Genomic DNA, 56,776 nt, shown 5'->3' on the forward strand with positions numbered 1-56,776 from the left:
TGTACACATCATATTGATATCCTCTGGATACAGGAGAATTGCTAAATTTCAGATGGCTCTGTGCATTGCCTGCCTTCCTGGGTGTCACCATCATGAATGCACAGTGCAAAAAGCTGTCTTCAATTCTCTCTTTAACCTGAGATATTTATATATTATAGTTTTACACTCAAAAGTGGTAACTGCCAGCAGAACGGGTTTTTGTCCAGGTTAGGATGCAGCACTGAGGACAAGTGATGGATCTAGTGAACGGGACCAGTTCACGCTCCATTTAGAGCCGTGATATAACATACAAGCTCTCTTTAGGGCTATAATATGTACTAACGTACAGGTATTAACACAAACCGGAGCTGGGTGCAGCTCAGGGGCGTAGGAAGGGGCTTTGCTCTCCTTCCACCATAAAGCAGCCGAACCCCGGGCTGGATGGGAGAGCCAGGGGTCTCCCCGCCGGCTGCGGGGCGCTGGGAGGCGCGGAACGTAGTGGGGGGAGCCAGGGGCGGGCAAAGCCAGGGGGAGGGCCAGGACCAGCGAGCGGCGGGGAGCGGCGTGGAAGAGCCCAGCGCAGGTGGGTTCACCCGTGGGGTTGGTAGCGCAGGGGGACGCGGCGCCTCTTGCTCGTTTTCCCCCCGTGGGGTTGAGGGTTGAGAGGTGGGTGGGGGGAAGGCAAAATCCGCTGCCCCCCCCCGCAACGCAGGGACCGCGTGGCGCTGAAGGCGGCAAAAACAGGAGGAGGAGTTTGCGAAGCGGACAGGGAGGAGGTGGTTTCCCCTCCGCGCTGGGGACAGAAGGCGCCAGAGCCAGCAAGGAGCGGGCCGCCTGTATTTTAAGGTACTGACTCGAAGTCGCTGAGCTTGCGATCCCACCCAAGCTCCGAGCAGCCTTGCAAAGCTGCCGGGTGCGTGGGGAACCCACGCACCCGGCAGCTTTGCAAGGCTGCTCGGAGCTTCGGCGGGAGCCGCGGAGTCGCAAACTCAGGATCCCGCACTGCGGCGCGGAGGGGAGACGGCGTGTGGGTCGCAGCGCGGGTTGGGGGGTTGATGCATAGATGCTGCCTTTTGGGATGGCGGGGTGGGGGTTCTTCGTTGCTGACTCGCACAGCAACTGCGAGTCTCCTTTCCTGGTTACTGCCGGGGGGAAGAACATGTGTTTTTGGGGATGCAAAGCAGAGCAGCATGTGTTTTTGGGGATGTGAAGCGCGCTGATGCTCTGATGCCTGGGATGCAGGACTTCACCGAGGGGTTTGTTCAGTGGTCCTCTGGCTGTAGGGATGTGCATCTCCGCCGAGCACTGGTGTGTGTGCACGGTAGCAGTGCATGTTGCGAAGACCTGCTGGAAGGTGTGTGGACTGGGTACCACATGCTGCTGTGCAAGCAGCGGGGCAGAGTCCTCTTACCTGTCAGCAAAGCTGCTGGGCCAGGGTTCCTCCAGGTCTTGCTCAAGAAAATGTTCTAAGTTGACTGTGGGATGCTGTGGAAGATATCGGTAAGCGTTTCTTTCTGTTCCTGAGCTGTGTTAACAGAGAGCCTGGCCCAGGCAGGAGCACTGAGAGCTTCTGTGGAGCCCTTTTGTGCTGTCCTCCCCACCCCTGTAGTTAAATCTGAGCCTCTAATTAAATCTGAGCCTCTCACCCATGCTAGGTGCTAATACTGCCAGGCTCACACAGTCCCTGCCTGTGTTCACCAGCATTCCCATCTGCCTTTTGGGAACGGGCCGTAAAGCTTTGGGCTGTGTGGGGAGGCAGCAGCAGCCAAGCCTTGGGGCTGTGGGATCGCAGACAAGTGAGCTTGTGTCCTTGAGCCCAGTAGATTCCCCAGGGCTAGGGGCTGCAGGAGGAATTCATGCAGCTGTTAGCCACAGCTGGATGTGCATCCTGGCTGTTCTGAAGCCGGAAGCAGCCCAAAGGCCCCTCAGTTGCCTGTTGCGAGCTGAGACAATTGAGGGACTTTTGACAATGCCGACACGGGAAATCCCACTCCCCTCCTGCAGCACATCCCAGCTTGGCGGCATGGTTTCCTCTCGCCAGCCCCTGTGAGCTGCCGGACAGCCCCAGGCTCCCTTGGGCCTGCCTTCCCTACAGGATGTGGCTAGGCAGGGATGCTTCTCTCTTGGGTTCACTGGTTATCCAAGTGCAGTTCATGAGCCATTGATACAGTGTCAGTCCAGTGCCAACACCACGTGTGCCCTTCGAGCACTCCTGCTCCTGATGTTGCCTTTTGCTCCTGGAAAAGACAGGTGTGCTTGCTCTTGGCTCGCCATGAAGGTCTTCACAGAGTGGGAGTGCTTTCTGTACGGCATTGAGGGCTGTAACGTAGGCCACAGAAGATGGTTTGCAGGGTGGCTGTTCCACCCCAGCTAGAGCAGACAAGAGGTGGGGGCCTACGCTGTGCCAGGTACCTGGAGCGAAGAGGCTGAAGCAGTTCACTCCAGTTTGAATGAGCAAACGTAGGGCCAGCACACAGGCCAGTGTGGCACCTCCATCCTGTGGCTGTCCCTCTTCTCTTCCCCAAGCTGCGTAATTAACTACTGGCATAATTTCCTCATCATAGCATCCCTACTCTCATTATCTTGGGCTGGGAGGTATTTACAAGCCTTGTGCTCTTTGAAGATGAGCCATGGGCTTTGTTCTTGCCCTAGCCTGACCTGTCTCCCTCATTGTTGCGGTTGGGGGGCAGCCAGGGTGCGGAGGACAAGGCACTTGTTCACCCACTCCTGTGCTGCTCTGTCCTCACTCTGCCTGGCTCCGTTCCCAGCTACCCTGGCAGAGGCAGGGCTTGGGGACCAGCCCGTTGAGCCATGGGGAGCCCAAAGCACCTGCCTGCCCTGTCCAAGTGTGAGGGCACAGGCCATTGGCTTTGGGAAGCCAGCAAGCAGCGTCCGCTGCTTTCTCAGGACAGTTGTTTTTGTCCAGCGTAACATCCAGGTCCTTGGCAAGTGTTAAAGAAGCTGCAACAGCCGCTCTTATCAGCAGAGTAGTGTTTGCTTGTGCTGCTTGCCAGCTCGGTACTGACCCCACAGTGCAAACTCCGCTCACCTCCCTGCACCTTCCTGAGCTCCCCCAGCGCCTACCTCTGCCCTGTGACTGGTGCTGCTGGGGCTGCAGGACCCTGAGCTCTCCGAGTTGCATCTCCATAGAATCACAGAATCATTTTGGTTGGAAGACACCCTTAAGATGGAGTCCACCTATAACCTAACTCTAGCACTAAACCGTGTCCTTAAGAGCCTCATCTAAATGTCTTTTAAACACCTCCAGGGATGGTGACTCCACCACTTCCCTGGGCAGCCTGTTCCAATGCCTGACAACCCTTTCCCTGAAGAATTTTTTCCTAATATCCAATCTAACCTCCCCTGGTGCAACTTGAGGCCATTTCCTCTTGTCCTGTCACTTTTTACTTGGGAGAAGAGACCAACACCCTCCATGCTACAGGCTCCTTTCAGGTAGCTGTAGACAGCGATAAGGTCTCTCCTCAGCCTCCTTTTCTCCAGGCTAAACAGCCCCAGCTCCCTCAGCCACTTCTCATCAGACTTGTGCTCCAGACCCCTCACCAACCTGGTCACCCTCCTCTGAACTCTCTCCAGAACCTCAGTTTCCTTTTTGTAATGAGGAGCCCAAAACTGAACACAGGATTAGAGATGCAGCCTCACCAGCGCTAAGTACAGTGGCACAATTACTTGTGTAGTCCTGTTGGCCACACTATTCCTGATGCATACCAGGATGCTGTTGGTCATTTTGGCCACCTGGGCACACTGCTGGCTCATATTCAGCCAGCTTTCAATCAACATCCCCAGATCCCTCTCTGCCAGTCAGCTTTCCAGCCACTCTTCCCTGAGCCTGTAGCTCTACCTGGGGTTGTTGTGACCCCGCGTTTGCCCTTGTTGAACCTCACCTCCACACTAGCTCATAATCAGCTGCCAGCAAGATCAAGCACAAAGCACTATGCAGAGTGAGCTACAGGCACTTGCAGATGGGCAGAAGTCAGGGTTTTAACAGCCAGGCAGCTATTAGGATTTGATTAAGCAGTGTGATACTTTATAAGTTAACAATGATAGTGCTTCATAGGTTAACAGTGTGCAAGACATGGGATAGGGAAATAAGCGTGCAGAATAGGGGCAGACCCTGGATAGGTTTGGTTACATCAGGATTTGTGGTCCAGAGGGACCCCACTGCCCCAGCTGAGGTTGCAGAGCAGCACTGCACCCCATCTCCTACTCCAGACCCTGCAGACCTGGCGGGGGGATCAGCTGTACATGCACTTGGGGTCCCCATGTGGGAGAGGAGCTGTGGTGCTGCGTGAGGAACATGTACGAGGGTAATTGCTCCCATGGGACAAAGGAAGCTGTTGTGTAGGGATAGCACTAGCCAATTGTAACTTCACTGCTGACGCTGGTGATGTGAAGGACATTACTGTTGTGACATTTTGGTCTTGCTCCGCCTTGAACCGATCCCTGAGGGCAGTCTCAAAGCACTGGGTATGTGTGGCTGTCATGCACCATCCATGACACAAATCAGTGAGCCTGGCATTCTGAGTGCAGTACTGGAGGCTCTCTGTCAGCCTCTCTGTTAAGCCAAGTGTGAGCACAGCCAGGCTTGACCTCCAGGAGACCAGCTTTTTTTGAGGCCAAAGGGGAGCAGGAACCTATTGCCTGCTTGCTGGCGCACGCAGAAGTGGCCAGCAGGAAATCAGGCAGATTTCCGCAGAGCCTTCTTGCTTTCTTCCCACCACACCACTGCCAGAGCTATCTGCTCTAGTTCATTTACTTTAGGACGTGTCTGGTGGGAAAGCAACCCGCTGTGAAATTTCCAGCTGGAAGTTCATGGAGTGAATGGTCTGGAAAGCTGCAGAGGCAGGAGGCAGGCAGGGCTGGAGGTGGAGAGGAGTAAGGTTGAGAGGGGTATGGCTGAACTGGGAGCAGTGCTGGGATCGGAGGGGTTTGCAGGCAGCCTCCTGCTCTGGCCACGTACCGAGGCTGAATTATGGCAGCAGGACTGGGTGGAGACTCCCACACTTCTGCCGTCGGCCTTGCTGTGCCCAGGGCAAGCCATCAACCTGAACGTGTACCAGGGTTCTCCTGCTGGGGAGAGGGGCATCCCACTTGGGCCACTCTGCTTGGCTTCTGCCAGGCCGATGCTGTGGCTTCAAGGGTGGTCCTCATGGACCTGTCCGGTTCATCATGCCTAGCACAGCCACCCACTGGTACCATGCAGGGACAGGGAGCCGATTGACACCTGTGGCCAAGGGTTGGAGCACCTAGAAGAGCTCAAAGATGGTCGGGGCTTTGGGGTGGGCAGCCCCATTTGATGAGTCTTGCTGCAGGTTTGCTTATAAGAAACCTTTGTGAGAGAAGCTCCCTCTTTTTAGGTTTGGAGATTACCCCTGGAGAACAGCGGGAGGAGGTGGGAGGCACTGGTGGCACAGCTGCCTTCTTGGTGCTGGCCAGTGACTCAGGGTTGAAGGAGCTGCCTGCCCTGCCTTTGACAAGCCTTGTCTTTTCCTGGCCTCAGGACTGAGATGCAGACAATTCCACTTTTTTGCCTGGGGTATCCTCCCTTGGTGCTATGGATGAGCAATTTGGTCATATTTGCTCCAGATGGGATCTCTGCTCCTTTGGGGAGCCCAGTCCATTAGGGTTTGTAGGTGTTGGGTTGTGGCTGAGGCCAGTGGGGTTGGGTGGATCTCCGCACCCTCCTGATGAAAGCAGGAGCGTTATCCATGGGAGGAGGCAACACAACCAAGCTATTAAGAAACAATCCACCCTCCCCTACAGCTTCTCCTTCCCGTCTTCACACCCACTCCTCGTGGCAATACAAGGTTAGTGTGACCGTGTGGCAAACCACATCAGAGAACTGATCTGCCAACATGTTCCTGGATGGGGCTGTTACCTCGGGGGCAGCGGGAGTGGGGTACCTGGGCAGTGGGGGGCAGGAGCTGTGCCTCACAGGGGGTCAAGGCAACTGCTGTAGGGCTCCATGGTCCCCCTGCCTGGGCTCTTTGTCTGGGATTGCTCCAAAAGAGGAGCCTTTGATCAGAAACAAAACCTGACAGCAGTAAATTGCCTGGCTGTCCATAAGCAAACACAAGTCCTCTGCCACCAGCTGTCCCTCCCTTCATCCCCTGTGGTTGTATGGGGGATGCAGTGTCCTAGAAAGGCATTGCTTCAACAGCGCTCAGCCCCTGGGCTCCCTATCACCTGGCATTGCTGTGGGAGTGCATCAGCATTCCAGCGTGTTCAGGCACTCGGGCAAGCTCTGGCAGGGCACCTCTGACAGAGGTTATGGTACCCTCGGTCTCCCAGCAGGGAGTCTCAGACCTGCCCTTGTCTCTTCTGCTCCCCAAGTTAATGCAGGAGAGGCTGGGATGGTGGCGGAGCCTGCATACCAATGCTAGCCTCTCCAAAGCACCATTTCAGCATGAGCAGAACACTGGGCAGCTCTCAGGTGGGGCTCACATGCCTACCTGAGACGTTTCCAAGGATGCTTATGGTCCCGGCAGCTGTGGCACACCGGGTGGCAGCTGGTTACACAGATGTGACAGGATCTGCAGGCTGGGATTTGGAAGGGATGTGACTTGCCCTTTCCAGACTTGTGGCCTGGCTTATTATTGTTGGTCATGAGGGAGAGTCTGTTTTGCTGGGGTTTGGGCAGACGCGGGGGTGAGCTCCCCACCTCCTGTTGGTTCTCCCTGCCCTTCCTGTTTGCCATGGGTTAGCTGATGCTAGTGCTGAGAGCAGGAGGTTTGTGCTCTGACTTATTCCCTCTGAAGGAGGTGTCTGCCTTGCTCTGGCTCCACATGTGAGACCTTAGTGCTGCCAGGGTGTTTGGACAAGCTGAGTTGCTCAGGGCGGAGGGAAAGGGGTGCCAGAGGTGATGTTTCTAGCCTGGGTGTTTACTCCAAGTCCTTTGCTTGCTCCATACCGCTGATGGCATGCTGCCACCTTGGCTTTCCATTCCTGGGTGTGCTGCCCACACAGCTCTTCTGGAGCTGCTGCAGAGCAGGGACGTGGCAAGCCCAGGGCTCAGCAGGCAGCATCTTCCCCTCAGTTTAATTTAAAATCAGCTGGGAAGTGTGCAGGAGTGTGTGTGGCTTCTGGAGTGCCCTCAACTCCTAGGACTCTTGGGAACATCTTTGCCCTGCTGCTTGGAGCTGGCTGCAACTTTGGAAGTGAGTGGCTTTAGGCAGGGTCCGTGTCGGGGGAGCAGACCCAGCCAGGACATCATCCCTTGTTCCTCCTTTTCCTTCTGGGGATCATGGGGTGCCCTTGGCTGGGACAGAGTGTGCATGAGGGTGACAGACATGCCGTCTTGTAGAGCAGAGCTGCCATGCCCCTGTCCATTGTGAAATGTCTGCATTTAGCAGCTGAAGCCAGTTCAGGGTTTGTGAGATGCTACGGCTGCCCAAGCAGCGAGCGGGATCTTGGCAGGACAGACAGCTGGCAGAGGGACCATGCGGGACCACGGTGGGTGCCAAAACCTGCTTCCCTATTCGCCATCCCCTTTCCCAGTAGGGCTGCGGATATGGCATGCCAAAAGCAGCCGTCAGCCAGGGCCCCTGTTCCTGAGCTGGCCTACAAGGAAAAGGCCACTTGGTCTGCAGGGACCCAAAATAGCCGTGGTATTTCTGTCCCGGCCACCGGGCACAGCTGACGTGCGGAGGATGGAGCTAACCTCAACCCGCCATAGGCCTGGTGGTGGCTGGCCACTGCGTGTCCGTCCCAGCTTCTGACAGGGGACTGCTGGTCAGCCCCTCCAAATTTTGGGAGCTGGGGAGATGGTGATGCTGTGGGAAGATGTGTTGTTCTGGCTCTTTTTTAATTCCTCCACCCCCCTACTAAATTGGAAGCAGCTGTGCAGCCTGGACCAGCCTCCAAAAAACTGCCGAGTGATGGCAAAACGAGATCTGTCCTTGTGCCAGTCCCCCAGCAGGGCTAACAGCCTGCTGCAGCCCCTCCGCTGAGTCCTCTGGGTGCAGGGGCAAGGCTTGCTCCATCCAGCCCCGGGGAAGCTCTCCCACTTGCTTGGGGGGGTCAGGGACAGTGCAGCCCAGGTGCATGTGGTTCAGCAGCTCCTGCTGGTTGTGGGCAGCGCTTGCCAGCGGAGGGTCCTGCCTGCTGCCAGCTCTGCAGTCACATAAGGGAAGGAGCCAGAGCTGGAAGGACAGAGGCTCCTGGGAGGTGAACATGCCCCAGGGTGTGGGAGGCAGGGGGCTGCTGTGGGCAGGTGCCTTTGCTGCTGGTTGACTGCCAGCTTTCCCTGCAGCCCTGTTCTGGGCATGAGCAAGGGACCCCTTGGCTCAAACTCTCCTGAGGGGAGGAAGAGGCCCTGTAAAGTGCAGAGTGGCATTTGGAGTAGGGGAGCATGTCTGGGGTTAAGCTGAGCTCTCCCAGCCTCCTCCCCCTGGGGCTCCATGCATAGTTTGGGGAAGGATTTAGAGGGGCTTTTGAGATTTCTAATGATTTCACAGCCCACCTCCTTGCCTTGCCCCTTTTCACAGAGTTGTTTTGAGAATCTCCCAGCTGCAACATAAGCTGTTCCCATCCTTTTCCCGCAGCACCTCATCACAAATTACTTCGTTCTCAGCTCCCTTGTGTCATTCCTGGCTTGACTCCTTCACAAGTCTGCCAGCTCTAAGCTCAGTCCTGGGGCCACGAACATGAAGCAATGGAAGAAGAATCCTCTCCACTCTGCATCCCAGCACCCTCGGGGCCACCAGTGGGCAGGTGGCCTCCCGTAGTCCTGCTCTTCACCTCTGGTACTGCTCCCTGAGCAGTCACCTCAGGGACTGGTAGTCACCTCACATGTTGCTGGTAGATATGTCAGGTTATGGAGAAGCTCATCTTGCCCCTCTCTTTCATTCCCTGTCCATGGGACTCTCTCCCAGCCTGGCCTGCTGGGGTTTCTTTATTCTGCATTCATTGAGTCCTTATCTTCAGACTTGTCTGGTCATGGGCTGTTTCAGTCTCATCCTGTCTTGCTGTGTGCTTCCTCTTTACGGGTCTCGCCTCAGCTCCTTTCAGCTGCAGACGTTAGGGGAAATGGGGACACAGTCCCGTAGGCTCAGCCCATCCCTCTGACCTGCTATTGCTGCTACCCAGGGTGTAGCCGGCCCAGATACCATCTAGTACAAATGGTGATTCCTCTTGAGCAAGCCCAAGCGTGACTGGGGGGAAGCTACTAAAGCAGAAAAGATCCATGTGGCAGCTATGCCTCAGGGGGTCTTACCTAAGCACTGCCCCAGCCTCCCAGAGAGCACCGCTCTTTCACCCCAGTGGGTGGAAGTGAGGAGTGTGTCTCCTGCCTGCGGTGCGGGAGAGCCGGGCTGTGGGCAGGCAGGTACCAGAACTGTGCTGTGTGCTGTGGCATGGTTGGGCTGGCCTCTGCCCCTCGTGCATGGCTGTCCTGCTTTGTGATGGCCTGTGCCACCAGCGCACCAAGCCTCAAGCTCCTCCATGTGAGGAGGATACACTCCCGGAGGTGCTTCTGGCCACTCCTTGTGCTTCTAGCTGATTCTTGCATTAATGGTGTCCGGTTGTTCTCCCCAGGGGTCCTGTAGGGTTTTCTCCATTGGTAAGCGGAAACGTGGCTTCCTCCCATTGTGCCTCTTCCCACCGCAGACCACCGTCCGACCCCAGGGGAGCCCCCCTTCCTGCAGCACCCCCTTCCTGCACTCCCCTCCTGCACTGCCCTTCCCCACAGCCCTGGGGCAGAGCCGGGCAGCACCTCCGGTGGGAGACCACACCGGCACCCCTGGGGGATTGGACCAGCCCTGAGGACATGGGCTTTGTGGGGGCTGCCAGCTGCAGAGGATGCCAGGTGAGGGTGAAGGTCTGGGACAGAGCATCCCTGGGCTCTTCCTGAGCACATAGCAGTCCCACGGGAAGCCATGGCCAGGTGGTGTGAGCCTTTGTGCCTGTCTGTAGTGGGTTATGCCCCCTCCCTTTCCCACCCCTCCCTGGAGATGCTGAGACCTGCCTGGAGGCACATCCAGGTCCTGGAGGTAGTTTTTGCTCTTCTTGGAAGAGCCCATACGAATCTCCGTCTCTGCGAACAGGCTCCTGAGAGCAGCTTATCTCTCACCCTCTGACGCCTCCTCTGAAATGACGTCCCCAACTTGGCTCCTACCCCCCCGGGTGCTGTATCTCCTCTCACAGCCCCAAACTGCTGGCCTTGGAGCAGGCGACTGTTCCAATATTTGTGGGGCTTTTCCTGCCCCTCCCAAGGCTGCGCCGTCCCCATAGTCCTGTGGCCTGAAGTGACCAGGAGCGAAGGTCTGGGACTAACGTGCCCTTCTGGTAAGCTTCTTCTATGAAGTTAATATGTCCATCTGCCATGGGCAATGACCCACCTGGGGGCGACAGCCTTTGATGGGACACGGAGCATCTCTGCTCCAGGGGGATTGTGTGGATGCCTGGAGGGGTTTTCTCTGGCCAGGAACCAGGCGTGTGTGGGCTTGGGTACTCACAACATGCTGGGGAGAGAGGGGTGTGTGTTCCTCATGGAGCTGCCATTGCTGGGGCCCTCTCGTTGGTATTTTGCCGGTCATACATCAGGGCTGGAAACCCACTCAGCAGCCCTGGTGGGGAGGTGGATGCCCACAGCCTTGTGGGACTCGGTGCAGGATGCAAGAGTCCCAGCTGCATTGCCTAGGGGATTTTTGTGGCTGGCTCTGCCTCATCACTGCCTGCTCCCCTCTCCCTGGTGGGAAGCCCTTCAAGGACAGCACTTGAGTCCCATCAGGCCCTTGGGTAATTTGTCTCCCAGCTGGGTTTCTTTACCTGCTGGGGGCAAGGTCCCCCAGGGAGCCTCTCGAGGCTCCTTGAACTCTCCAGATAAGGGACTTAGCAGCTGGCTGGTGTGCACACTTCAAAACACACGGTGGGGCTGAATGCTCCCCCCCCGCCTCCCCCCTGGGCCTCCTTGCCGCAACCCGGCAACCGAGATAACAGCCGGTGGTGGGTGCTGGGAGTGGAGTGGCCTCTGTGGCTTCTGCTCCATGGGGAGTTTGCATGGTGACTGTGAGTGTCACCAGCCTGAAGGCAGAAAAGGTCTAGAGCTGCCTCTCCTTTTGCCAGGGGAGGAATTAAGAGAGCAAGGTGAAGCAGGTCAGAAATGGTGCCTCGGGCTGGGACACTTTCCCGGGGAGGTGCTGAGGAGGCATAGCTGCTGCTTGCGGTGCAGAAACCTCTGTGGGGTGAGGATGCTGCTCAGGCTGCCTTGCAGGAGGTTTTTTCTGCCTGCCCAGCCCTGGCAATGCAGAGGGGTTTGTCTGCACAGTGAGGCGAGGGGGGAGGCAGAAATGCCCCCATGCCACTGCCTCACCGAGCTCCCTCCTCAGGATGCAAGCACAAGCAGCGCCGGGGGAGCGGGTGGTGCAGCAAGCCTGTTTGCAGAGAGGCGGGGTTCGGAAAGGAGAAGAACAAGAATAATAGGAAGTGCTACCGGCTCTATGATGGATACTGCTTGCAAAGCACATCAGGAGCAGGAAGCCTGCCATAGTCTGTTGGAAGGATGGGGGATCGAAGGAAAAGAGGCCATAGAAGAAAAGCCAGATTGAAGCTTTTGCCTCTCTGTCTGCTCCAGAAGAGCCTGACAGAACCTTCTTTTGAGGGTCTCCTCAGAGCATCTGTAGAGGAAAGGTTAGAAAGCAAAGCTAAACAGCAAGAAGTCACTAGGGCAAGGCGATGTCCACCAAAAGGAAAGGGAGGGTGAACTGGCTGGCTGTTGCATGTGGCCTCTAGTCATTCATTCACAACTTCCCTGCCCCCCTAGGGACTGGGTGGGGGGAGAGGTGTAACGTGGGTTTCTAAGAAGGGCTGGAGGGAACTTCAGGGAAAAACTGACGGATGAATCTGCTGTGGCGCCCGCGTGCCTGCGCAGAGATGGGGTCCTGCTGAGGGGCCCCCAAGCTGGGGCAGTGCTTTTAGGGACTCTGGGCTTGTGGCGCCCACACCGCTTCCCAGAAAAAAACGTTCAACCAGGGCTTTCAGGCCAGTTTTTAAGGGAACTGGCTGGTCAAGGGGAAGGTCCTTGCATGGCTCCGTAATCAGTACCAAAACAGGAAGGAGGGTGTAGGATTCAGCGGTCAGTTTTTGCAGTGGAGATTGCTGTGCCGGGTCTCATGTTTTTTCAATGTGTTTGTGAGCAACCTGGAAAAGGGAATGAGCAATGAGATGTCAGCTTGCTGAGGCGATTGGATTACTCAGGTTCGTGAGGACAAGTGCCAGCTGGGAAGAGTACAGAAGACCATTGCAACACCAGCCAGTAGGCAGATGAAATTCAGTTTAGATGAATATCAAGCGATAGACGAGGGTGGGGGGCAAAAGCCCCTAATCCACAAACAAGATTACACACTGAGCTGGCCACTCACAGCAAGGCCTGGGGCTATTTCAGATAGCTTGACGTCCATAAAAACACATTGAATTATCTTTCTGAGTGACAAAGCAGAAACAAAGCAGGAAAGCTTTGTGCAGCTCTTCAAATTGGCATCTCACGCCCTTGCAGGCCCCGTGTGCCCACAGTCCCAGTGTCTCTGGAAGGGTTGAGGGGAGCCAGGGAAGGCTGAGAGGAAAGAAAGCAACAAGGAGGACTGAACGCGTGGAGCTGTGCCTGGATGACTAACTGAGCTAGAATTTATCTGTTTGGAAAACGTGCTGCAGGGTGGATATGATCCAGGCCTCTAAAGCTGAGGCTGGCATGGAGAAGCCAGTCCAAGGTTCATCTACCTTTTGATGGCAAGGGCGAGCAAGCCCCGGCTGGGGCCATGCGTGTGAGGAGAGATGCTGCCCTCTCTCAGAGGCTCCCGAGTTTGAGGGGGAAACAGGGATTTCACAGAAGCAAAACCCACTGTGGGCTACAAAACATACGAACAGCATATCCCTGTGGCTGGGGGAGCAGTTGGGGAGTTAGTCTATGCCTGTGCCACTTTTACCCTTTCTTGGCATCTGCTTTTGCCCTCTGAGGGAGACGAGCTTTTGAGCCAGACTGGCCTCTGATTTGACCCAAGCTACCTGCCCTTATTTTGGGAGGGCTTGTGTTTGTACCAGCACTGGGGCGATAGTGTAAGATCGCACGCACACTCATACATCTTGTGAAATACAGGCACGTGTTCTCGCAGCTGTTGGCTGAAGGCGGTGGCAGGAAGGACGCAGCCCTGGAGGCTGGTTCTGCGGACCCTGGTGTGAGGTAGGAGAACCCAGGAGTGGCGTGGTTAGAATTCAGGCGTGCGCATGAAATCTCATGGAACGGGTGGTCTGGAAGTGTTTCCCATCCTCCAGCTGAGTCACGGCCACCAGGGCTTCACATGACTTGCACACCTGTACCTGGCTCGTTCCTTGCTCATGGGTAAACCTTGATGTGCCCCCAGATCAGCCTTCCTGCTGGGAGGGCTCCGGTGTCACCCAGGGGGCGAGCGGATGTAGGGGATGGGGTGAAGCCTGGGGTGGCATCTGGCTCTGCCCGGTCTTGGCCGCGCTCAGAGGAAGTGCTGACCTTATCCCTGCAAAGTGATCCCCTGCAAGCAGGGGCAGGAGGACACGCGGTGCTCATCCTTGAGTGTGATGACAGCCCCTCATCTAGGGACTGCAAGGACGGCGCTGCGCTTGGTGTGGCGTGAAGAGCTTTTCTTTAAAGAGCTGGTGTTTCTGGGTATAAACCCATAGCGTGCCTGCGCATCACCATGAAATTGCTCTTGAGCAGAAAGCCACGTGTGTGCTGTGCTCACCTTTGGTGAAGGCAGCAGAAACAGCAGAAAATGTGATGTGTGGGATGGGAAATGTGGGGTAATCTCTGAAGCCTGGTGACGAAGGGCGGCCTACAGGTGTGGCTGTCCTGCAGTGCAAGTTTTGCTGCGCAGGTTAGACGGTTTTGGTGACAGCTGGCCCTGCTGTGTGACCCAATACCGCAGGTGTCACTTAGCGTCTGTCAAGGCCTTTGTACAATGTGAATGGGCAATTAAAATTGTGCTTGTTCTTGTTTGTACCTGCTTAGAGGTGCTATCCTGTGGTTTGTTAAGCCCGCTCCTTGTTACCTTGCTCCTCCTGCTTACACATCACTTCCAAGGGGATGAGACACAGCTCTATGCCCAGGAATAAAATGGATGTCCTTATACCAAGGTCCTCCATTGCTCCTGCTTTTCCCTACCCCCCGGGCTGTGCAGCTACCAAGCTGGTGGCCAGGCTAAACATCAGGAGATGCCTCAAGAGGTGGTTAGAGCTGTGCTGTGCCAGCCGGGTGGCTGGAGGGTGGCATCAGTCCCCTGGTCCCTTATGGTAGAGCTGCTCTTGTGGAGCAAGAGCAGGGTTGCCACCAGGGTTGCTGGTGTTGGTTCGTGTGACCTTTTCTGTTTGTTGTAGGGTTGTTTGTAAGAGCTGGCAGCTGGGTGCATTTCCTGCTGTAATGAGTGCTGACCCGTGCGCCCCTTGGCAGGCGCTGGCTCTTTGTGGAAAAAATTAGGAGGTACTTAGCGAAGTGAGACAGAAAACAAACAGAGTAGGCAGGAGGCTGCGCTGGGCAGCCAGGCAGTGCCGAGGAAGTCAGGCTCCTGACGCAGGGATGTGGGTGCTCTCCAGACGGAAGCAGGAGGTGCCGGGAAGCAGCGTGGCAGAGCAGCACGGAGCACCCTGCCCTGCTGTCCCCCGAACCTCCCTGCCACGCCTGGCTCCTGCCACCTCCTCCACAACACCCTTGCCTTCTTGCCTTTCCTGGGCACCGCGGACGGGCGCCTGGGCAGCGGGACCTGGGCTGTCTGCCAGATGTGGTACCCGACACCTCTTCTCCTCCTCTGTGGATGCCACTAGACCCACATGGCCCCAGCCCCCGTGACTGGAGCTGGGGCCTGACACTGACCCCCAAGAGCAGGAGGGTGTGGAAGGGGGCGGACTGCGCTGCCTTCAAATACACTGAACTCGGGCCTTGCCCTGGTTCCATCGTTCCCAGGTATGTCTGTGGGTCAGTCCCTGCCCCAGTTTCTTGGGACACTGATGTGAGCTCGTGGAGGTCAGGGAGGGTGGCCAGGGGATCGGCTGGGCAAGGGGCAGCATGTTGAGGGCTTGCTGGGGACCTGCGAGGGGAGCTGGGCTTCTCCTGCCTGTTTGAGAGAGAGATCTGTTTGCTTGGGGACAAGCAGTGGCCCCGGCAGGGTTTCTGTGTGCGAGGGGGTGGCAGTTGTGCTTTTAGATCCCTCTGCTAATCCCAGGTCGGGGCTCAGGGCATCCCCTGCTCACTGAGGCACTGGCAGGCTGCCAGGAGGCAATTTTGGGATGTTTTCTCTGGAAGCTCGGGTGGCTCACAAGGGCAAAGTAGGAGCTGTCATACACTGTACTGCCTGCATAGTAAGGCAGGGGAGAAATGCTGCAGCCGGCTCTGGTGTCATGGGATGGCACCTGCTGGGTTTGTGGGGCTCTCGATCCCATGCAGACGTACCTGTCAGCCTGCTCTGGCTTTTCCAAGCAGCCAGATTTCCAAATCCTTCTCCACATCCTGCTGGCTATGTTTTGGCTCTGTCATAGCTGTAGGCTCCCCAGCCTGCAGGACTGCAGCAGAGGAGGTGGCGAGCTGTGCCCAGAACCATGCAAGGACCTGCGACAAGGCACATGGGTTCTGCTGCCTTTAATGCGTGTCGGGGCTGGCAGGGACTACAGATCCCAGCATGCTGCTGCCGGCTTGCCTCCTCCAACGCCATACCTGGCAGGGCGCAGGCAGGGATGCTGTAACCGGAGCATTGCCGACAGCCAAGGGGCATGCCCCACGGCGGCTGGGGGCTCAGTGCTGGGAGCCCCGCTGCAGATGAAGCCCTGGGAGAGGTGCTGGAGCACCCCATGCTGCACCGACCAGACTGGAAAAGGACAAGGCAGGCCTGCAGCTTCTCTGGAGCGGCTAATCCTGCAGAAGAGGGGGGGGAGCGGGGAGGGAAGGTCTCTTCTTGAGGGTCCTGGGGCTGTATCTGTGGGGCTGTCTGAAGGGAAAGTAATGCCAGGGAGATGGCAGGGACCGGGCAGGTGGTGATGGGGGAGAAGGAGCGGTAGGCACCAGGGAGGGGACAGCAGTGCCAGGGACACCCTTGGCTTTCCAAGGTGACCCAGGAAAGGGCTGCGAGAGGCCCAGGGAAGCCGGAGTCAGAAATAGGGAGTTTTTAGTGGTGGTTCTGGTGAGAGAGGCTGCTGGATTAAATGTGTGTTTTGTGCTGCCATGCCCCAGGCATTGGAGGGAGGTGGGGAGGGCAGGGGGGCAGACACAGCCCGCTGCGCATATGCTTCACTCACAGCCTGAGGATTGGGGGCACGGGGAGCTGCAGGCTCACAAATCCTTTAAGAGCCTGCTGTGGAGCAGCTGGGCAGCCAGCCCCGAGCAGCCTGGGCCTCTCAGGAAAGTGATTTTCCCTTCAGAGGGAAGGCTTGCTGTCCCCAGCCAGAGGCATAAGGCCATGTGTCACAGACCCTCAGCTGAAGGGCTCTGAGCCACAGGTTTCCAAAGCTAGCTGGGCTGTCCTCTCCTCATTTGCTATTTCTGTTTGGCTCTCGGTACTGCAGAGCCCTTACCCTGCAGCACAGCTGTGGGGTTAAAACCAACACTGCCCCTACCTGGCCTGTGTCACTCACTCCGCCATAAAATCCTCTGCTTTCCAGACGGAGAGCAGCCACAAGACTTGCTGGGAGTGGTGCTGACCTTTGGCGCACAAGATGACAGCAAGAGACGGGCCCCAAGACAGGTAATGTGGGGCTTCGGGCTGGGTGTTAGGGCACATCCAGGACACCAGGTGGTCAGGGATGACAGGGGGGACCCATCATCTGGGGAACCCCCTCTCCTGAATGTTCACTGGGCTACCAAAATGTCCCTTCCACAAGATGCTCTCTCTGTCAGCTTTTCCATAGCAAACAGGCTGTAAACAGTGAACTTCTGGGTGCCACATGCTGAGGAGCAGCCGGCCTCCCCGACCAGGGGAGGGTCTCCTATGGCACCTCTGCGGTGCCACAGTCTCCTGCGGCAGCCCAGGCTAGCTGGGGCTGTGGGGCAGGGACAGGGCAATACATTTCATCCTTCCTCCTGGTACCTCCGGCTGCGGTGTTGGGGACAGTCAGAAGCGATGCCTGTGCCCTGCCCAGCGTCCCGCTCCAAACCTCTCCGTCACCTCCACAGGTACAAGGCTGTCTGGCTGATCTTCTTCATCCTTGGCCTAGGAACGCTGCTGCCATGGAATTTCTTCATGACCGCCAGGGAGGTAAGGGCTTACCTCCTGCTGCTGCCCATGACACTAGTCATCCCTTGTCACGTCTAGGGACCACGGCGTAGGTGTGTCAGCATGCTACAGTGTAGAGTCCCTGCGTTTGCACGCAGGAGAGACAGAAACGTGGGTGACCTTGATAGGATGAGTGATGCTGAGGTGGCAGGAGGTCTGGGCGTGACGCTGGAATGGGGAGAAGGGTGGCCTGAGCATGCTGGAGGGTGGCCTTGCAGCACCTTGGCCCCACCGGGATTCTTCTCTCGCAGTATTTCATCAGCCGCCTCGGGAACCAGACCAGTGAGGCTGCCTTTTCCCCCAACTACCTGCAGTCCATGTTTGACAACTTCATGACTCTCTGCGCCATGGTGCCCCTCCTCGTCTTCACCTGCCTCAACTCCTTCATCCACCACCGGTGAGCGTTGCCCTGTCCTTGCCCCTACCAGCCCACATAGGGCTGCCCAGCCACGGCTCACCCTCCTACCCCAGCACTGAGTCAAGCCGCAGCCCATTCAGGCCAGTGAAAGGCAAAACACCAGCCTCCTGTGCTGGCGTTTGACTGGAATTCCCATGGGAGGGCTTGGTCCCAGCCTCACAGGCTTTCTTGGGGGTGGGTTTTGCTCATTGAGACCCTCTCTTACAGGATTCCCCAGCAGGTCCGCATCTTAGGCAGCCTGGTGGCTATTGGGCTGTTGTTTTTAATCACCGCGATCATGGTGAAGGTTGCCATGGAGCCTCTTCCCTTCTTCATCTTTACTATGATCAGCATCGTCTTCATCAACTGTGAGTGAGGCAGCAGGGAGCAGGAAAGGGGCACAGCCTCATGGCTAGTGCTGGTCTCTCTGAGAGAAAAGCATGAGCCTTGATGCTGGAGAGCCAAGGAGACCTGCCCTGCCTCACAGGGTAGGGGCCTTGGCTCCCTGCAGACATGCAGTCCATCCCTGCCTTTGGTTTCTCATTTCTGCTCATCTTTCCCCTTTGCAGCCTTTGGCGCCATCCTCCAGAGCAGCCTCTTTGGGCTGGCAGGGCTCCTGCCTGCCAGCTACACAGCTCCCATCATGAGTGGTCAGGGCTTGGCGGGCACCTTTGCTGCTTTGGCGATGATCTTCAGTATTGCCAGTGAGTAATCCCTGCCCTGCAGGTGACAGAGCCTTCCCAGAGCACTGCTGTCAACAGGATCTGCTGGGCTCATGCTACAGGATTGGGTGGGAGATGGCAGCAGGGCCCCGCTCCTGTCAGCCCTCATCATCTTCTTCCTTTTTGCCCCCTTCTCTTCCCTTCCTGTGCTCCCAGTTGGCGCCCAGCAAGCCAAGACCTTCATCGGTTACTTCACCACAGCCTGTGTGGCAATTGTGCTGGCAATCTTCTCCTACATTCTTCTGCCTCGCATGGTGAGACTTTTGTCATCCTGGTGGGGATGGCGTGGGGACCTGGGACCTTTTGCACATCACAGCACAAGGACCATGGCCCACTGGCACCCCAGCCTTGGCTCCTACCAGCCTCAACCTCCTGGGTCAAGGCAAGCCCTCCCCTGCCCCAAAGGAGCTCTCTAGGATACTTCCCACCTCAGATACCCCAGTATCCTTGTGCTACTGTGGAAATGAGCCCCTGGGTGCGCAGGGAAGCATAAGTATCGGACATACGTGGAAGGAATAGTTTGCCCATATCTGCCATTACCACCTGGCCCCCGGCAGCCTTCTTTCTTCATGGATGAGTTCCCTGTGGCTGTCTCTCTGCAGGATTTCTTCCGATACTACTCTATGAAGGACAAGACAGAGTACCGTGTGTACAATGCAGAGCTGGAGACCAAGAGAGACCTGATTAAGAAAGGTAAGGGGCTGAGAGGAGGAAGAGGAAGGAAAGAGAGGAAGAGCTGAGAAGAAGAATGAGACAGAAGACTAAATTAGATCTCGGCTTTCTGGGGTCTGCTATGCCCTGCTTGTGTCTCTCCCTGCAGATGAGCCCAACGGCATGGAGCAGAATAACTCAAAGATCATCCCTATCCACAACCCTGACGAGAAGCCTTCAGTCATTGCCATTTTTAAAAAGGTCTGTGAGTTGCCCCTCGTACCAGGGGATGAGCACAGCTGTAGGAGGGCAGGGGGAGAGGAGACCAGCCCTGCGCTGGTCTCTTGCCCTGTGTTTGGTACCAGCCTCCTCTTTCATCTGCCTAGCTCTGGGTCATGGCTGCATCTGTCTGCTTTGTCTTCACTGTCACCATCGGCGTCTTTCCTTCCATCACAGCTAAGGTGTCCACTGTCCTCGGAGAGGGAAACAGATGGGGTAAGTGTGGCTAGGGATGGGGTGGGGTAGGAGGAAACATGCAACAAGGTAAATGGGAGGAAACAAAGTGAGGCTTGAAGTAGTAGGGGTCCCTGAGGGGAAGAGGAGACCATTGTGCATGATAGTTTGTATGTGGGCACCAGCCTGACTGAGAGAGCATTCCAGTCCTTAGTGGGAAACCAGGGGGACTGAGACCTGAAAGAGTGCCTGGGGCATGCTGGGCTCATCAATGACCTTCTCCCCCTTCTGCAGATTCCTACTTCATCCCTGTCTCCTGCTTCCTGCTCTTTAATGTCTTTGACTGGACAGGACGGAGTCTCACTGCTCTCTTCACATGGGTAAGTGTGGAGAAGGTAGCAAATGCCCAGGCACTCCTCATCCCCAGGCCCCTCAGCCATGGCTGTCACTGGGGCTGGAAGGAGGAAAGAGGTGCAGAGCTGACTCCCACCCTGGTTTTAAGTCCTAAGCAGAGATTTATGGGTCAGAGCCAAGAACCACAGTGTTGTCCTGTCCTCCTCCCACCCTTCTTTCAGCATGGCATGGATGAAGCTGCCTCCTCCATTTCAGCCTCTTTGTAAACAAACCTTCACTCCAGCTATGCAAACAGCCAAGCAGGAGCGTGGCAAGGAAAGAGGGTGAAAGACAGGGCAGCCCAAAATAAAACCTTGCCTCCACACAGGACACAGCTGCTTTAAAGAGCCTTGTCCTGGGAGCAGGGCAGAGCCATGCCACATGGGTCACAGAGCTGTCCTCTGCCGTGTCCCCTTGCTCTCATCTCCTCAGCTTGGCTCAGAGCTGCTGGGGCTGAGTGCTTTGAGCTGTGATAGGGGTGGGTGAGGAAAGGGACTGTCCCATCTGTCTCTCTTCCTGCCACTTCACCCATCCCCCCAAGTGCTGTTTCCCTCTGTGTTGTTGAGGCTGTTTGTTTAGAGAAGCTCTTCAGCACCATATGCTGTAAGGTCTGTCTGGCCTGGCTCCCCTGCAGCCTGGAGCTGCTTCTCCCCCGGCCATCACTGCTGGCTGCCCTTGGCCTTGGCCATGAGCCGCATTGCCTAGTGTCCAGGCCGCAGCCTCCGTGGTGGGATGACCCAGCAGGAGACGTTTCCAAAACAAGGCTGTGTGGAAAGTCTGACTACATGTGGTTTGGGCTTAATTTCCCTGGTTGGGGCCCCGCTCGCTCCTCTTCTCCTCCTCAGGCAGGAGGGGCCACTACTCTTGCCTGTTTGCCCACAGACATAGCAGCTGTCCTAACCTCAGCTTCCCCCCGTTCTCATGAAGTGTCCCATGGCTCCACCAGCCCACGCAGCTCCCAAGGCAGCTGTGGGTCTCTCCTGACCCCAGGCCAGTGAGCCCTGTCATCTGTGACCCTGGCACCCCATGGGGGCGACTCCAGACAGAGCCAGGCAAATCTCGTACCAGGGGCTGCCTCACTCCCAGCTGCAGAGACAGCACAGGGGGACAAGAGCCTCCATCTTTGTCCCAGCCTCCCATGTCCACGGGGATCCAAGGAGACTTTAATTCAGTCCATGCCTTTCCCAGCACTGTCCAAAACAGCCCCAGCATAATCCGTTTCCCAGATTGCTGGATTTCGCCCTGCTTGGCTGGGAGATGGCGTAGGAAGCTGAGGCGCTAGTTAAGCTCAGTTTTCAGGCCCTGAGGTGCTAGAGGGGATTTACCTCAGCCAGACTTGTCCTGTGTGGTGGTTTGTTGATGGAGGAGATTGCGTGAGCGTGCACGAGGCTCTCCTGCCTGCCTGCCTGTTGTTTTCAGCAAGGGCTTAACAGTCACAAACCCAACTCAGTGTTTTGGCTTTAGTGCTGCTGTTTTCCAAGTCATCTGGGATAGGACTTACAGAGCAGTAGTGAGACCTAGTAGGACCTCCTTACCACAGCAAGCAGCGATGCTGAGATTTGTTGCAGTGGAGAAGGTGTCTCAGCAACTTTGCCTTCTGTGTGGCTCCTCTGCAGCCCCGACACAGCAGCGACAGCCCGTGCAGCCCCTGCTTTCATGCCACGGGATGGGGAGTGCCCAGTTCTCAGCTTCTCAATGACCTGTGTTTTTCTCCCAGCCTGGAAAGGACAGCTGCCTTCTGCCAGTGATGGTGGTCCTCCGTGTCATCTTTATCCCTCTTTTCATGCTGTGCAACGTGCAGTCCCGTAAATACCTGCCTGTTGTATTCTCTCATGACGCCTGGTACATCGTCTTCATGATCTTCTTCTCCATCTCCAATGGCTACCTGGCCAGCCTTTGCATGTGCTTTGGGCCCAAGTGAGTAAGAGCTGGGGCGAGGGGAAGGTTTGGTTACACCCCTAGGCAGGACACAGGGCACATGTCCCCAAGGATGGGTCTGATTCCTGTTTCTCCTCTAGGAAAGTGCTTGCCCACGAAGCGGAGACAGCTGGAGCCATCATGGCCTTTTTCCTGTCACTGGGCTTGGCCCTAGGAGCTGCCGTCTCCTTCCTGATCCGAATTCTCATCTAGCAGAGGCACCCAGGGGGTGCAGGGACACCGAGAGACGGCTCCGCATCCTCCTCTGAGGCCCTGGACACCTTGGCACCGTGGGGAGATGACACCTCACGCCTGCCCCTGCCAAATCACACTGCCACGGCAGGCATTATGCCCAGGGATGGTTCCACTCCTGCAGGGTTGGCCTGGCTCCTGCCACGCTTGGCTGTGTGATGCCTTCAGGCCTATGTGCCTTCTCCTTCCCCATGCTGTGTGTGTGTATAAGACCACCCCAGGATCTCATAGAGGTCCAGCTGCCTCCCACGCTGCATAATTTCCCCAGCTCAAGTCCAAAAGCCCATCTCAGCCTCCTTTGTGATGGAGTTGGAGGCTGGTATCCAGTGTTATTCCCTCTCTTGCCCTTGTCCCCAAGGCACCTGGGGACTTGCTCTCCTTCCCTTCCAGGGGGACTGGAAACAGCCCACACCACTTCTGCTGGTGAGACTTGCAAGTGGTGAGGAGAGGCCCGGCCAGCCTCGCCGTTCCTGCTCTCTGCTAGGCGCACAATCCCCTCTCCAGCAGCAATCCCAAGGACACAGAGATCCCTGTCCCACCCATATGAAGAGTCAACACTGTGGCTAGGCTGAGGGAGGAGGTCTCCACACCTCCCCTTCTCCCCCTCTCCTTGCCTTTGTTCCCTACATTTGTGTGTGTGTGTGTGATTCTACCAGTTTTCTTTCTGCCTCCTGGTTGTGTGACAGGAGGCCTCACCGTGGGCTACAAAAGGAGAGAAGGCAACTCCTTTTCCCAGCCTGCTTGTGCTGCAGGGGGAGGCTTGACCTCTCCCTTGGCTTTCCCATCCCGTCTATGTAAACGTGTCTGTACAGTTGCCGTTTTCTATAAAAAGACCAAAAGGCCTCTTTGTGTATGTGCTTGTGTCTCTCCATCACCACAGGGGAGAGGGCTACAGAGAGGCAAGGGCTGAAGGGAGTGTTTCCCAGGTGTCCCCAGGGTCTCCTGTAGCCATTATCAGCCAGTGGAGCAGTGCGTGCATCCCCTGCAAAGGCTTTTTACCAGGGCCTGTTATGGCAGGACAAGGGGTAATGGTTTTAAACTAAAGGAAGGAAGATTCAGGCTACACATGAGGAAGAAATTTCCTACAGTGAGGGTGATGAAACACTGACACAGGTTGCCCAGAGAGGTGGTAGATGCCCCATCCCTGGAGACATTCAAGGCCAGGCTGGACAGGGCTTTGAGCAACCTGATCTAGTTGACTGGATGAGCTTTGAAGGTCCCAACACAAACTATTATATGGAAGGCCCAACAGTTCTCCACTATGAGGACTTGGGCAAGATGGGAAGGAGGTGCTGCCCTCAGGGTACACCACAGAATCACAGAATGTTAGGGATTGGAAGGGACCTTGAAGTATCATCTAGTCCAATCCCCCTGCTGGAGCACGAACACCCAGATGAGGCTACAGAGGAAGATGTCCAGGTGGATTTTGAATGTCTCCAGAGAAGGAGACTCCACAGCCCCCCTGGGCAGCCTGTTCCAGTGTCTGTCACCCTCACTGTGAAGACGTTTCTTCTCATGTTTAAGTGGAACCTCTTGTGTTCCGGTTTGTACCCACTGCCCCTTGTCCTATAATTGGTTATCACCGAGAAGAGCCTGGCTCCATCCTTGTGACACTCACCCTTTACATATTTATAAACATTAATTAAGTCACCCCTCAGTCTCCTCCAAGCTAAAGACCGCCAGTTCCCTCAGCCTTTCCTCATATGGGAGATGCTCCACTCCCTTAATCATCTTTGTTGCCCTGCGCTGGACCCTCTCCAGCAGTTCCCTGTCCTTCTGGAACTGAGGGGCACAGATCTGGACACAATATTCCAGGTGTGGTCTCACCAGGGCAGAGTAGAGGGTGAAAGAGAACCTCTCTCGACCTACTAACCAACCCCTTCTAATACACCCACAGGCTGCCAGCACCTCTGCTAAGGAGGCAATGCACCTGTGTCAAACAGTCCACCACTGGGGCTCCCTGCCGCCCCTCGCCGCGGCGCTCGCAGGGCCGCCGAAGGCTGCAAAGGCGCTCGAAGGGATGGCGCCAAAGGCTGCAAAGGGGAAAGATGAGCAGAAATGAGAAACCAAAGGCAGGGATGGACTGCATGTCTGCAGGGAGCCAAGGCCCCTACCCTGTGAGGCAGGGCAGGTCTCCTTGGCTCTCCAGCATCAAGGCTCATGCTTTTCTCTCAGAGAGACCAGCACTAGCCATGAGGCTGTGCCCCTTTCCTGCTCCCTGCTGCCTCACTCACAGTTGATGAAGACGATGCTGATCATAGTAAAGATGAAGAAGGGAAGAGGCTCCATGGCAACCTTCACCATGATCGTGGTGATTAAAAACAACAGCCCAATAGCCACCAGGCTGCCCAAGATGCGGACCTGCTGGGGAATCCTGTAAGAGAGGGTCTCAATGAGCAAAACCCACCCCCAAGAAAGCCTGTGAGGCTGGGACCAAGCCCTCCCATGGGAATTCCAGTCAAACGCCAGCACAGGAGGCTGGTGTTTTGCCTTTCACTGGCCTGAATGGGCTGCGGCTTGACTCAGTGCTGGGGTAGGAGGGTGAGCCGTGGCTGGGCAGCCCTATGTGGGCTGGTAGGGGCAAGGACAGGGCAACGCTCACCGCTGGTGGATGAAGGAGTTGAGGCAGGTGAAGACGAGGAGGGGCACCATGGCGCAGAGAGTCATGAAGTTGTCAAACATGGACTGCAGGTAGCTGGGGGAAAAGGCAGCCTCACTGGTCTGGTTCCTGAGGCGGCTGATGAAATACTGCGAGAGAAAGATCCCAGTGGGGCCAAGGTGCTGCGAGGCCACCCTCCAGCACACTCAGGCCACCCTTCTCCACCACTGGGGCTCCCCACCACCCCTCACCACGGCGCTCGCAGGGGTGCGGGACCACAGCCCTGCGAGCACCACGTCGAGGAGTGGCGGCAAGCCCCAGGTGCAAGCGTGCCCGGGAGGGGTGGGAAGCCACAGGAAAGTGCTCTCCCGCCTCCTTCCATGGATAATGGAGTGGAAAGAGACAGGTGGGGCAGGCAAGGCTGGCAGCGAGGCGTGTCCATGAGGGAGAATGTGGTGGGAAAGCGGGCCTGTTTTAAGGTGGTGGGCAATGGAGGGAGGAGGGTCTCCTGCCCTTTGTCACATCTTCTCAGCTACAGGTTTTAGTTACATTAAGCTGTGGAGGGACTCCTGGGAGCTGGTTTCAGGAGAAGCCCTGTTTCCAGGTGTTGCACAAGTCTGATGAGAAGTGGCTGAGGGAACTGGGTCTGTTTATCCTGGAGAAAAGGAGGCTGAGGTGAGACCTTATTGCTGTCTACAACTACCTGAAAGGAGGTTGTAACATGGAGGGTGTTGGTCTCTTCTCCCAAGCAGCAAGTGATAGAACAAGAGGAAATGGCCTCAAGTTGCACCAGGGGAGGTTTGGATTGGATATTAGGAAAAAAATTCTTCATGAAAAGGGTTGTCAGGCTGCCTAGGGAAGTGGTGGAGTCACCATCTCTGGAAGTGTTTAAAAGGCATTTAGACAAGTTTCTTAGGGACATAGTTTAATGCTAGAGTTAGGTTAGGTTATGGTTGGACTCAATGATCCTGACGGTCTCTTCCAACTGAAATGATTCTATGATTTTATGGGTTGGGCTTGTGTTACATTATGAGGATGCCCGTTTCTCTCATTGGAAGCAAAAGGACTCCTGGTAATGGTTGATTGAGGCTGAGCCTGGGGTCATGGCCCTGGCTTGTGCTTGTCCCCTTCTCTGCAGCTAGAAGATGGAATGTGAAATAGAGATTAGTGGTGATGAGGCAGAGGAGGAGAAAGGTGAGAGGGAAGAGGTAGCATCCAAAGATGAGGAGAAACCCAAAATCAAGGATGTGGGCTCTGAGAAGGAGGAGGTGGGAGACAAAGGCAAGAAGAAAAAGACCAAGAAAATCAAGGATAAATACATTGATCAGGAGGAGCTGAACAAGACCAAACCTATTTGGACCTGCAACCCTGATAACATCACCCAGGAAGAGTAGGGTGAGTTCTACAAAAGCGTGACCAATGATTAGGAGGACCACCTAGCTGTCAAGGTGAGTGCTGGGCCATCCTGGCTTCCAGGGAGGGACAGAGGGTCCCTTTCTGGCCCATACCCAGAGCCAATACGTGGTTGTGCCTCAGAGGGACTGAGGGCTCCAGGGTCACTTGGTGGTACCCCAGCCCACACTGTGATCCCTGTGCAGGTGGAGTGGTTGTCTATGCCAGCCTAGAAGCACGACATGAGTGTGTTTGGCCTCAGAGAAACATAACTTGCCCATCCAGGCCTGCTGGATGCCAGAGAGCCCTGGTACGTGGTGGGCAGTGGGGCTGAGGAGGGGCAAATGCAGGCTGCTTTGATACTAGAGACTCTGCTGTGCCCCCAGTGCTGAGGAACAGCACTTCATCCTGCCCACAGCAGGTCCAGCAGGAAGGGGAAGCACCAAACCCACTGGTTTTCCTTCCTGGCTCTGCAGCACTGTTCTGTGGAAGGGCAGCTGGAATTCAGGGCCCTGCTCTTCATCCTATGCTGCGCTCCCTTTGACCTCTTCGAGAAGAAGAAGAATAACATTAAGCTCTATGTGAGGCATGTCTTCATCACGGACAGCTGTGATGAGTTCATCCTGAGTATTTAAGTAAGCCCCCACCTGCCTCAGCCTCTAGTGAGGAGCTGGAACCTCCACAGCCTGTGGTTCCACTCCCAGTATAAAGCGACTGCCTGAGATGCTAGCTGGTGTGGGTGCACAGCAGTCAGTGTCTTAGCACTTTTCCTCCTGTGATGAAGCTCAGAGCTCTTAATCTGACTCCTGTTTTCATTTCCCCTCCTCAGACCTCATCTGGGGCGTTGTGGAATAAGAGGACCTGCCTCAGAACATCTCTCATGAGATGCTCCAGCAGAGCACGATCCTCAAGGTGATCTGCAAAGCATTGTGAAGAAACTTTTGGAGCACTTCTCAGAGCTGGCAGAGGACAAAGAGAGCTACCAAAAACGTTTTTATGAAGACTTTTGCAAGAATCTGAAGGTGAGAGCTGGGTACCCTGCACCTGGAGGAAGGAGGGACCCATGCCCTGTCTGCTTGAGGAGCAGGCTTGTCCTGTGCCATGTCTTCTCTGTGTGGGTGTTAGGGTAGAAGGGTCTTGTGAGTGCCCTAAAGAGCTTTTCTGGGCAGCTGGCCCCTCTGGCTGCCCTAGGCCCAGGACTCAAATTGTTAGGGGACAGGCAGAGATGGCTTTGCCTTGAGGATGGCCAAGTGCATGCAAGTCCCATCCTGGAGGCTTCATGCATCTCTTCTGCCCCCAGCTGGGCATCCATGAAGACTCAACCAACCAAAAGTGCCTTTTGGAGCTGCTGCATTTACCACGCGTCCCAGTCAGGCAATGAGGTGACTTTGCTTTGAGTATGCATCCCATATGAAGGAGACCCGTAAGAGTACTACATCACAGGTGAGCCAGAGCTGCTCCGTGCCCTAGTGAGGTGGAGGTTACCTGCCTACCAGCCTCAACTTAAAGCAAATTCCTCCCAGTAGGTCCTGCTGCCTTCAGCAGGCTCCCCCTGCTGAATGACAGCCCATCCCTGGGGCCTGGGGAAAGATCACCTAGGCCTAGAGCCCTGGCTGCAGCCAGTTTTATGCAAGGGGCTCTGAGAGACTGCTGCTGTTTGTCCTGCTGTAACCAGCTCTGACATCTTGGTGGCACCTCATTTCTAGCTCCAGGGGAGAGTAAGCAGCAGGTTGCCAACTCAGCCTTTGTGGAGTGTGTGTGGAAGTCTGGCTTTGAGGTGGTGTACATGACTGAGCCCCTTGACAAGTACTCTGTGCAGCAGCTCAAGGAGTTTGATGGCAAGACCCTGGTATCAGTCACCAAGGAGGTGCTGGAGCTGCCTGAGGATGAGGAGTAGAAAAAGAAGATGGAAGAGAGCAAGGCCAAGTTTGAGACTCTCTGAAAACTCATGATGGAGATCCTGGACAAGAAGGTGCAGTGGTGCAGACAAGGGCCCCAGCTCAATGTGTGCCTCTCATCTCCTGCAGAGTAGCCTCTAAAGGAGACCAGAGGTTCCAGCATGTGCTGCACCATGTTCATCTAAGCTGTCAGGCTGTAGGTGAGGGGCACTGACCCAAATATGTGCATTGATGGGAAGAGGGTAAGTGTGGGAAACATGCAGTGGGTACTGAAGGTGCTGGCTGAGCTGTCCAAACTAGTTTGTACAGCAGCCTTAGGGCTGTTTGGAGGCTGCTTTCTGCTTGCTTTGTCTGGTCCACAGGTGAACCTGGAGTATCATGTGTGCTGTAGCTGGGCCCAGTCCAGGGCACGTGTGGACCTTGCTCAGTTAACCTTTGGCTGCATTGGCAGGTAACTATCTCAAATTGGTTGGTCTCATCTCCCTGCTGCATCATCACCAGCACTTATGGTTGGATGGCTGATACGGAGCACATCATGGTTTGGCATGACTACTGGGTGCTTAATAGCCCTGTTCCTCAGGCTGTGGGCAGGAGCCAGCCTGCCTTTGCTCTGGGAGAAGCTGTACCTCTGGGATCACTTGGAGGCCTCTCTCTCCCTCTCCTCACCTCTCCCAGGCATGGATGAAGATGAGGTGACTGCAGCTGCTCCTGATGGAATCCTACCCTGCCAGGAGACTAAGATGCATCCTGCATGGAAGAGGTAGACTAAAATAGGAGGAAGCCTCTTCTGTCACCTGCCCCATTTTACATCTGCTTAGGAGGGCATCTGCTCCCACCAGCTGCTACTGACTCCTTGGTGGTGTCTCCTTTTTTTTTATTTGGTTGGGGTTGTTTTTGGCAGGGGGCAGGAGAGCACAATTCCCTGTTTGTTGGTAGTGAGTGATTCAGGCAGCCTGAGGCCTGTCTGTTCTGTGTCTTTCTGCTGTGTAGTAACAGCTGATGGAGAGTAGAGGTGAGGAGCCAACAGCTTTCCCCTCCCTCCTGCCCATGGGGTCTCCCATGTTCCCAGTAGGCATCAAACACTGCCCTTGTTCCACTGGGGTGGGAGAGCCCTTCCTTAGAGCTGCTGCCTCCCTGAACACCCAGGATGGGATACTGTATTTCAGTTGGCTTGGTTACTTTTGTTTATTTTTCTGTTGTTTTGTCTAGTGGAATTATCAAAGAATGTGGTTTACGCAGAGAGGTCTTTTGTGTTTCATGCCTAGCATCCAGAGGAAGGAGTCTCAGCGTATGCCTGAGTGTATTGGGCAGCTGGTCACTCCCCTGCCCTGAGTGGTTTTCGGAGTGCTGCTTTAGCTTATCTCTACCCCTTCCTGCCCAGCCACCATGCAATGGGTTGGAGAAACACATTATGTGCTGTGTAGGTGGGGTCATCTCCAGCTGGGCAGCAGTTCTCCACTCAGAGAGCTGCATGCTCCATGGCTTGGGAACAAACCTCTTCCATCTGCGTGTGTCAGCTGGCCAAGCTGTGCCAGGACATCTGATCTGTGTGTCCCTGTGGCAGGAGCCACCTGCCTGTTCCCTGGTGGCACAGGGGGTGGAGTGACAGCTCATGACTGTATTATTGAGTGGATTCTCTTCAGCTCTTAGGCCAAACGGCTCTTGCTCTGTGCTCTAGACTCTACCTTTCCTCTCTCTTCCAGCCTGTCCTTGCTGGCCTTCTGCAGCACTGGAGCATTTTGCAGTATCTGGGCACACCCTAGCTTTTGCCTATGTCCCAGATGATGGAGAAGCCTGGATCATCACCTCTGATTCACCTGCACTTTGCACCCCGCTCACACCCTTCACTGGGGTTTGTCACCCTTGGCCACATTGGCCCTGGGGATTGGTAAGGGAAAGGGACACCAAGTTGTTGTGTTGGCTCCTTGTCAGCAACTGCAGGCACAACACAATGTGGGCTTCAGCCAGCATCCATCTTCACCAGGGAGGGAGGAGGCAGAGCCTGATGGAGTCACCTGTTGCTTACCCAGGGACTGTGGGGCACCATACTGCAAGCCTGGCAGCTGTTTGGGTGCAGGCTGCTAGGGTAGTGCGGAAGCTGAGCTAGCAGATGCCTTCAGGGTGGTTTTCTTTCCCCAAGACAGGAGAAAAAATTGTTTAGAAGTAAGATTTCTTTTTGGATAGGAAAGTTTTGACATGTGAATCAGTAAATTCTTCTCTTTCACAGAATGTTTGGGATTGGAAGTGACCTCAAAAGATCATCTAGTCCAATCCCCCTGCTGGAGCAGGAACACCTAGGTGAGGCTACACAGGCAGGTTTTGAATGTCTCTAGAGAAGGAGACTCCACAACCCCCCTGGGCAGCCTGTTCCAGTGTTCTGGCACCCTCACTGAGAAGTTTCTTCTCAAATTTAAGTGGAACTTTTTGTGTTCCAGTTTGAACCCATTACCCCTTGTCCTACCACTGGTTGTCACAAAGAGCCTGGCTCCATCCTCATGACACTCACCCTTTATATATTTGTAAACATTAATGTCTCCCCTCAGTCTCCTCCAAGCTAAGGAGACCCAGCTCCCTCAGCCTTTCCTCATAAGGGAGATGCTCCACTCCCTTAATCATCTTTGTTGCCCAGCGCTGGACTCTCTCCAGCAGTTCCCTGTCCTTCTTGAACTGAGGGGCCCAGAACTGGACACAATATTCCAGGTGTGGTCTCACCAGGGCAGAGGGGGAGGGAAAACCTCTCTCGACCTACTAACCACCCTCCTTCTAATACAGCCCAGGATGCCATTGACCTTCCTGGCCACAAGGGCACAGTGCTGGCTCAAGGTCGTCCCGCTGTCCACCAGGACCCCCAGGTCCCTTTCCCCTACACTGCTCTCTAATAGGTCATTCCCCAACTTATACTGGAACCTGGGGTTGTTCCTACCCAGATGCAATACTCCACACTTGCCCTTGTTATATTTCATTAAATTTTTTCCTGCCCAACTCTCCAGCCTGTCCAGGTCTCGCTGGATCGCAGCACAATAACTTAGAATGCTTGTGTGCCTTGTTTTTCCACTATTTTTTCTTTAAATCTACATTTAAATTAGAAAAGGGATCCCATTCCCAACCTTTTTTTTTTTTGATCAAAGGAAAAAAGAAATCCATTTTCAGTCTGTCAGCAGATGGTAGGGCCAGACATTTGAAGGCATTTGTAAGGGCAGGACCAAGGGCTGTGAGGCTGCACAGACACTCTGAAGAGCAAGGAAAGGAGCACAGGTAAAACTGCTGAGGAGCCAATCGCTATGAAGTACTGCTATCCCTATTGTCTCAGCTAACTCAGCACTGTGATAAGCAGCTCCTGTCTCTGGTCTCCTCCTCTGTTTCTCCTCTAGCCCTCACCCCGGTCTCCCATTTCTCTGGCTCTTACACCAAGGTCATGTCTCTGACCCCAGATCACCTAAACCTACAGGCAAAATTTTTCACCAGGTCTCTCCTATGTGCTAGTAAGATGTACCACTCATACCCAAACCTCTCCTGGCTTTAGTGTGGGGCCAGTGGAGCTGGTGTGGGTGCAGATGCACCCCATAAGGAACGGGTTCTTCCAGGGCCTTGCCTACAGCACTGCTGGCTGGCACCCTGGCTGGCAAATGCTCAGCGGGCCTCTGCACTATCTCTAGGTAGCTCTACAGGCTGCAGCTATACCTGTTGGTGCTGCCCAAGCTGCACCATGCAGGAAACCCAAGAGCTAAACCTGAACTGGGCTAACAGCTCCACCAGCTCACTGGCATTAGCAGAGGTCCAAACCTGCCTGTGCTCCCCAGTCATGTGTGCAAGAACCTTGTCAGGCATCAGTGTTTGGAAAGACAGACAGCCTTGCTGTCCCAGAGAGACTAGGGACACAGGAAGGGTTGGGAAGTCTCTCCTTTAAAAGAAAACAACCCCCAAAAAAACCAAATAAAAAACATTTAGCCCCATGGCACTATATGCAGCATATTTTTAATTTAATAAAATAAAAAGAGAAAAATGTTGCCTTTCAAAAGTACCAAAACCTGCTGGCTTGTCAGTCAGGTTGTGTTGAGGAGAAAAGGGTTAACCAGTAAAACCCAGGTTCCTGGGAAAGAGCAGCTTCCAGTGCTCCAACCTGTCCCCTGCTGCCTGAGGAGCAGGTGCCCCCTTGCTGCATCCCCTGCTGCCTGGGGAGCAGGAACAAGGCACCCCACGTGGGCTCTGCCCCACCTCTCAGCCCTCCAGGCACAGTTGGGCTCTGGTGGGGCCCCGAGAAAGCCAGGGCTGATGCGTCCAGTTGGCAGGAAGAGGGGTTATTTGTGCTTCTCTGAATGGCAACTACAAAGCCCAGAAACTGTGGCACTGAGACACCCCGAGGCGATGCTGGGGCTTCTGAGCAGCGCAGCCTTTGGCCTGTGACAGCAGCGGATGTAACCAAAAAGCAACCTAGAACAACTCAGCAAGCCTTGGGAACTGTACCGACCAGAATCCATCTCTGCATAAAAATCAGCCTGGGCAAAGGGGAGAGAAGAAAATAATCTTGGAGCAGGGGCAAGGAACTGCTAAAACCAAACTGGGATATACCGGATGTCCTCCCAGAGCAGATCCCAGGCCTGGGGTAGGACAAGCTGGGAGTCCTTCCCGTAGCTGTGCTTGTCCTACCTGGAGCACCTTCTGGGAGGGGTGCTGAGAGCCTCACATGGAGGTGTTTCAAAAAGAAAACTAGTGTTTTGCTTGCCCTTTCCTCCTGCTGAGCTCTGTAGCAGTGACAGAAAAGGAGGAGCATTAGCCAGAGGCAAGAGGGAGCCAGGGAGAAGAGCTCCCTCATTCATCAGCAACTTCGGAAAGAAGCCACAAGCCAGAGGTGGGGCAGGAGTACCAGCAGCCCCACGCTGGTCCTCCCTGCGGATGCAAGCCTCCCGGCCCATGCCTTGGCTGGAAGTCTTTGACCTATTAAGGCAAATGGAAAGGTTTGGAGCTGTGGTAGCCCAGAGTACTCCCTGGGCTTGTTCCAGCCCCTTTTCCAAGAAAAGCAGGTGGCAAAGTGTCACTCGTCCAGCCTATCCATATACCCCACCCTGCTCCTCAGCGGGTTCTGAGAAATCAAGCAAGTGCCCCCTAGCGGAGACAGGACAGCAGGCGTGGCTTAAATGCCACGGTATCCGCTCCTTAGACCTTTTGTATAGGGGTCTCGCCTGGCGGGAGCTTCTTACTGCGCTTCTTCATACGGCTGCGGGCATAGACACGGAGGAAGAGGGCCATGAAGACAACGGCTACACCCAGCCCACCCACAACAGTGACAGCATGCCCATAGATGAGGCAGGAAAGGAGGATGGCAAAGGCCTGGCGGAGTGTCATGATGATGGTGAAGACAGCCGCCCCAAACTGGTTGATGGTGTAGAAGATGAAGAGCTGGCCACAGGCGGAGCACACGGAGAGCAGCACAGCATGGGCCGTGAATTCCGAGTGGCGGGCCATGAAGCGTACCGACTCCAGCAAGGCACCCTGCTCCAAGAGCGAGCCCACCGTGAAAAGGCAGGAGAAGACGTTGACGCCAAACATCATCTGCACGGGAGACATCTTGTAGGTGAAAAGGGCATCCTGCCAGTTGGAGGTGAAGCTGTCAAAGATTATGTAGCCGGCCAGAAGGACTATGCCTGAGAAAGTGGTGACAGTGGACATGTGCTTGTTGGGACCATTGGAGAGAAGGAACATACTGACCCCCACAGAGATGAGGGCAGCAGTCAGGTACTCCCAGTACTCATAACTCTTATGCGACACCAGTTTGCCCATCATCATCACTGGGATCACCTTGGAGGCCTTGGCCAGCACTTGGGTGGGGAAGCTGATGTACTTGAGTGCCTCATACTGGCACCAGCTGCTGAGGATGTTGGAGAGAGAGGCAAAGGAGTATTTGTACATAGGAGCCCCGTGGCGTGGCTGCTTAGTCAAGGCACAGTACAGACCAGCCACCGTGAAGGCCAGGATGCGGTTCATGAACACTAGGAACTGGGAGTCCTTGAACTTCTCACCAGGGTCCGTTTCGGTGGCACCATACGTTCTTGTCATCACACGCTCCTGGAGGACGCCCCACGTGAGGTAGGAGGCCTGTGAAGCAGAGGAGCACAGGGAGAATCAGGACCTGCAATGGCAGCCGCAAGCAAACACGGGAAGAGCAGACCCCAGGAGATCTTTGCTTGCCCCAGCATTACCTCATCCCTTACACAGCAATGATTTCCTGAGACACTGGGAGATGGGGCACCCCCCACTCCACCTGTCTGAGGGAACCCAGTGCCCACGTGATTACAACCAGAAACAACCTGTCCCAAACAAAACCTGCTCAGTTTACAGCCTCTTCAAGGGGAGAGAAGCCCACAGAGCAAACATCCTGGTGTACAGTGAGCGCTTGTGCTTTAAACTGCACATTGAACCAGCCCGACAGGATCAAGGAACGTTACTGATGCACAGCTGAGGTTCTGGTGCCAGCTCCCTGCGGCAGCTCCTGGCAGTTTTCCCAGTGGCCTCTGCACTGGTTTTTACTTCCAGCTCCCTAGGCCCCGTTCTCCCATCCAAATCAATTCTAGTTTCAAACCCAGCAGAGGAAATTGTCCTCCAGGGACGATCACTGCTCTGGCTGTCACCTCCACTATTTCTGGTGCAACAGTACCAAGCCCCTCACAGAACACAGACTTCCTCTCACCGCACACCCCCTCCTCAGAAACTGAGGCATGAGAGATGGAAGAACTTGTTGGTGACCCACAGCAAGCCTGAATGGGCTGGGCTGGTAGGCCAACAACTGGATGTCTTCTTTTGGCTGCAGGATACATGGGTTTTTCTATCACAATGCCCACATTTCTATTTTTAGTCCTCACAGACCCAAAAAGCTGCCCTTCCTAATGATGCTCAGGCCGTAGCTGAGACTTAGTGAAACTAAGGTTAAAAATTCCTGTTTATTCTAGCTGAATGCAGTATTTCTCTCTAATATTCAAATCCAATCCATCAAGCAAGACGTGTGAGCCCCCAGAAGGTGACCTAGAGGAGAGCTGGGGTGTGTACACATACGCAGGCACGTCGCAAGAGCCAGAGGCCACGAATGCATTGCAAAGAGCAAGTTTTATTTTAGTTACCTCTCTACTGGGGGATCTCCGAAGCCACACCTGAGCTCCCAGGCAGAGGTGACACCAGCGGGGACACAGGCGCTGGTAAGTTCAGCCCTCCTGGAAGATCACTGGGCCTGCTGAGCTCGCCTGTATTTCAAGGCCTCAGGCAGGCGCAGCCTCCCGCTTTTTCTCACAGCAAAGCAGGAATCTCACATATAGTGATAAGGTGCTTAGAGTTTCTCATCAAGCACACAAGTTCAGGAAAACAATTAGTGTGATGCATGTGCTTTTTCTACAGACAGGTGCAAGTCACTTGAGCGTGTTTACATTTAACTAATCTCCTCACCAAATCTTCCGCTATATCCCCATACACTGGGAGATAGGAGCGCTCAAACTATCTGCTGCTCTGACATGAACGCCAGAACAAAAGCAGCCCCAACAATCTGCTGAACCACAGAATTTTCCCTATTCATGGCTACAGAGTACTACAATCAGATGAACAGGAGGTCCCAACCCAGATGACACCACCTCCACAGCCCTTAGAGATGACACAGCAGGTGGACTACCCTGGTTGAAATGCTTTGTCTCAGCCTCCAACCCTGCCCTGATCAAGGACAGCACTGCACTCTTGGTCTTCAAGGAACTGATGGTCACAAATCTGCTGCCCACCTCCTCCTCCCAGAGTGGGATGGCCACACACACACGTACAGGGCCCCTTACCTGTAGACCAGCAGTACAGAAGAGCAGCTTGAAGACCTGTCGGGCTGTAGAGGACTCTGTGGGCTCCACTCGGGGTGGCAGGGAGCCATCCTCCTGGTGTACAGACTTCACCTCAGAGCCGAACACACATGATTTGATGACAGGGAAGCAAATGCCTCGGCCTGAAGGGGGCAAGAGAACACAGAGACAGAATTAACCACAGTCTGGCCACCACAAGCTGCACCAGCTTGAGAGGTGAAGCCTCTCTCCTTACTAGCTTCCACATCTGCTGGTGTGGGGATCTCAGAGATACTTGTTTCAGGGTAGCACCTAGATGGCTCTGGGATGCAGCTCTGCGAGCAGCTCCCTCCTGGTCTGACAAAGCAGGTCAGGGAAACAACCTGTCAGCGCTGAAGGGGCTGCAGAGAGCTCACAGGGAGGCACGATGTGTAAGGGAAGTTCTTGCCCTTACCTGTCTCCAGGTAATTCCTTCTCTTGAAGTACTGGATGAGGAGGAATCCCGGCACCACAATACTCGCATAGCCAGCAGCATTAACAAAGAAGCGGAAAAGCCAGAAGTCCCCCCAGGAGTCCTGCAAGGCAGAGGGGATCTCTTCACCAGTAGCCATGGTAGGGAGGGAAGCCAGCACGAGGGGAAGGCAAAACCTGCGGAGAGACGAAGAGGCAGGGGATAGGCAACCAGCACATGGCCAGCTCTGCTCCACAGGCCTGCGCCACCTAGGCTGCTCCCTGCTGGCAGGCAGCACCCAAGTCCCACAACAGCAAGGATGGCAGCATGTGCAGTAGGAAAAGCCGTCTGGAGTTCAAGAGCACACACTAGATACTTATCTTTGCTTCTGTTAAGGGTGTTTGCTCTGGCTTAGGAACACGTGGACTTAGAAACTTGGATTTCCAGGGCTGGAGAGAACATTGGAACACTATCGTAACCACCTGATTTTGACAACGCCCTTTGTCCAAATCCAAGAATCACCTTGTACCTCACCTTTTTAGATGAAACTTTAGCACAGCTTCTGGGTGAAAAAAGAAAAGGTCATTGAATGGAAAAAGGGACTCCTACCTAGTAGCTCACGTTTCAAGCCTGTGGCCAGAGTGGCCTTCCTCCAAGAGCAAATGGTTCAGAGCCTCCCCCTGCAGCTGCACCAGCGAAACGGAGGAGAACAGGGTGGGCTCAGGCTGCCAGCCTCCCCCACCTCCATACACAGCGTGCCAAGGCATTCCCCACAGCTCAGTGGAAATTACCAGGGCTCACCCGCTTAGCAAGACACAGCCAGAGAACAAGGCTGGGAAGGAACTTTTCTACCAACTGGCTGGTTGGGATTTTACCAGGACTATCCAAGAAGGTATAGCTGATATTCTTCAGCTGCAGCCCTAGGTGGTGACCTAGTCAGCTTTAAAACAGCCTTAATACTCCCTGGAGGAATTCTTCCCTCCACTGTCCTCCCCCTCTCACAAAGGCAAACCTGTGATATTCAGGGGCCATGCAAAAAACAAGAGCACCAGGTGCACAATCGAAGGAGCAAGCTGGCAAGGACTGCCTACACGCAAGGCCACCTGCATTCTCCCCTTGCACAGCAAGCTGTGGCTTCCTGCATCAAGGCAGGAGGTTTCCTTGGTCCATGCTCCATCCTTGCCTCAGTCTCTCCAGCAAAGAAAGCCTCCTGATTGCCTTGGTGGCCAGCTGAGCATGCTGTGGGGCTGTGTACATAAACACACACAAGAAGCAGCTCTGGTTCCTGTGATAGCAAGGGCCAGAGGTGTTAATCCCCCCTCTGCCAAGAACAACTGAGTCAGAGGAATTTAGGTCCTGTGAGATATACCTGGCCCAAACATAATATAACTGTGACCTCTAGTAGACCTCGCATGAAACTGAGAGACATACAAACTTAGAGCTTTAAAGGCAAGAAAGTCCCCTGCCATTTCATGAACAACAAGCCCTCTCCACTAACCTCTTGTCCCCTTGGGAAAGGCCTGAGGGGCTTTTCTTATCTTCAGTTGCTGTGGCCAGGACCCCATAGTCCAACAACATGACTTAAGCCAAGAATGTGTTTCACCCTGAAATCTCCCTTGTGTGACTTAAAGGACCCAGAAATTCCCAGCCCAGGGAGAAGTGCAAACAGCTAGGGGTGGGTTTCTGTGTCTGCTTCCTATTCCCCTCTGCTCTCCCCCATAGAAAAGGTAGTTTGACATCTTCACCCCTGTCATCTCTCCTGCTGCAGGGGCATCACTACAGGCTGTATGGGTGCTGCAGGACGCAAGAACAGGCCCTGGTGCAGGCATCTGGGGCTGACGCTGCCCACATGCAGCCCATATTAAGTAACCCTGACTGATCGCAGCAGAGGCTGCAGAAAGGCCATTTGCTTTCGCAGAAGTCAGATATAAATGGCAGGGTCGGTTGCTACACTCACTGGTCACGTGTCCCTTCAACTCGACAGAAAGTGAAAGCCAGCCGGCTCCATTCAGCCCAACTGTGCCTGCTGTTACCCCCACCGCCCCGCTCAGCGCTGCCACGGGAGGAGAACCAGCTCTGCTCTCCCACCGCGCCCGTGAAGAGGAGGCTATGGAGGGACAATGGCTCTCTCTATGCCTGCGCTAGCAATTCCCAGGCCCCAAGAGCTGACTCAGTGCAGCAGGCCCTGCCCTCCCCGCCGAGGCTAGGAGGGAACAGGGACGCCAGTGTTACAGGTAGGAAAGGGGGGGCTGCGCAGGGCAAGCGGGCAGCATGCCGATGCATGAAAGGAGCCTTAGTCTGGTGCCTGCAGAACAGCCAGGGTGCCAAGGCAACAGACTCGGGTACTGTTCCCCTCGGCACAGGAGGGGCAGCTCCCAGCCGCACCGCTGCAGAGCCGGGCTGGGCCACAGGCTGTGATACAAAATTTGGCTCCTGAGCCAGAGGTCTGAAAAAAAATTCCTGCCTGCAGCCCTGCTGCTCCCGAGCGCAACTCCAGCGCCTTGAAGGGCGGAGGTCAAATGCAAGCCCAGAGCTCAGACGTCCACGACCCCCTACTAACAGCTCTGGATCTTACGTCTCCCCGCAGCCAACTCAGAGCCGGGCGCAGGGACAATCTGCCAGTGTCCCCCGGAGCCACCCGCCGCCTCTGTCACCAGCAGGAGCAGCCGGGCTCCCGGACCCCCCGCCGACCGCAGGGACACCCCCCGCCGCGGGCAGGGCCTGGCGGGCCCGGGGGTCCCCGGGCTGGGAGAGGCGTGAGGGGAGCCCGCTTCCCGCTCCGGGGCTTTTCTTCCCCCGAGGGCCAGGGCGCCAGCGGCCCCTGCCCAGACACCGGCCCCGCGGGCGCAGGCACGGGGAGGAGCAGCGCCCGGCTGGCTGCGGGCTGAGCCGGGACCCGGGGCCGCCCCCCCGCTCGGCGGCCACGTCCGCAGGGAGCGGGCCGGCAGCGCGGCGGCCCTCGCCCACCCCTGTCGAGCAGCACAGCTGCCGCCCGACCCGCCCTCCGCGCCCACCCCGGCCCCGCTACCCACCTGCGGCCCGGCCCCGGCCGGCTCCCCTCGGCTCCGCTCCCCGCGGCGGCGGCGGAACCCCCGTCCGGCGGGCTGGCTACGGCGCCCCACAGCGCCCCCTGCCGCTCCGGAGGTGCCAGGGCTGCGCTGCGGCCCCGCCGGGCACACGCGTGGCTGGGCGGCCGCGGGCGGGGAGGGGGGCGGGGCGGGGAAGGGGGCGGGGCGGGGCGTCCTGCCGGCCTCCCGGCACCTCCTACCGCGGGAACGGGACAGCGTCGCTTCCGGAGCAGAACACACCGAGTGAGGGAGGGAGGGAGGGGCAGCCACCGGGCCGAGGGGCAGCCGGTTCCAGGCCGAGCACCAGGCGTGGATTCTGAGCTTGGGAGCCCCCACCGCCTCGGGCCCAGACGCGCAGAAGCCGCGCTTGCTCTTCAGCTCCAGACGCGCCGGACACAGGGAAATAAACCTGCTTGCAGTGCAGCTGCCCTTGATCCACCGGCCCTGGCCTCCCCCGGCCCTGCACCGGGGCTCGGGGCCCCCTCCCGGGCACACCCCGCGGCTGCGGCGGGCGCTGCCCCCGCCCTGTGCTCGGCATCCCGGCCCCAGGCAAGGCTGCAGGGCCGGCTGCAGCCACCAGGTGGCCACCCAGTAATATTTTACAAGACACTAATTAAAAAAAAAAGACGACATTTTTATTTAAAAATAATATTTTAAAAAAAAGAGCGCAGCTCACTTGCCTCTGCCTTTTTCCTCCCTTCACGCCCAGCTGCAGCCCTGGCCCCACCGTGCCGCTCTGCCCTGCAGCACCCATTGCTCCAGCTCTGGGCCACCCACGGTGCCCCGTGGCCCCTGCGAAGGTGGCACTGGAGCAGCCCCATGGCGCACCCGCTCCTCGCAGGTGCTGGCTGAGGCCCACGAGCAGAATATGGCTTGTTTGCAGCAGGGTTGAGGCCCTGCCAGAAGGTGAAAGGCAAAGATTCAAAAGAAGAAATAGCAATCCAGGCCAGGGCTTCTGAAGAGCCCAGGCAAGCTCCAGCGAGGCCTGGAGGGGGCCCGTGCTGCTTTCCTGGCTGCATACCCGTGCTGTCTGTCTTTCCAAGAGGGGAGGAGGAAGATGACGGCTCACTCCAGAGCATCGCAGGCGATTGCGCCATGCAGGATTTGCCCCAAACAATAGCAGCTGCTCCCAGGCAGCAAGTGAGGAATTTCCCCGGCTGAGGGGGTGTCAGGCGTACTTGGTGTCTCCATGTCTCCATTCCCACAGCACCTTTGGCTGCCGGTTCCCTAATATACCACACGTGCTCCTTCAGCTTAGAGAGGGGGCAGGGAAGGGTGGTGAGCTGAACGACAGAAGGGATGTGGAGATAACCCTGCAGCTTCCTCCACTTTTGGCCTGGAGGAATCTAAAGCCCAAGGAAGACCCATGCCCTAAGATTTTTAGTGCCTTCCCAAGCCAGGAGATGGGGCAGGATCTTTCTGTCCTCTTTGCAGAAGAGGAAACCACTGCACAGTCAGGCAGCAAGGTATCAAGCACCACACCAGAATCAGGGATCCACAACCTGGTCTCCTGGCACCTCCTGCACTGCCAGCCGCTCTGCAGGATGGCACGGGAATGGAGTGCCAGGCTGGGATCCCTAAGGCTGGAGCACTGGCAAGGTTCTGCAAGTGGGGAAGCCCCGGCGCTCGCACTGAACTTCTGCTGTGAGAAGGACGTGAAGGAGCGGCAGGCTGGGGAAACCCCTGCAGCCCTCACCTGCCCAAGCACCCCAGGTAATGCTCAGCCTCCCAACACTGCGGGGTGGGTTAGATCACAAGACCTCAGGTGCCCACACCAAGAACAAATGTTTATTAGAGTACGTGTTAACTCTCCTCAGCCCACACTTATTCTGATGGTGTTTGGGGGTGCCAGAGGACGCTCCGTCCACTGTACAGTGTGAAAAGGAGTCCTCTCCTGCTCCTTCTCTGTGTGAGCTGGAGACCCCCAGAAGTCAGACCCATGGCATGGAGGGGAAATTCAGTCCTGCTGCTGGGCACCAACACTATAAAAAAAAGCCTCCCCTGTGTAGTGCTCATAGTACTACCTTCTTCCCTCCTTGAAGGCAGCCTGAGGCCAACAAAACTTTTCCAAAGAGGAGCGGGGGGAATAAGTGTCCCAAAGTGGCTCTGCTCCCACTGAACTGCAGGCAGGTGAGGTCCCAGTGGGCAGCAGGGCAGCAGCACAGAGCGAGGAGGCAGCCTGGCAGGCCAAAGGAGTCCAGCCGCTCATTCCGAGCACACAACAGGCTTCCCTGAGATCTTCAGGTCATCGAAGGGCAGCAAGGCGAGGAGCTGCAAACGCCAAAGGTGCAGAGGTGTAAGGAACCAGGGTCACATCTCCACCAGGGCTGGGGTAGAGGCCTGGACCTGCCTCTCCCAGCCCTGCAGCCTCCCACCTCCCCAGAGAAGTGCCCAGAAACCATGGCTGGGCTTTCCCTAGGGCTCAAGGCAACAGGCACCCACATGCCCCCAGAGCCAATGCCTGCACCCTGTGGGGGAGGATGGGCATGGCTAGAAACTCTTCCTAGGAGCTACCCCCAAATCATTTGACTCCTGCATCCCTCAACATGCTCACCGAGCCACAGGCCTCCCCCCTCATGGACTCACATCGTCGTTGCCATCAGCCAGGTCCTGGGCTGTCTCGTTCTCCATGTTCCTCAACAGGGTGTCAGCCCCAGAGCGTGAGAGGATGGTGGCGATGGCAGCATCCTTGCGGCCCACGGCCAGGTGCAGCGGGGTGCACCCGTTGTACATCTGGGCATCCACGTACGCCCCATTGTGCAGCAGGAACTGGACAGCTCTGCGGTTGTGGCACTCCACGGCCAGGTGCAATGGGGTCTTCCCGCTCGTTCCCTCCTGCAACCCACAGACCACAAGGGCATGGGTGCAGGGTCCCCTCAGATGGGCCCTGCAGCACCCACACCCCCTTGACAGGTAATCCCCAACTGCAGTCATAGCACCCAACAGACCTGCAAGGACCTTTCCTCTCTTCTTCAAAATTCAGTGCTTCCAAGCTCCACAGCAGTCTTGCCACTGCCTAGCAGTGCCTGCCCCAAGGCTGGAGGAAATGCTCCGGGGAGCCATGCACCTTGCCCAGCCTCACCCAAACATCTCACCATGCCCCTAGCCTTACCCGAACATCAATGTTGGCACCGCTCTCCAGCAGCAGAGACATCATCGGGATGTTCCCCTTCAAGGTGCTGATGTGCAGACAAGCCAAGCCTGGGATGGGGAGGCAGGAGAGAGAGCCACAGTCAACATGGAGCACCCTGAGGCATGCAAAACCCAGCCAACCTCAGCTCCATGCCCACTCTGCTGCACTCCCAGGTCCCTGCATACACAGCACACAGTCTTTGCCCCAAACTGGCCACCAGCTCTGCACCAGGCTGCCCCAGGGTCTCACCTTGCCAGTTCTGGAGCTGCAGGTCCTGGTGGTGCTGGTGGGGCTGGGTCGTGCCCTCCGGTGGGGCTGTGCCCTGCAGCAGTTGCTGGGCACACTCCAGGTGCTGCTGCTCGCAGGCCAGGTGCAGCGGCGTGTTGCCGTTGCGGTCCTGCAGCCCGGGGTTCACTCCCTTGTGAATCAGTGCCTGGATCACGCTGGGCTGCTCCAGGTACACGGCGAGGTGGAGCGGAGTCTAGAGAAGATGTGGGCACAGAAATTAGGAGAAGGGGGGATGACCCACAGGACACTAAGTGTGATGAGCCATGCCAGCCTGGCAGCATGGGTAGGCTGCCATGAAGGAGGCCATCCCTGTTCTGGGGTTAAGGGTGGCTGATGGTGGGGGGGTGCACATGGCTTGTTGTCCCTATGCCTCAGCTCACAGATCACCCATGGGGGCAGATCTCACTCTCCCAGGTTATCTATCCTGCCACATTCAAACTGTGCCTGCTCCACCCTTTGAGGCTGTCTGCAATGTCCTGGGGCCTCATAAAGGATTTCACCCTGCCATGCTGGGAGGCGTCACACTTCTCTCAGGGTACCTCATACACCTTTCTTCCCTTTCCTGAAAATGGGCTGCCCACATTGGGACTTCCACCATGCTCTGGAGGAAGTGGGTGGGGGGTCCTGGGGAAGGGGCAGATGGATTGAGCATCTATCCAGGTAGCAGCCTGTGGCACCTGCCTTCTGCTTATTGCATCCACATACCTGGAAAAGATCATTTTGGATCTCCAGCACCTCCCTGGGCAGCTGAGCAATGCAGCAGAGTGCCACAGCTGGGACGCAATGGATAATGGCCAGGTGAACCAACCTACAGTGGAGATAAAGGGAACGGGACAAAAAAAAGAAAAATTAGTTCTGAGTGGCATGCTCGGGAGTGGAGATCCCTCACTGCCACATGGAGGAATAACCTTCCTGCTTCCCCCAGTCCCTTTGCCTTCCCACCAGCTTGCAGCTCCTCTATCCTGCCCTCTCCCTGGGGAAGCTCAGCAGCAGGACAAGGCAGGAACATGGCCTGAGGCTCCCCAGGGCAGTAGTTCACTCTGGTCCACACATGGAACAGACCCACCTGTCCCCGCTAAGCATCGCAGGGTCCTCCCTCAGACCTCACAGCAGGTGTGGGGCTTGGACCCATCAGTGCCCAAAGCCAGGCCTCCAGCTGGTGCAGGTCTACAGCACCTGGGATGTGTTTTGCAGAGCCCAAGGGACAGGTTTGGTGGCTGCAGAAGGAGGTCTGGGCCCTGGCAGCTGCCCGGGGAATTCCAGCTCCCCGCTGCTGGCTGCACACTGCACTTCTGCTTTCCCCGCCACGAAGGCAGGCAGCCAAAGCCGGTCTGGAGCCCGGCGCTGGTCCAAGATCACCTGCATGGCACAGTCCCCATGCCAGCCGATCTGCTGGCCCGCACAGATTTCCTCTTCTCTCCCCAACATCCTTCCCTTTCAGCACTGCTATGGAAAGGCTGGCAGGCAGCCCACCTGTGCAGAGGGACACCGGAGCTCCCGCCATCGGAGCTTGGTGGCCAGCAGGGAGCTGTGGGCCTCAGGACTGTGGTCCCCACAGCCACGGAGTGACGAGGTAGAGTGGAGTCCCCCAGCCCAAGGAAAGGTTTTATTTCCATCCAAGATCTGATACTGGCCCCCATGCAGTCAGAACAGAAGTGAGAGTGTGACAGAGGCAGAGCCGAGAGGGAATTTCCAGTCTGCTCTGCTGACCTGCCACACTGCCGGGCTCCACTGCACAGAGGGACTGGCCCCCTGCTGCAGGCCAGCCCCCTCAGGCCAGCCCCGGCCATGGCAAGCAGCAGTGACAAGCGGGCAGCAGCGAGGCACAGGCAGCAGCTCCTGCTCTGCAGAGCATGGCAGGCATGAGCTGAGGCTGCCGCCTCCTCACTGCCACTGCGCTGGGGCCCCTGGGTGGCTTTTAGCTCTGGCAGGGATCAGCTCCAAATGGAAGGCCAGGCTCTAAGTGGGCTCCTGCCACCCATGCTGCTTGGTGGAGGCAGGCAGGGCCAAGAGATGGAGGGCAAGAGCTGTGCCAGCCCCAACAAGACACCTCACTTGCTGAACAGCCCAGCTTTGGGATGCCGCATGCAATGTGGGAGATGGACAGCATACCTCTGCAGGCGGGAAGGCAAGACCTGGCCCTAACGTACTGCAGCAAAGACGCGGGTCTGAGGCTGCCTTCTCGACGGCTGCAAGGTGGGACATGAGCGTGCTGAGAAGCTCAGAGGTCAGTTCCCCAAAATGTCCTTTATCCACCTTCTTCCAAGCACTGCCCCAGAGTCAAGTGAGTACTCAGAACCCTGGGTGCCTTCAGCCAAGCCCCATTTTTGGCAGCAAAACAAGGCCAGTTCCTCTTTGCCCTGCTGCCAGGGAAGAGGCCGTGCCCAACAGGAGAGGCTTCATCCCTGGGGAAGCCCCAGGTCACACTTTGGCAGGGAATTCCCCGCTGGAAGGAGAGGCCACCCACATTTGCCTCTGCATCACTGTGGGGTGCCCCCTTGCCACTGGTGCTCCCCAGGGCAGGGCAGGGGGCTGTAAGCCTTGCCAAGAGGCCTCACGGGCAGGGTCTGGCTGCCCACAGCAGACCATGGAGCAGGGGCACAGCTGAGGGGCCCAGGCCATGCTAGCGGGGGGCATGAGCGAGGGGCAGAGCTGAGGCACCGGCTGCAAGAACACCCCGCTCCTCGGCAGGCTCTCGCTGGCCCCAGACACGATGTGATCAGGGCAGGGAGATTCCCTGCTGGGTTTTGCATCAGACCCTTGGTCCCCCAGTGGCACCTGTGCCAACATGTCCTTTGCCCACTTGCAGGGACAGCCCCTGTTTCTCCAAACTGGCTCCCAGGTGCCACGTGCAGGAGGAGGCTGTGGGATCTGCCTTTTTCAGGTATGGCAGAGATAAGACTGCTCAGAGAGGGGACTTTCCAAGGCAATTCGGCTTGAACTTTAAACCTCTGCTGCTTTCACTTTCCAGAGCCACGCTGTGCTCCCAGGGGAGAGCGCAGCGCCCGGGGTCATGTCACCATGCAGCCAGCCCCTGCGTCCACAGGAATCCCCCCAGCCCCTCTGCCACAACCCACGCCACTCTCTGCTGTCACGTGGGGACAAGTGGGGCAGTCACCTGGGGGAGGTGGAAACCCCACACAGCCCTCTGCGCACCACCAGCACTTCACTCTTCCTGGCTTGTGTGTCTTTGCAGCTCAACAGGACAGTGGAGCTACTCAGGGCTCAGCTGACACCGAGTAATTTCGGGCATCTATGCCATGGAGGCAATGGGGGTGACCATCCCCACCTGGTCAGAGCTCAGGCTTTCATCTTGAAGCTCGGATGTGCCTGCTTTGAAGGTTTGCTTCACCCTCTCCCTCTTCCTTCTCCACCTGGGTGCAGCCTCCTCCTGTGCTTTCATTTCTGCATTCATTCCCCCCTTCCCTCATTCCCAGCCCTCAACTTCCTGAAATGGCTGCAAGAGCTGTGAAACACTTGGGGAAATCGCAGCAAGGCCACCAGGCTGGGATGAGCCCACCAAGAGCATGTGTGCACTAGGGCACCCTGTGCCATGGGCAGTGACGCCAACCAGGGATCGGGACTGTCTCCTGCTAACCTGGGAATCTTCCTATGCCCAGGAGACCTGCTGTGCAGGCATCATGCCAGTCGCCGCTTTCTTCTGGCCAAGGCTACAAGCACACTTCTCTCTGCGCCCTGGCAGCCATGTGGTCCAGCCGCTGACGGGCTGCTGCCTGCTGGCATGCAGTGCCCACAGCTGAGCCCGGAGCCAGGGCATGGCCATGGAGAGATATCACTCGCTGCCAGACACCCCTCCTCATCCAGCCACTGTCCCCTACCTTTGCCAGAACAAGCCCTCCACCCCACCACATTCGGACCACTGCCCTTCCCTCAGGTGCCTGCACGCCTCTCCTCTGCCTTCCCCTGCTTCCCTGCTCCCTCTCTCCCCATGCTCCTGCCTGCAGCAGTCCTGCCTGCAGCCATGGGGCTGGGTGCCCAGGGGGACTTTTGGAAAGGCCAACAGGGAGTTTTGGAAAGGGCATGGCAAATGTGGCCAATCTAGCTGGGCTCGTTCTCAGCTTCTCCACTTGCTCACCAGTTCCTTCCTGGCATAAGGGGACTCAGTAGTGCTCTGAATCGCAAAGGTCCCAGAGGCACAGGGAATTGCTGGCACAAGGTGATCTACCTATCACCAGAGAGATAATGATCCTGGAGCAGAGGGGTCAGGGCCATCCCTGGGGATGTCCCCAGGTCTGAACGCATAGCACTGCCATGCCCAAGGTGGTTCTTGTTTGGGCACAGAAGAACATCCATTTCCACAGCGCTGTCCATCCCCAAAGCTTCTGAGCGACATCAAGGTCCTGGTAGGAGAAGTGTCCATGTCTGAGGGTGCCTGCAACTGGAGGCGAGGAGTAAGGGTGACACCCAGCTTTGACACATAAGCACAAATTATGAAGTCCCATCTGTTCTCCAGCTATCCTCTTCCCTCCCTCTAGAAAAAGGGCTGACCATGCAGATCGACCATCTATGGGGCAAGACACCTTGTCATCAGAGCAGCCTCTCCCTTCACCATCTCACCCCAGAGGCATCTAGGACAAGGGATCCAGCACCCAGTAGAATTTGCTTTGAGAAATTTTTCTCCTTCTCTAGATAAGGTCACTGTCCACAGTGGGAACAGTTCGCTCCTGGCTCCCTGTTTTGGCTGAGCAGAGCAGTAGGAAATCATGCAAACAATTCACATAAGAGAAACTTGCTCAGGGGAGGAAATGGCCCCAGCAGCAACAGAGAGGAGAGCGAGGGAGGAGGAAAACAGTGGGGGAATTCCACGCTTACCCTGCTCTCCTGTGTCAGCCCCGTAACCTGCACTGCTAACCGCTTCCTCAGCCATCAGCATGAGCCCCTGCTAGCAGGCTCAGCAAGCACGGCTCCGTCCTACCCTGCAGCCCCCCAGCAGCTCAGCCCGGCTCCCTTCCCCCTCGTCTATCAGTGTGATGCTGCCCTGCTCTATAAAGCTGTTCCAGTGTCCTCTGCTCCTGCCCTGGATCTCCTGTTCTGTGGGTTTCTCTTCTCCTCTTCTTTTGGCAGGGCACAGCTTGAATTGGAGCATGGTGGGGACAGGACTGGAAGGAGGCTGTGGCTAGCGGGATGCAAAGCCACATCGGGTTTGGTCCTCCAATCTCCAGCCTGCTGCTCCTGGAGCCAAAGGGAGGGGTGGGAACCCATGTGTGACCAAGGGAGACAGCCTCTGCCTTTCCCGTGGTGCTCTGGTCCGGGTGCTGGCAGACAAGGGGTGCTGGAGGCTGACTGGTGGGGAAAGCATTGCGAGGGGGCTGTGGGCACCTTGTTTTTCAGTGAGGTGCGGAGATGAAGGTGCCTCTGTTTACCAACATATAGCACCCCTGGCCTCACATCCTCTAGACTCTACACCCACACATTTGGGCATTTTGCTTGATTTCTGAACAGATGGTGGGTCCAGGATTGCAGAAGCACTAAACAACACATGCATGCAGACTGCTCCCTGCAAAACAAGGGATCTGTCCCACACTACCATCACTGCAGGAATGGGCCAAGCCAGAGAGCAGCTCAGCCCATCCCAGGAGGGCCCAGTCATGGGCTGAGAAGCAGGAGGAACAATTCCAATAAAAGCAGCAAACATCCTAAAAGGTCCATTGGCCATGGCAACTCCATTTCAAATAGAGCAAATTCCCATTCTTCCTCACCAGGAGGCAAACGTTCTCCTACAGTTTCTCTACACACAGAAATAACTTGTGGCCAGAACAGCCTCTTACGACAGTGCCTGGACTTTGCCAGAGCCTGTACAACACATCCTAGCAATCATTTACAGCCCTGCATGTATCCTCACTGCCTCAGGATTTTGTTCTAATAAGACCCCAGCTGTGTGGCTAGGATATCTCGGGGCCATACTTCAGCCCTGCATCTCTCGCAGTCAGAGGGGCTTCCCATCTCCAGGACACACAGCATCCCACGCAGCTCACGCTGAGAAGCACCCTGTAACCGCTCTCACAGCTCAGACCCCATGACCTCTCTTCCTACACAGTCACGTCTGATTCCTCTTTTATCCACATTGTACTGAAAAGAAAGCAAACCCAAAACAACAAAAATCAAAACTTTTGTTGTTAATTTAGCTGAGTTCAGCCCTTTTGCAGCAGCAGCCAAGCCTGCCTGCCCAGTGCAAAGAACTGATCTGTTACAGCCAGGCATCAGGCTTTTGCGTCCCAGGACATTGAAATTTCCAGCCATTCTTTCCCTTCCTCTGTGCTGAAGTTCCCTGTGCCTCTCCCCAGCTCCAAGGCCAACCTATGCAGGTGGAAAGTCTGAAGAAACTTCCTCCAGGCCAGGCTGAAGTCATCCGAACAGGGGAAAAAGAAAAAAAAGAATCCCTTGTTGCCTGCGTGATCTCAGAGGGCCGCCAGGACTCACCCACCTTATGCCAAGCCTGTATGTGTGTGACCCCTGGGGCAGCCAGGAGCTTTTGGGGCATCCTAAAGGAGCCTGTGCAGAGCTGCCTGCCCTCACTTGGAGGGGGACCAAGACCTCCCCTGCTCACCAAACTCCTGAGCACACACAGAGGAAGAGCTGAGAGTCCAGGCACAGGGGGGCTGGATACTGCAGGTTCCCTTTCCCCTCTGGCCAGCCCCACATTAGGACTCATTTTCTTCTCTGCCCCACAATAGCAGTGAACTAGGGAGCAACCCAGGATGGACTGTAACTCCCCTGGTAATCGGGAAAGTAGCTTCCAAAGCCCCTTTGGAAACCAAGAGCATCACTGCTTCCCATTAACTATGGCCAGGCTGCTGCTGGGCAGCCACCAACAGCCCAGCCCAGCCGAGCAGGGGTCTCCCAGCCCAACCAGCAACGGGACGTGCTCTCCACATTGGACTTCCTCCATCTTTCTCCTAAAACTCTCTCTCTCCAGCTGCCTGCTTCTTTTCTTCTTTCACAGTGGTTTCCCTTTGCTGTCACACGCTGAGCATTCCCACACATGCTGGGATCCAGGAATACGGGGGGTTCAGCAACATCCCTGTTCAGCAGGCCAAGCGCTGAGCGAGCAACCACAGCAGAGCAGGCAGTCTGAATGGGGACAACCTCTCTTCCCCTGCACAGGGAAGATCTCTAGCACAGGGCTACACGAGATGCGAGGGTTACGACTGGCACATGCTGGTGCATGGTTAGAAGTGGCTCTTTGGGCTTGCAAGATGAGCCTTTGTGCTCAGTGCCTACCCACACAGGCAAGGGCTCAGCAGGGAAGGCCCCTTCGCTACCATCACGTGGAGGAGAGCTCAGAACATCAGCTCCCGTGGGGCACCAATTTTACTTGATTAACTGTCCCCGAGTCCTTGTTAAGGCATCTCAGCCCACGAGTCCCTGGCACGTGATTTCTTATCAGCAGACAGGGCAGCACTTGTCTCTGGTGGAAGGAGGAAGTCAGGCTTCCTCTGCTCTCCTCCCTCCGTGAAACACGCACCCAACCAAACCCGCTTGGTCCCATTTTCCATCTGGAGGAGGCCAAGATCTCTCTTCTAAGATTAAGCTGGGCTCCCCCAACTTTCACTCCTGCAGAGGAGCCACACTGCACATGGAGCCTGGTTCAGAAGATAGTGACTCTCCTGCAAAGTCACAGCCCCAGCTTCTCACAGAATGGCACGGCCAGAGGTCCCAAAGCCAGACTACATGTGCTCTAACCAGCTGGCCAAGGGCCCCATCACCATGGCATCAGGTACCAACGCCATAACCTGGTGCGTGGCCCAAGGACCAGCATGGGCAGAAAGGAAAACATGTAAGACAGAAGAGAAGAATCTCAGCCTAATTTCCCACACTGATAAATCAACTCTGCCTCTCCAGAGTTGGCAGAAGCTATCATAAGCCCAGTCAAATGGGGAGGTTTTCCCTTGTGCTGGAACGAGAAAGTTGATCCCATCACACTCCATGGGACCTGGTCCCATACCCACCCTCTCCCAGGACACCAGACTCATGCATCTGCCTGGCGAGGCTGGAAGGAGGGGGTTTCCTCGGGCAGTCCTAACTAAGGTTGAGCTTGTCTGGGGGCTGCGGCATGGTGATCAAGTTGCCTGCAGCCTGCTCACAGCTAGCCATGCCTGCAGCTGGAAAGCCCCTCTTCTTTGATTCCACACAGAGCAGTCCCATCAGGACTCAGTTCAGCAGAAAAGGAGCTGGTTTACCTGGAAGAGATAGATGCTTGCAGGAGACTGCTTGGTTTACGGGGAAAAGGTGGATGCTTGGAGGAGACTGCTTGAGCACACAGGGCTTGCGGATATGTATTTCTGCTCTAAATGCACCCACCATCTTCTGTCTGTTCCTCATCCTTGACCTCTCCCACCACGCCAGCTCTGCTGCTTCTCTCAAGGGCTGATGTGCGGTAGCCCAGTTACTGCAGCTCTGACTTCCCGGAGACAGAGGGACCGTCAGTGGCACTGGGGAGGTGAGGCAGGCTGGGGCTTTTGCAAATGATTCTTGGAAGACGGCACCCACACATTTCACTGGCCATCAAACCCACATGTCCCCTGTTGGCCAATTTCCTTCCTCCAGAAGTGGAACCCCTTCTAATTTTTAGCGGAGGAAGATCCAATTTTAGCCCCATTGCTTCACCCTGCCTAGGCTAATGCTCCTTTCCCGTGGAGATGGGCAGGAAAGTATCCAAGGAAGAGCCTGCTGACGCTCCAACCAGCCAAGCACATGGTCCTCACCTCTGCCTCTAACTCCTACACTTCCCCAACAAGCTCCACACTAGCAAACACGGCCCCCTCGAGGCAGCATGGGTGGGCAGGCCTGGGGTAGCTATGGACAGCCAAGACTCCTGCCAGCTCCCTTTGTATGAGCCCGGTGCTCCTCTCCGCTTGGTACCAGCCAGGGCAGCTGGGGAAACAGGAACTACTTGGCCAAAACCCCTGAACTTTTTCGTATTTTCAGAACTACAATTACAGAAAAGCGTTGTTGCCCAAGTCTTCTGAAATATAATGATAGTATGATTTTAATTCTTGGCCTAGAGCTGTTCTGTGGCAGACGTTCAAGCAAGGCACACAAGGAAATGTGCCACTGACGGAGATGAAAAGAAGTCGATGGGTTTGTCTGGCTGGATGAAAGGGATGCAGCCTGTGGCCATTTGATCTCTTTTCTCTGAGGACCCTATGTCGCTGGATGAGCAATTGCTTCTTAGACTTTAGCATTACTATGAGCCCTGACTTGTTTTTGCATACAAAACCGGTGGCAGTTCAGCAAGTTGATCGACCTGAGTGGTGAATGTTCAGCATTTCTAAATATAAATGCCGCCTACCTCTCCCGCAGGGTCAGGAGGAGAGACAGGAATAGCAGAGGCAGAAATCCACAGCCTCGCTGCTCTAACCACAAGAATAGTTGGGGTTTTTTTGTTTGGTTGGTTTTTTTGTTTTGTTTTTTTTGTTTTGTTTTCCAGCACTGCAAGCGGATCCCAGGAAAGCCACCTTCTGCGCTGGTATGGCCAACCCTGAGCTGTATGCGCTGCACCACTGGCAGACTTTTTGCTCCCTCCCTCGCTCGTTACAGATTTCCTGTTCTGAACTGCACTGAGAGAAAACAGAAGAGCAACTGCAACCGTTTGGATAGCTCTCCAAGAGCCTCTCCTGCCTACAGTAACCAAGACACCACGGATTTATGTTTCCCTCGTTAATGAGATGCTTGCGTTAGGCTCTGGCCAAGCCAGTCTGACAAGCAAAGGGCTCAGCCACCTCACAAAACAGCCCCAAGCAGCAAAAGCATCTCCAAGCAGCTGCATCTACCAGGCTCACTAAAGAACAGCAAGCAGGGAGCCCTGGGCACACAATGGGATGGGCTGGCCCTGGGGGGCTTTTCTGAGGCATTACTTCCACAGCTCTGCTCAAAACACCCCTGTCTCTTGCCATGGGTACCCTGGCTCTAGAATTACCACTGGGAAAGGTGGCAAAGCTCCTCCATGCTGATAAGCACCAGAGCCAGCCTGTAGACAGGACAGGACCAGAAAGCCCTATCCAGGTGCCTAGCTGGGGAGCGTGGGAGGCTGGGTTTATTCTAACCTTGCTTGCCACAAGACTTCCAGCCAATCCTCGGAGCAGATCCCACAATGAGCATTAATGAACTAATTAGCAGATGTACAGGCTCCTTCTTAACCAGGAAGTAAACACTCAGGCTGGTTCCCAGCTCATCTTCAGCCTCAGAACCAGATGTGCTCTGCCAGGCAAGGACAGGGCCTCCTCGCTGCTCCCGCTACTGAGGACATGTGCTTGCTCGTGTCGGCGCCTCTTAGTTTCTCTTCCTCTTGCACCATTACTCAGTATTAAACTCCAGCCTGGGTTTGGGGCAAAGCTTTGCCCTCCTCAGCTGCGAGCACGCTTCACTCATGCTTTGTGTGTGCACTCATGATGAAAACGTTCCATCGAGGGAATGTACAACAGGAAAGAGCTGTGATTAACTGAAGGCAGTTACCAGAACACAAACCAAATACCTCCAGCGTGATGCCTCTGCCCTTGAGAGGGCATTACGGATGTGGGAAGCCCCCCCCAATTAAGAGAAACACTAGTCTCCGTCACAGAGGCTCAGGAGGGCAGCCCTGTAGCGGGTTGTGCGTCACAACTGTACTGAAAGCTGCGGCTGTGCAGGCGGGTTGGCGAAGCAAGGCAATTTCCACCTGAGAACAAATAGTTCTCAGGTTTCTCGGTTGAGCAGCATCTGTGGCTCTAACACAGCCATCTCAAGGTCCTGCCCTGCACAGCCAATGTTGTTTTGGGTCTTGCTCGTGCGTCATCTCACGCAGCCAAGCCTTCCCCATTGGGGAGGAAATGTTGCATTCTCTGAGGAAGAGACACTGGGGGGGGGGGGGCCTTGATGTGCTCCCCACCACTTTATAGTTGCTAGCAGCCCCATAGCAAGTGGAAGTTGGTTTCCTACGGTGGGTCCATTCTGTGCCATGTTGCCTGGGGTGCATCTGCTCGACCTGGGTCAGATGCCCCACTCGTCACCCACCCTGACCCACACCAGGTTGCCAAGCATCCACACACAGCACAAGGCGGGAGGCTCTCAGGACAGGGGCTTACATAGTCCTTCACAGCCAGGCTGAACGGGTGCTACTTGGGGGAGGGCTGGGGACCGCTGCAAATAAAGCCTGGTTTATCTCTAGGCACCGGCTACAAAGGGGCCAAGCCCGGGCCTGGGGGTGCCCGGCGCTCGCAAGCCGTCCTCGGGGAGGGAGGGGGGAAAAGAAGGAGGGAGGAAGGACAGAGGCCGCGGTCACTTACGTGTCTCCGTCCTCCGAAAGGTAGGTGAGCGCCTCCAGCTGCTGCCGGCTGAGCCCCTCGGGCGGCGGCGGCTCCTCGGCGCGGCAGGCTGCCGGCAGCCCGGGCAGAGGCTCGGGAAGGGCGCCGGAGCCGTAGCTGGAGTCCAGCCGCTCCTCTGCGGCTGCGGCCTCGGCGAGGGTTTCGCCAGCGGCCGGGGGGATGTCGGCGGCGGCCGGGATCTCTCTCCCGCCCGGCAGCGAGCGCAGCGACTCGATGCCCGAGTCGCACTGCCCGTCCTCACCCTCCCAGCCCGCCGCTTCCTTGCGGCACTCGCCGCCCTCCGCCCGCGACATCGCTCAGCGCCCGCCGCCCGCCCGCCCCGGGCCCGGCCCTGGCCCTGACCCCGGCGCCGGGGGGCTCATGGCCGGAAAGCCAGCGAGCGGCGGCCGGCGCGGAGGCTAAGGCGCCGCGGCTCCTCCTCCTGCCCCTGCCCGCACTGACTCAGCCGCGCCCGGCCCCGCCTGCCCGGGATTCCCCCCGCCGCGCCGCCACGGCTCCCCCCTGCACCCGCAAACGGGGGGCTGGCTCTCCGCGCCCGCCTCGTCCGGAGGCGGCGCAGGAGCACTAAGGGACAAAACCCACCTGTGGGCAGGACACGCGTGGGCGAGGGCTGGCAGCCCGGGATGCGCGGAGGAGGTGGCTGTGCTGTGCTGTGCTGTGCTGTGCTGTGCTGTGCTGTGCTGTGCTGTGCTGTGCTGTGCTGTGCTGTGCTGTGCTGTGCTGTGCAGTACATGCCCGTGTGTCCTGGGCCTCCCCTCTCCCATCCCGGGTTCGTTTGGGTTCTTTAAATAGCAGGCAGGTTTTATGGGGGTGGGAGAAGGACCTTGTCAAAGCAGGCAGTACGGGGGTCAGGATGCTGTTGCATGCGCAGGTGCTGACTGGAGCCGCAGGTTCTGTGGGAAGCGATATGCTGGATGTCACTTACTGGTAGCAGAGATAGGTGATAACGAGGTGTTTGCTTTTCTCATGCGCACGGTTTAACCTGTTTCACACACTGAGGCATGTTCGTGTCTGTACTGCTTGTCCAGGCAAAGGGAAAGGCCAGGCAGTCACTATAGTTGGTTGTACAAGTCACTTGGCCCAGTGACTTCCCACCACCTTTCTGTGTTGCAAATAGAAAGCCCAAAGCACAGGGTGGCTGCCGGGGCTCACACAAGAGCAGCCAGGACACAGACTGAAGCTGAAAATAGAGGTTCAAATGAAGGCCCAGCTCTGCCTGTGAATGATTGACCAGGCTGCACTTCAGTGCTCTCCTTGCAACATCAAAACTATCCAGTTGTGTTTCTCATAGATCTCCACAGACTTCATCTCATCACTTTCTAGTGTCCCAAGCAGTGGGCTTTCCTTAGAAGACAACCTAGAGATCTCTGAATGCAGGTGACACTTAGAATCAGTTTCACTTGTTGCTTTTAATTGCTTGACTTGCCTCCCCACCTTCGCAGGGTGCCCACCTTTCCAGCTCAGCTCAGCAGGAGAGGAAGGATTGCTTCCTGTCACACACCTGCAAGGGAGCCCACCTGGGAAGAGCTGGGTGGTGGGTACAGGACTGAGGTCACACAAACCACGTGCAAAGCACCAATGACTTCCCCCTCCTGTGCTGCAGCTGCCAGTTTGGGTTTGTGTCACTCTCCAACACTGGCTGACAAGGCCTTCAACTGCAGCCTCGCTTCAGGCAAGCTGCTCACAAAAAGTGTCTCTGACCAGGTGGGAAGAAAGATTTTGGGGTGTGAGGGCAGCAGGAGGCAGGCAGAGGAAGTCTCTGTTGGCATTGATAACTTCCAGTCACAAGTTTTCCTGCCACACTCAGGATCTGTTTCAGTATCTCCAGTTGTGTCCCTGACACCACCTGGACACAAGACTACAGTTGCTAAGAGAAAGGAGCTTCTTCCACATCTTATCAGCTCCGTCCAACACAGGGCAGGGATCTGGGCCATATATTCTTGTCATTCCCTTGTGGTGGCTTCATCCCAGCTCCATGTGCATCTGCAGCTGATGCTCCTCAGAGTTTCTATTCTTTCAGCTTTCTGTACCCAACTGCTACTAGGTTACCCAACAAATATTTTCCAAAATGCCTTTGCTATTTTCTCTAGTAACATACTAGATGTTACCAGAGATGCAGCTCCATCATGGAATGGTTCCTTAAAAACTTCTGCATGGACAAAATCGGGTACTGGGAGAACTCCACTTTGGTCAAATCAGCACAAACCTGTGTGGCGATGCACAAAGATTTCACTTTTCTGTGAACTAGTTGCTGCTTTGCGGCAAGCGGCAGTCACCTCTTCATTATCTTGCGATATCCTGTTCCAGTTGGGGCACAGGTGTGGAGCCTGCTTCCAGGGCTAGCGCAAGTCCAGGAGCAGTTCAGCCAAAGCACAGAGCCTGAGCTAGTAAGTCCTGGATCAGCTCTGCATGGTGGCAACTTGAGATCCACCAGTTGGGACTCTACAGTCCAGTCCACTGCAAGCTGTCTACACCTCTGGCTACCAAGCAGTCCCTGGAGGTGGTCTTCCTCTGCTGCTGATGTGAGCTTAGCTGAAAGCTGGTCATCCTGCAGCTTACCTGAGGTGAGCCCTTGAGATGGCTAGTGCTGTCCCAGGGCTGCTTTACTATGGTCTGATGCAGCTGATCTGGACAGACCAGGTACTCCCCATCAAAATCAGTGATGCCACCCAGGCATTCAGGTCCAGCCTCTCTCTGTTCTGACCTTCCAATTACACCCACCAACAGCCAGCTCAGGTGCCATCTCCTTGCTATTGTTCTTCTGGTTGGGTGTGTTTCTATTAACCCTTGGGACAATGTGACTGGAAAGTCTGA

At 56.1% G+C, this 56,776-nt stretch overlaps 4 protein-coding genes across 11 annotated transcripts; 2 read left to right on the forward strand and 2 right to left on the reverse strand.

Moving 5' to 3' along the window:
• Nucleotides 1-508: 508 nt before the first annotated feature.
• SLC29A1 (solute carrier family 29 member 1 (Augustine blood group)) lies at nucleotides 509-22,850 on the forward strand. Of its 6 annotated transcripts, XM_080341613.1 has the most exons (15): nucleotides 10,136-10,281; nucleotides 13,088-13,171; nucleotides 14,718-14,923; nucleotides 16,612-16,694; nucleotides 17,123-17,204; nucleotides 17,474-17,619; nucleotides 17,848-17,987; nucleotides 18,189-18,323; nucleotides 18,498-18,595; nucleotides 18,944-19,034; nucleotides 19,162-19,253; nucleotides 19,379-19,487; nucleotides 19,740-19,825; nucleotides 21,556-21,755; nucleotides 21,857-22,850. In XM_080341613.1, the coding sequence occupies exons 4-15, from the start codon at nucleotides 16,666-16,668 to the stop codon at nucleotides 21,966-21,968; spliced, it is 1,320 nt and encodes a 439-aa protein (XP_080197739.1). In that variant the 5' UTR covers nucleotides 10,136-10,281; nucleotides 13,088-13,171; nucleotides 14,718-14,923; nucleotides 16,612-16,665; the 3' UTR covers nucleotides 21,969-22,850. The 6 variants fall into 6 exon arrangements, with proteins under 6 accessions (XP_080197742.1, XP_080197740.1, XP_080197741.1 ...); XM_080341615.1 differs by lacking the exons at nucleotides 10,136-10,281; nucleotides 13,088-13,171 and adding an exon at nucleotides 716-825; XM_080341612.1 differs by lacking the exon at nucleotides 14,718-14,923.
• A 2,901-nt stretch (nucleotides 22,851-25,751) lies between these two features.
• HSP90AB1 (heat shock protein 90 alpha family class B member 1) lies at nucleotides 25,752-28,030 on the forward strand (the record flags this gene model as incomplete). The annotated part of the gene is given in 14 exon segments (XM_080341457.1): nucleotides 25,752-25,997; nucleotides 26,001-26,030; nucleotides 26,034-26,054; nucleotides 26,475-26,616; nucleotides 26,619-26,633; nucleotides 26,828-26,850; nucleotides 26,854-26,914; nucleotides 26,917-27,020; nucleotides 27,299-27,352; nucleotides 27,354-27,391; nucleotides 27,393-27,427; nucleotides 27,705-27,892; nucleotides 27,896-27,937; nucleotides 27,941-28,030. Coding segments are annotated over 14 exon segments (1,089 nt in total).
• A 3,827-nt stretch (nucleotides 28,031-31,857) lies between these two features.
• Nucleotides 31,858-39,223, reverse strand: SLC35B2 (solute carrier family 35 member B2). 3 transcript variants are annotated; one of them, XM_080342817.1, is made up of 4 exons: nucleotides 39,182-39,223; nucleotides 36,153-36,346; nucleotides 35,702-35,862; nucleotides 31,858-33,989 (listed from the first exon to the last, which is right to left on the reverse strand). In XM_080342817.1, the coding sequence occupies exons 2-4, from the start codon at nucleotides 36,307-36,309 to the stop codon at nucleotides 33,051-33,053; spliced, it is 1,257 nt and encodes a 418-aa protein (XP_080198943.1). In that variant the 5' UTR covers nucleotides 36,310-36,346; nucleotides 39,182-39,223; the 3' UTR covers nucleotides 31,858-33,050. The 3 variants fall into 3 exon arrangements, with proteins under 3 accessions (XP_080198943.1, XP_080198945.1, XP_080198944.1); XM_080342819.1 differs by lacking the exon at nucleotides 36,153-36,346 and having other exon boundaries at nucleotides 39,182-39,202; XM_080342818.1 differs by lacking the exons at nucleotides 35,702-35,862; nucleotides 36,153-36,346; nucleotides 39,182-39,223 and adding an exon at nucleotides 35,009-35,099.
• Nucleotides 39,224-40,990: 1,767 nt separating this feature from the next.
• On the reverse strand, nucleotides 40,991-54,298 carry NFKBIE (NFKB inhibitor epsilon). Its single transcript, XM_080341925.1, has 6 exons — nucleotides 53,924-54,298; nucleotides 43,344-43,446; nucleotides 42,600-42,831; nucleotides 42,330-42,418; nucleotides 41,804-42,052; nucleotides 40,991-41,488 (listed from the first exon to the last, which is right to left on the reverse strand). The coding sequence occupies exons 1-6, from the start codon at nucleotides 54,253-54,255 to the stop codon at nucleotides 41,423-41,425; spliced, it is 1,071 nt and encodes a 356-aa protein (XP_080198051.1). The 5' UTR covers nucleotides 54,256-54,298; the 3' UTR covers nucleotides 40,991-41,422.
• Between the last annotated feature and the right edge of the window lie 2,478 nt (nucleotides 54,299-56,776).

Source organism: Nesoenas mayeri, assembly GCF_963082525.1.
Source record: "Nesoenas mayeri genome assembly, chromosome: 3".
NCBI classification, from domain to species: Eukaryota; Metazoa; Chordata; class Aves; order Columbiformes; family Columbidae; genus Nesoenas; species Nesoenas mayeri.

Excerpts from the sequence above, each read along its gene's own strand:
- SLC29A1 (XM_080341616.1), top strand. The coding sequence starts at position 16,666 with ATGACAGCAAGAGACGGGCCCCAAGACAG. Across the intron at positions 19,488-19,739 it reads CGGAGAGGGAAACAGATGGG|ATTCCTACTTCATCCCTGTC; the intron begins GTAAGTGTGGCT and ends CCCCTTCTGCAG. Across the intron at positions 19,826-21,555 it reads TCACTGCTCTCTTCACATGG|CCTGGAAAGGACAGCTGCCT; the intron begins GTAAGTGTGGAG and ends TTTTTCTCCCAG.
- SLC35B2 (XM_080342817.1), bottom strand. The coding sequence starts at position 36,309 with ATGGCTACTGGTGAAGAGATCCCCTCTGCCTTGCAGGACTCCTGGGGG. Across the intron at positions 35,863-36,152 it reads AAGGAATTACCTGGAGACAG|GCCGAGGCATTTGCTTCCCT; the intron begins GTAAGGGCAAGA and ends TGCCCCCTTCAG. Across the intron at positions 33,990-35,701 it reads TCTGTACTGCTGGTCTACAG|GCCTCCTACCTCACGTGGGG; the intron begins GTAAGGGGCCCT and ends TCTGCTTCACAG.
- NFKBIE (XM_080341925.1), bottom strand. The coding sequence starts at position 54,255 with ATGTCGCGGGCGGAGGGCGGCGAGTGCCGCAAGGAAGCGGCGGGCTGG. Across the intron at positions 42,832-43,343 it reads TCCAAAATGATCTTTTCCAG|ACTCCGCTCCACCTCGCCGT; the intron begins GTATGTGGATGC and ends CATCTTCTCTAG. Across the intron at positions 42,053-42,329 it reads GTGCCAACATTGATGTTCGG|GAGGGAACGAGCGGGAAGAC; the intron begins GTAAGGCTAGGG and ends TGTGGGTTGCAG.